This window comes from Colossoma macropomum, unplaced genomic scaffold (genome assembly GCF_904425465.1).
Source record: "Colossoma macropomum unplaced genomic scaffold, Colossoma_macropomum, whole genome shotgun sequence".
Classification (NCBI taxonomy): domain Eukaryota; kingdom Metazoa; phylum Chordata; class Actinopteri; order Characiformes; family Serrasalmidae; genus Colossoma; species Colossoma macropomum.
Genome location: NW_023494797.1, coordinates 13,168,995 through 13,241,083, shown reverse-complemented (window position 1 = coordinate 13,241,083; position 72,089 = coordinate 13,168,995). Strand labels below are relative to the sequence as shown.

At 39.2% G+C, this 72,089-nt stretch overlaps 4 protein-coding genes across 8 annotated transcripts in view; 1 reads left to right on the top strand and 3 right to left on the bottom strand.

Moving 5' to 3' along the window:
• Positions 1 to 13,021: 13,021 nt before the first annotated feature.
• Positions 13,022 to 13,683, bottom strand: ascl1b (achaete-scute family bHLH transcription factor 1b). Its single transcript, XM_036584339.1, has one exon. It carries the CDS (start codon positions 13,574 to 13,576, stop codon positions 13,022 to 13,024), a length of 555 nt encoding a protein of 184 aa, XP_036440232.1. The 5' UTR covers positions 13,577 to 13,683.
• Positions 13,684 to 18,646: 4,963 nt separating this feature from the next.
• Positions 18,647 to 34,730, bottom strand: si:ch211-210p4.6 (malignant fibrous histiocytoma-amplified sequence 1). Of its 4 annotated transcripts, XM_036584329.1 has the most exons (16): positions 34,228 to 34,729; positions 32,375 to 32,547; positions 31,902 to 31,985; positions 31,647 to 31,777; positions 31,137 to 31,419; positions 29,710 to 30,256; positions 29,430 to 29,573; positions 25,087 to 25,954; positions 24,696 to 24,993; positions 23,086 to 23,272; positions 22,807 to 22,991; positions 22,222 to 22,718; positions 19,983 to 20,131; positions 19,177 to 19,375; positions 18,892 to 18,960; positions 18,647 to 18,794 (listed from the first exon to the last, which is right to left on the bottom strand). In XM_036584329.1, exons 7-16 carry the CDS (start codon positions 29,443 to 29,445, stop codon positions 18,770 to 18,772), a joined length of 2,493 nt encoding a protein of 830 aa, XP_036440222.1. In that variant the 5' UTR covers positions 29,446 to 29,573; positions 29,710 to 30,256; positions 31,137 to 31,419; positions 31,647 to 31,777; positions 31,902 to 31,985; positions 32,375 to 32,547; positions 34,228 to 34,729; the 3' UTR covers positions 18,647 to 18,769. The 4 variants fall into 4 exon arrangements, with proteins under 4 accessions (XP_036440222.1, XP_036440224.1, XP_036440221.1 ...); XM_036584331.1 differs by having other exon boundaries at positions 18,647 to 18,791; positions 29,430 to 30,256; positions 34,228 to 34,730; XM_036584328.1 differs by having other exon boundaries at positions 29,430 to 30,256.
• Positions 34,731 to 35,877: 1,147 nt separating this feature from the next.
• Positions 35,878 to 57,995, bottom strand: rassf7b (Ras association domain family member 7b). Its single transcript, XM_036584326.1, is given in 7 exon segments — positions 35,878 to 36,179; positions 37,898 to 38,005; positions 38,662 to 38,812; positions 41,486 to 42,145; positions 42,148 to 42,368; positions 43,729 to 43,878; positions 57,743 to 57,995. Coding segments are annotated over 6 exon segments (1,275 nt in total). The 5' UTR covers positions 43,832 to 43,878; positions 57,743 to 57,995; the 3' UTR covers positions 35,878 to 36,147.
• An 8,204-nt stretch (positions 57,996 to 66,199) lies between these two features.
• Positions 66,200 to 72,089, top strand: part of hrasb (HRas proto-oncogene, GTPase b) — a 10,795-nt gene continuing 4,905 nt past the window's right edge. For both annotated transcript variants that reach the window (XM_036584324.1, XM_036584325.1), the window contains exons 1-4: positions 66,200 to 66,437; positions 70,283 to 70,416; positions 71,289 to 71,467; positions 71,572 to 71,731. In XM_036584324.1, the coding sequence (XP_036440217.1) occupies positions 70,306 to 70,416; positions 71,289 to 71,467; positions 71,572 to 71,731 (450 nt within the window). In that variant the 5' untranslated portion in view covers positions 66,200 to 66,437; positions 70,283 to 70,305. The remainder of the gene's footprint in view (positions 66,438 to 70,282; positions 70,417 to 71,288; positions 71,468 to 71,571; positions 71,732 to 72,089) is intronic.

Sequence of the window (72,089 nt, the reverse complement as noted above, 5' to 3'; positions counted from 1 at the left end):
AAAATGTATATTTAACAGAAAATTACCCAGAAGCCTCAACAACTAATTACAATCATAGGGAAAAGCTTGAACACCCCTGATCAAATGATGTTTTTATATGACTGTATAATATCATTTTTAATACAGCTTCAGTTCTTTTTGAGGGACTTGCTTTCAATTTTTCAAAGAAATCTGCAGGGATATTTTTCCACACCTCCAAAGTTCAGTCTCAGAAGTTGGTTGTACTTTCTGAAGTAATTCCAAACACATTAATGATGTTGAGGTCTGGACTCTGGGGTGGTCAGTCCATTGTTCCGAGAGCACCAGCAGCTTCTTTGTTTGATATTTGTCAATTTCTTTTTTGTCATTATGGGCTTTTTGACAGCTACACATCCTTTCAGACTCATAGCACTGAGTCGTCTTCTCACAGTGGAAGGATGGACAGAAACACCTGTGGATGTTTTCAGATCTGAAGCTTGATTTTCTCCTCTCACTCAAAGATGGAGGCTTCAAGTGCTGTTTATCTGATAGGGGGCAGTTTTTTGTGGTCTACCAGGTCTTGCATGGTTGTTCGGAGCCCCATTTTTGTTTTTTACTGTATTTTGTTATCACTGATGCTAACTGCCGCTTCTAAAAGGTTAAATCACAGGCCTTAAATTCTAAAAAAAATATTTCGAGAAATAAAAGGGCATTGGGGTAGAACAGAAGGAACAAGACAGGGAAAACCATTTCCATCCTGAAGGACATCACCTACGTTCTAAAGAAGGGAAATTGATGAATAGAATGGAGGAAACTCTATGGAGCGAAAGAGCTCTCAAATAAAGACCTGGTTTGTTTGGATTTAAATGTGGAGCAGCAACTACCCCAACACTTCTATCCTCAAACTCCCTCATTACCCTCACCAACCCCCACCCCAAAGCCATTCAAACGCCCCCTCTACTCCACCCTAGGCCTCCGTCCCCATTCCCTATTCACAGAGGGAGGCAGAAAAGGGAGGGGGGTGGGAGAGTATTGATATAATGAGGGAGAGAGAGAGAGAGAATGAGAGAGAAAGAGAGAAAGCGTACAAAAACAAGAGAGAGAAAGAGAGGGCACAGGCCTGATTAGAGTGAATTCCATTATGTCTCTTACCCATGATGGACAAATAAAGGCCACTAATAAGAATCGAAGCTCCGAACACGCAAGCCAGAGAGTATTCAGCAAAGAAACACAGCCGAATAGTCAAATATTTGACAATACACTACACTGATGGAGCAGACGCATTGTGATGCATATAACTGTATATGGGGCAGAGGTAAATATTGGCCTTGAGAACACATGAGAACGTGCGTAGACAGTAGAGCGAAGAGAAAAACAAAACAGCGGAGGAAATTACCTGCTGCTTCAGGCTCGTCTCTGAGAGCCGTTTAAAAATAAGTGGTGTTTGCTCTGCGTAATTGCATTACGCATGTTGAGTATGTTGAGTGTTTGTCTGCCAGGGATGTTGTTATATCAACAGATATAGTTCATCCCCTTTTATTCCTAATAGAGAGCATGTAAATACTTTTTCATAGATTAAGACATGGAGATATTTAGTATGATGAGTGAGGTTTAGCTATATTCTATATAAAAATACAAGCCCAGAAATTGCACTTCAAGTCAAAGTAAATTGATATTTTGGCAAAGAATCAAATGATTCCCCACTTCAGTCCAATGCAGCTGACTAACCAAGGCATGTTTGGTTTTTTAGTAATAGGATATATATATATATATATATATATATATATATAAGTGTATATGTGTGTGTGTGTGTGTGTGTGTGTGTGTGTACATATGTATGTATGTGTGTGTGTGTGTGTATATATATATATATATATCAAAAAGGATCATTTCACATCAAACCACTCTGAATGACTTTGCTTATTCTTACCTGTTTAATTTTGTAGACATTTTCAAAAATCAATGGAATTCCCTTTTAATAACTCAACATCGTTTTGAGGCTACTGTCAGACTTTACGAATAGTCAAATATATTTCAACAACACCATAGACCATTTAGTTATGCTTTCTAAAGTTTATCTCAGGACACACACTGATTCATTCCATCAGCAGTTTATCTGCTTGACACTGTTGCTCCAGTAATGAATCCATGGCTGTGACATTGTTTAAATCACAAAGATCTCCGCTGAGGGGGATCTCTACAGTAGCCATGGCCAGCACCTGCATACTAGTTGTTGACACAAGCCCTTTTTGAGCTCATATCTTTAATCATCAAGCCTCTGATAAATGAGGTCGCGTATTCAGGCCTATTCTGCTCATGGTGCTACACTAAATACACAGATTGTTAATCATGGGGTGATAAGGGGGCACCTGAACAGCAAGCCAATGATTAAACCCACAGCATGCAGGCAGAGAGCATGGACTACCACACTATAACATCCATCCTCACTATAACAAGCAGGTATCAGCACTGGTGTATGCTTATACAAGTTAAATCAAGACCTGCAAACATCTTTCATACCTATACTTATTACAAAGAAAACATGTTTAAGGGCCACATATCTTCACTTCACTTCTTCACTCTCATAACTACACAACTTACATACATTCATAGCAGTAACCAACAAATTCACAGTATTGAATGATAAGTCTTACATTTAATAATTGAATGATAGGATTGGAGGAGTCTTAAACAGCCATTGTGTAGTTAGAGATATTAGTATTCTTATATATGCCACTCAAAAATGAACTGTATGCATGTAGTATATATGCAACATACAGTAATGTGCAAAAAGCAGAAACCACCATTTTATTTATTTAATTTCCAGTCAAAAAGGCCATTAAGTGTATGTTATTCACTTCTCAGGGTTATTAATTTTACAGAAAATTATACAGAAGTCTCAACGACTAAATGTGATATTTTTCCATGTTTAGTGTGTCCAAATTTTGGCTTTATTGCAGCTACCATTCTTTTCTTTAGCCTTTTTTCAAAGAAATCTACTGGGATATCTTTCCACACCTCCAAAGTTCAGTCTCAAAAGCTGGTTGCACTTTCCGCTTCTCTCAATCCAAGTAATCCCAAATACTATGAACTCATCTGTACATAACATGTCCAGTTTTGGTGCTCTAATGCAAAAGTTCTTCTTTTTTGTCTGTCTCCTTTTCTCAGTGAAGCTTCTTGACAGCTACACATCCTTTTAGACCCAATGCGCTGAGTTGTCTTCTCACAGTGGAAGGATGGACAGAAACACCTGTGTATGTTTTCAGATCTGAAGCAGCTTGATTGTCTCCTCTCTCTCAAAGATTAAAGCTTGTTTTCTTTGTATCTTTTGACTTTCACCTCCTTTGTGCAAGTGGATTATTTTATATCTGATCTCCTCAGAAATATCTCCTGAAAATGAATTATTCTGTAAAGTGTTTGATTTCACATTTTCATCAAGTCCTGGCTAAAAGTTCCATAATGAGGGGCTTCACCCCCCTCAGTGTTTATCAGAGTTGGGTCTTATCACTCGCTGTCAGTTGTTGACGCATGGGGGCCTGAGGGAGACCGAAGAGTAGCATACAGTGGACATGCCCAAATGACAGGGCTGTAATTTGGTGTGACATACTCTCTCCCAGGTGACCTTTCACTGGGTCACTGCTATGTGCCGTCACACTGCATCGACATCAAAATGAACTAGAATGGGTGCATCGAGAGCAGGATCTCTGTATAGAAGCTGCTACTGCTGGATTATAGATTTAACTTGATTTAATCTCCTAAAATTGCATTGAGTTGTGAAGTTGTGGACACTGTATGGCATACAGCACATGTATAGCTAAAAGCAATAGTATCAGCCACCTTGAAGCTTGAATTTTGTCTGTATTTGTTTATAGAGCCAGTCAGTTTTCTGTGAAATACAATGCATGCCTGTAATTTTATAGTTCATTTTTATTTAATACAGTCATCGTACCTTTTGTGTTTAAATCCTTGAACTGTCCAATGTGTTATCCAGTCAGGACGTTTTTTCTCCATGGTATCTAGGTCAATACAGCCAAGTGATCTCTCCCATTGGTAAAGACTTCAGGAGCTAAAGGCCTAGCGTGCAGGTTAACTGCTAACATAATTAAGTAATTAAAGTGGAATCAACCTATTATGCTTTGATTTATCATGGGTGGGACCAGTTTTGTATAAAAAAGTGTCTATCTAGATCTTCTGGAAGTCCTAGATACATTACTGACCTCTTCAAAGCGTTTCTATCATAAGTTAGAAATGGAGAACAGTAGCCAGGGCTCTTTACTGCAATGGTCACTGTAAAACTGCTACAAAGTCAAATGGATGTTAAAATCTGTTACAAGCTTCAAATATAACACAGACTGTCTTTTACAAGCATCAAATGTCCTTGTTTAATTTGGAATGGCCATACAATTTTTGTGTGAACTGCCATTGGCTTAACGCTAACATACTGCTAGAATCCCACAGGTGCACTAGCAGAAATTAGCATTATCTTAGAGGTGTTTTTCACAGAGTTTTGACATTTATAGCTCAAACTGAAGGCCTGGCTCTAACAATTATGGTTCGTCACTGTACAAAACAGCACATCCTACAGTGAAGGAAACCAAATAATCAAGTCTATTTGAGATTGGAGGGTGTAAGTTTTTCATAACTTCTTAGCTGCATTAGCTTGTAGCTCCAGTGCAAAACTTAAGAAGCAAACTTCAGACACCAAACACGTCTTAGCTGATCAACACCCCAAATGGAAAAGAGAATATGCACCTCCCACAGGTACTGTAATAAGAGGACCTTCTGTATAGGATACATTGCTAGGAATGCTATATAATATCATAACATTACAGAAATGTTTTCTCTACTTCTGTGAATTTGATTGACACAATCTGTCCATCAAAGATGTGGAATTCAGTGGACTTTTTTAAGTTTCTTGATAGGTTAGTATAAGAGGTGAGGTTATCACTGACCATTTTGGTAGTTATCGTTTAAGGACAGTCAGCCAACACAGCTGACGTCTGTGTAATTAGGTAGCTAAGAGAAGAGAATTTCTAATCATCCATCACACAGCAGCCTCTATCCCGAAGGGGAGCGCAAGTTGATTGTTGAGATTATTTTGGGCGGCTGAATAAATTCAGAGAGCCACCCACAAAGAAGGCCTCTAATCAGTGCAGCTCTTCAAACAAGCAGAAGCCATGGAGATATTAGACGCCTCTCAACAATGGAAGTGTGGCTGAGAGATATGAGCAGTAGAAGCGTATTTGCTCATGTGGCCCCTGACCAGCCCACAGGGAGACTGCAGCAGCCACACACAGGTCTGCAGCATCAGCACATGTGTTAGAATGTTGCCCAGCAGGTACACATGGCTGATTCTTCTCTGTGCTACATGTTGTTCCTACAGTCGTATGTGAAAGTTTGAACGTCCATGTTCCAATAACATGTTCTGTTGATTTTCAAAGTGATTCAAAGTGACACATCCTTTACATGGTACAAACTAAAATATATATTTTTCTGCTAATTTTAGTCCACAATTTATTTTTTTTCTGCTGAGTTAAACATACAGGAAAATAATAAGTATTTAATTTAATTATAAAATGTGCTATAACTTTTGCACAGGCCACATCTAAGTTTTTTTTTCCCCTCAATGTAGCAGTAACTATATATATATATATATAATGTGAAAAAGTATGTTCTCTGTAGAGGATGTGTTAACTTATTTGCACTTGGTAAATCTATAAAATTGGTCATTTTTGAAGGCAAATAAGGTAATTTTTGTCTACGACTGTACAAAAGTCTATGCTATACCTTTGTATCTCACATATGACCTTATGATTCCTTTTTTCTGAGTGGTCATAGAACTACATTAAACGAAATTCCACTGACTTTCCAAAATGTCTACATATATATAAAGGTTAAGAAGTGAAAAAAAGTCATTTAGAGTGGCTTGATATGAAATGCTCATTTCCAGAGAAACTTACTTAGCCAGAACTGTCCACAGTGGTGGTGATAGGAACCAGACGTCTGAAGAACTTATTGCCTCCTTTCCAGTCAAAAAAAAAACTTTTTTGGTTCAGATTTACCACTATTTTGCCATTATGAACATTATATGTAAAAATTTAGAAGACAGTAAATAAAATGGGTACATTTGTGTTGAGACTCTACAATGTACCATATCACATCAAACTTGAATGACTTTGTTTACACCTTAATGATCTGGTGTAAGTGGTGCAAAGCATGCTGTCACTGGACTCTGGAGCAGTAGAAATATATTCTGTGGAGTGACGAATCACGCTTATTTATCTGGCAGTCTGATAGACGAGTCTGGGTTTGGTGAATGCCAGGAGGACGTTACCTGCCTGACTGTATTGTGCCAACTGTAAAGTTTGGTAGAGGAGGGATAATGCTTCATATTTTTTGTGGGAACAGTGTGTGGAAGGCCCTTTTCTGTTCCAGCATGACTGAGCCCCAGCGCACAAAGCAAGGTCCATAAAGGCCTGACTGGGTGAGTTTGGTGTGGAAGAACTTGACTGGCCTGTACAGAGCCCTAAACTCAACCCCAACAAATACATTTAGGATGAACCAGAACGGAGATTGTGAGCCAGGCCCAAAATTCCCACAGACACTCTCCAAAATTTTGTAGAAAGCTTCCCAGAAGAGTGGAAGTTGTTACAGCTGCAAAGGGGGGACCAACTCCATATTAATGCCTATCGATTTGGAATGGGATGTTATAGAAGCTACTTTGGGTGTCATGTGTGGGTGTCCCTACACATTTGTCCATATAGTGTATCATACAGAGTCAGATTTAGGCCAACAGAGAACCTGTAAGCCACAGAAACCTGTGGACAGTAACTACTGCAAAGTAAAAAGTAGCTGTTTGGATGTCACCCTATTATTAAATCATACCTTCTTTTTGTGCTGATGTTAAGCAAAACAAAAAAGCCTATTAAAAATGAGAGCATTCCAAAATGTTTGTAAACCTGAGAAAAATGATATATCAGATTGTATACTGTGTTCAAGTATCATGATGCATTATTTTTGTAATAGTGCCCACCCCTGCTCAGAGTACTACAATGTAGCTGCTGACCATTTTCCAAAATCAATACAAATTGGTCACTGGCTACAATACAGCAACTGACCATCTTGTATTGATTTCGGAAAACACCAAAAAAGATACTTTAGCCCACCTTTGAGTGCAAGCTATACAGCTTCTATTCCACTATGGAGTTTCTATTGAAGCCTGAGGGCCGGCCTGAAATGAGTCGGGTCACTTACGAACGCCTGCGATAAAGTTTGAGGCGGGGGGTCTTGGCCCTGCGCCGAGACGGTGGATCATTGTGTGGAGAAAGAAGCGTGTGAGGCGGGTGCGGGGGTAATTTAAGACCGCTTTTAGCATGCAGAGCCAGACAGGATAAATCATCCCCTCTGCACACAATCACACTGCAAAAAAGAGAGAGAGAGAGAGAGAGAGAGAGAGAATCAAAAGTCTCAAGGCAAATATTGATTGTGATGTGATGCATGAAATCACAAGATCAAGAAGCTTTCATACCACAGTGTTTGTGCACAATATGGCTGTATTGCGATGGGCAAATGGAGGCAAACGCTCTGCAAACAACAATGAGCAAATACCTGAGAGGTACTGGACACGCACAGCACTCTGCCAGGTGGGCATTAAGGGAGAGTGCTACTAAGAGAGGAAGTGCTAGATTCTTGAAAAAAGGCAAAAAATAAGATGTTTGTTGCAGTTCAAGGAACCGTAAAGGAATATTTTTGCGAAAAATCAAATGTATGCAATTTTCTCCCAATTCCAAATCAAATAGATCAGCCAAGACATGTTTGGTGTCTGAAGTTTGCTTTCTTAATTTGCACTGAAGCTACAAGGCTAGTGTATCTAAGAAGCAATGGAAGCTTATGCCCCATCAATTAACTGTATACTTAAATCATCACATACCTGCCTCAAACCATATCATGTGGCAGGCATGCTTATGTGGTTAATGGCACGACATGCAGCGTTTGGCAGAATGCTTTGAATGGCTGAATACTGAATGCACTGTCCTAAATGTCTTCAGTAACATACATTACATACAGTACAGTACATGAAAAGTATTCAGAATACATTTAGAATACATATTGATAAGGCACATGGGAAAAATCTGTGCAGTTGTAGTTTTTTGACTTGTTCATGTCTGTTACAACCGGTTTTCTTCATATACTTCTGTTGATATGTTTCAGGAAAAATTCCTTATCGTTTAAACTAAGTTGAACATTTTATTCTTACTGCCTTCTTTAGTCGACTACTCCTCTTACAATCTTCTGAGCAGGGCTGCTGCCTGTGTCACCAAGAAAACGTTCTGCCACATCCCAATAACAAAATCTTCAAAGTGGATAACTATATGATTTGTCATGTGCCAGGAAACTCACAGACCAGTCCAGTACAACACTGATGCTGAGCTTATCAATCAGGAACATTACTACTCAGAAGATTATCAGCCCAATCATCCCTCAAAAGAGCTCAGTAACACAGATAAAAAAACAACTGGCTCGTCACACTGATTTATCAGTCTACTCAGGCTTTAGCAGGAACTTCAGTATTTGTAAAGAAGTTGTTTGTTAAGTTTCTCTTTAGAGTCAGCATTTCATGTCAAACTACTCTGAATGACCTTGTTTATATCTTAACGATTTTATTGTGCAGACAATTTAAAATATTTTTTACAATTCAAAACCACCAGTGAACATTATGTCTTATAAGTTTTTATGTTTCGTGTTGATGAGGACAAAATGTGAAAATAAGTCTTCAGGGACTATTTTGCCTTACAACGCCTTCCTCCATTATATATTTAAAAATATAGGCTTTAACCCAAAACGTTATCCCAAAACTATCATAAAACAATGTCTCATGCATCAGGCAACATATTCTCAGCATTCAATTCTCAGATGTCTAGTTCCTATTGACTCTGAACTTCTCTGGAATGGAGTACACCACACCACTCGGAATATCTTCGTTTACATCTTAATCTTGCAAACTAGGTGGAATTCCCCTTAAAAATTAACATTCATATTGTTTTCTGTTTTACTACAGTGGGTAAATAGTCTCCTAAAGTGACTGTAGACAGACTTTTCAAAATGTAATTTAAATTTGCAGATCATTTCTGGATTCTGAATATGTGGTTTGCATACCATCCTTGACTATATGACATATTAATAGCTTTAATAAACTGAGAGAAAATTACAGACAAAATTCAGGCTGGATGGCTGCTACCACTGCTTTTAGATATGTAATGTATTTTTATAGATAAACATATCATACAGTGTCAGAAACCACATAAGCAAGTCTTAACTTCAAATAGTTTGAGGCAGTTGTGTAGTGCAGTTTGAGTTTGCATGATGCTGACTGGGAATACACTTTCTTTACTTGTTAGCTTCATTAGCCTCAGAGCTCCAGCGCAAAACCGAAGGAGCGAACTTCAGGCAACAAATATGTCTTGGCCGATCAACTATATTTGAAGTAAAGGATAATTTTGTTTATTTGATTTTTTTTTGCTGTACCATTCTTTTAAAAGGAGAACTGTATTATTTTCAATGACTTCTTTTAGTCTCGTTTAGTCCTAGGCAGTGCTCTTTACCCCCCTCATTAGCTAATTTATTAAAATTCACCCTGCTTTTGAGCAATTCATCCATACAGCAACTCAGTATGACTGAAAAAGCACTAGCCCCAGTCTGACATGCCACAATTAGCTGTTCTGCTGCAGTAGAATGGCCTCATATATCCACACGCACTGAAATAAAGCAGTGGAGAACGGAGGGAGGGGTGCAAACCAAACAGAGGTGCTGGAGGGAGTCTATAAGGAAGGGACGGAGGGAGAGGGAGATTAAAATTTGTCTGAATGAAGCCCACGCTTGGCCCATTCATTCGGCTTCGGACATAAATCAGGCCTTTGTTTGCTCCTCTGTAAAGTAGTGTCAATCAGCCTGATTGTTTTTGTAGGAGCAGGGACGTTATTATGAATTTACTCTTTCACAGATTAAAGGGACCCCCTGCTCCAAGTGCTGCAAATAGGCAATAGAGGCTGAAGTTAGCCATCGCTGTGCCACTTGCACATTGGAGCGACATCAAAGTGCCTGAAACAACCAATCAGATTTGTCTCGGAAGGCACTACATGATGAATATGGTGTGGCCCTTTCGCACAAAAGTGCTTTTGTGTCACTTACGGCAAGGGCCATTCACCATCAGAGCTGAGCCCGTCTGATTGGACGATGACAACAAGGCCTAGCCGTGCATCCGAACTTTGCAGGCACAATAGCAAATGCAAATGATTACATATAGAACTCCAGCCTTTGGTGGAGCAATATCCATGTGGTTTGTATGTGTATACATTGAGTGGTCCAGCTTATTAGAGCTGTGCTAAAAAGTTCATTGTTACTATCTGGGTTACTTTCATTAAACTAAGCTACCAATGAACACATCACAATCAAAATAAGACATATATACATGATCCAAAGGGTGAAAAAGGTGGACAGGCTCTACACAAGAAACCCTGGCAAAGCCCACTTGGACACCGTCCAGAACAGTTTGTCATCATCACTCTTCCACTGGCTTCTTCTCACTGTCTGCATTGGCCTTTGCAGACAAATTGGTCACACTATAAAGGTATTCATGTGTTATAAATTGCTTTGAACTTCAACCTTTTGTTGCGGCTTAAATATTAACTGGCCGGCCACTGTATCCCAAGGTTGTCCAGGTTCATCCCTTTATCGGGTGTCACTTTCCCCTGTGGTAATAAATAGGCGCCATCAATTAAACCCTGTTGACACAATTCAGAGTTACTGCTTTTGAGATGTCAGGCAACGTGAGACCAAGACAAATGATTTTAACAAATGATCTCTGAAAATGATTTGGAGAGTAGATAAATTTACCCCCAGGGCATGCAGCTTTATTTCAGAGGAGCTTTCAGCTAATGCAGTGGCACAGTGAAAGCTTGGTTGATTTATTGATTTATTGAAAAACTGTCTGACATAACGCTTTAGATGCCTTGAAACTGAAGTATGTCAGTGGCTTTTGGAGAACCCAACAGTATTTCCAATTCCATTCAGAAAGTTTTGCATCCAAATAGGGTGAGAACTGTAGATTATTGATACACTTTCAGAAATAAAGGTAGTAAACTGTCACTGGGGCAGTTCCCCTCTTGTCACTGGGGTGATACCCTCAAGGGTACATCTCAGTACCTTTAGTCAGGGAACATAATTGTCCTAAAATCCATTGAAATTATATTTTCCAAGTTGTACTGACTCCACTCACTCCGTCTCGTCTCCAGGCTTTTTATTTTATTGTTCTGTTTTCAAACATTAGAATATGAAAAGGTACAAATATGTACTTTTCACCTGGAAAAACTTGTTTAAGGTTCACAACTTGACCTTAAAACCACTGTTGTACCTCTTGAGGGAACATTTACAGTGTTTGTACCTTGATAAACACAAAATGTACCTGCACAGTACCTTTTTTTTTCTAACAGTCTGTAAGTGCCTAATGGGGGTGCTGAGGGGGCCTAGGCCACCCCACTTAAAAACCCAGCCTTACCAAATCTCTGATAGTTAAATATGAAAATATATCAAAACGTATGACGGATTTACACAGCTGCATGCTGCTGTCGGTCGTGTGAAAAGGCATTATTTTTTGTAAAACCAACATGTAAACACAGCATTAGCCTGCTCTCACTGATGGTGTGCGGTGTGCTGCTGTGCTGTTCCTATAGGCTACATGCCTAGTTAGCAGGTAGTAGTACTTGACCATGGGGATGGTCCCATACTAAAGTGATGAGACCCTTGCAATCTTCACCCATTTGCCCCAGGCATCTACTCCCAGTGCTGTTTAAGAGAAGGCTCTGGCTAATATCCACTGTGGTATTCCATCAGTTGTTACGTTAGCCAGCTGAAGGTAAAGTAAATAATCACGTATTTAGTACTTAAAAATGTCTTTAGCTCTGATGAAGCGGGCTAGCTGCTGGTTGTTATCCTTACTATAGCAATGCCTTAATGATTGCTAGCTGGGCCCCCCTAACTATAAGCTAGGACCCCCCTAAGAAATTCAGGCTATGCCACTTCATTGATATGCTATGTCTTAATATGCCATGGCTTTTTTTAGCCATCTCCATGCTCCACCTTCCTAGCCAGTGCAATGCCAATCAGATTCCTATATTTCACAAGCTTCATATTCAATGATAGCATGACCACCACAAAGTTTCTGAATAAATAAAACTGTCTTTATTTTACATAAAATAAGCAATCTCTTTATAAAACAATTAGATTATACACAAGTTGGCATAAAAAAGACACAAGTGCGCACTTTGATATAAAAGCCATTCATCCCATACAAAAAGGTCACTGTTTATCTAAGGTGTGTGTCAGTGGTTTTCCAGCTCCAGTCCTGCAGCTGCACGGTGTTATGGTTTCCCCTTTATAAGCTAATGATCAAGTCCTTCTGGAGCTGAATCAGAGAAGAAAACACCAAACTAGACAGTGCAGATGACCACTGGGGTTCACTTCACAGTTTGGCTGTTGTGAGTTCTTGGCTTCAGTGTGCTTTTGGAGCGTTTTCCTTCACGTGCACACAACTTTAATCAGTGGATACGACCTGTTTTTTCTCTAGACGTGGCTACAGCACAACAGCTCAACATCTCCTTCTTGGTTGTGTGTTGAGGCAAAACATCAGTTCTCTCAGTCAGCAGTCCATGCACTCGGATGACCAACAGAAATGCCCTCGGAGGAAGTTCATTCGCCAGTTCAGCGGCGTTTTAAACTTCAGAAACTCAGATAATGCGCTCAGATGGAACAGACTTGGCTCTGTGCGCTTTTTTGGATCGAGCGCACTGGCTGGTGCCAGTCACGAAGCTGAAGTCAGCTTCTTATTCGAATTCTCCTGTTCCACTTTAAATGGTGCAGCCAGAATGTAACTGCTGCACCATTTAAGGTGGAACGGGAATAGGAAGCCAACTTCAGCCTCGTCTTCCAGTCCTTTTTTGCAGCACCTGGATCAGAAAGAGTTCGCAGGGATAACGGCGCACGCTTTAACTCGCCGTTACCCGCTACCTCAGTACCCGTCGAACCACGTGCTGAAGTCCAGCAGCTCGTGCTCCTCGGAGCTCAGCGGCTCGTAGCTCTCGTAGTATCCGCCGCACTCGTCCGACGAGGAGCACGCGGAGCGCGGTGACTCGGCGCCCGCAGAGCTCGCGTTGGAAGCGGCCGGAGAGGGGACGGCGCGCGCCGCCGCGTCATGCTCGTTCACGAGCCTCTGGAGCGCGCGGATGTACTCGACGGCCGAGCGCAGCGTCTCCACTTTGCTCATCTTCTTGCTGGCCGCGCCGCTCGGCACGTGCTGGCGCAGCGTCTGGAAGCCCAGGTTCACCTGCTTCACGCGGTTGCGCTCGCGCTCATTGCGCCGGGCCACCGCCACGGGCGTCTGGAGGGGTGACACGGAGACGAAGCGCAGCCTGCGCGTGCACCGGAGACGCTCTGGACTGCTGCTGCTGCTGCTGCTGCTGAGCGCTCTGGACCTGCTCTCCACCGGCGAGAGCTGCACGCGCCCCGGGCAGGGACTCATACGCACTGGCGCGAGGACAGTGGCGTCCATCTCCATGAAATGCATCAGACTTAGCTTCACGAGGCGAGAAGAAATACCGCAGCGATGTCTTGCGCGAGGCGGAGACAGCACAGTCGTGGTGATGGCGCACGGCGCTCGTGCCTTTCGCGTGTCTCGAGCAATAGGACCGTGTCGGTTGCTGGTGGCTGGTGGCGCCTGTTCAACTAGCGACTTTGGAATGACGGGTGGCACGCGGTGCCTTTTCAACACGCGCACGCCACCGACTCCCCCCTCCCCTTCATCCCCTCCCCTCCATACACGCACACCTTCGGAGCTGCACGCTCCCGGAGAACGCCCCGCCTCTAGACCTACCCCCTACCCCACGCGCCACGCGCCCGAGCAGGACGCACATTAACATTTGGGCGCGTGGACACATTTCTCGAAACCTCAGCGAGACAGAAAGCCTTAGAAAGGAAAGTCTGCACGCGCAGAAAAAGAGTCTGAATGGGGAAAAAAGCTGAATGTGAACTGACAGGTTGATGGATTTCAGCGATTCGGTATAGATCAGTAACAGCAGCAGCTCCTCCAGCCTTACAGGCCGTTTAGGCAGATCAGTTAAACTGAATCCACATGTAACCTCAACACAAGCTGACAAACCAACACAAGATTCATGTCAAATGTACAAATCAAGAGCAGTCAAAGAACCTTAAGAGCGGAGACTGCTTTGAGTCTGAATGTACACTTTCAGAAATAAAGGTAGTAAACTGTCACTGGGGCAGTTCCCCTCTTGTCACTGGGGTGTACCCTCAAGGGTACATCTCAGTACCTTTAGTCAGGGAACATAACTGTACCATAGTCCACTGAAATGATATTTTCTAAGTTGTATTGACTCCACACACCCCGTCTCGTCTCCAGACTTTTTACTTTATTGTTCTGTTTTAAAACATTAGATTATGAAAAGGTACAAATCTGTACTTTTCACCTGGAAAAACGTAGTAAAGGTTCACACCTGGACCTCAAAACCACTGCTGTATCTTTTAGAGTCCATTTACATTGTTTATACCTTGACAAAGAGAAATGTACCTGCACAGAACCTTTATTTCTAACAGTGTAGGGGAGACTTTTACATTAGCACCATGAATCCTGTTCTGTTTTCTACCAGATTCTCTATGACATGTAGGGGAGAGTGGAGTACAATCTAATGTGTTTTGGCGTTGGCTAAAAAAAGTATTTGAGCAAGATTGATCATATTTTCATTCAAGCAACCTACACATCTCTGCTACAGATGAAAATGCAAACTTTGTTTCCCGCACCTACCGTTTATTAACAATTCAGGCAAAAATGTGAGTGCAACCTTACAACTCACCCCATGGTGAGGTTAAAGGGGAATTCAAAATTTTCCAAATTTTTGCACTTAAACAAAGCCATTCAGAGTGGTTTGGTGAGATGCACCATTTATTAACTCACCAAGTTAGAATCGTTCACATTATTAGTGATCAGAACCAGACATACGAAGTGCTGACTGCCTCTAAAAGCTACAGAACACAAAATCATTTCATGACATGGTAAGAAATACACTGCCTGGTGCCTGAGATGCTGTTTTAGGATAGTTTGAGAAGGTTTTGGGCTAATTTTTAAACACATTCAGGGTGGAGTGGCATGTGAAGGGTGTTCTAAATAGTCCCTGAAGAAAACACTTTTGTCCATATTTACCACAGTTTGACCATAATCAACATTGGATATTAAAAAACTCCAAATAAAATTTGTGTTGTGGCTGGTTGGTTCCAATCACCAACACTGTAAAGGAATCTGATTTCACATCAAAACACTCTGAATGACTTTGTCTGTGTTTAAAAGATTGAACTAGAAATCTCACTGGAATTTCCCTTTAATGGTAACAGATGCAAAGGACAGTTGTAACAGTTATATTATATGGTACATCAATGTAAAACACAACTGATCCAATACATTTTAAGCTTTTACAGACAAGCTTTCCAACCTAAATACATACAAATATATTTATCAAAATAAGTATGAAAAGTGAAAAGAGGCTGTGTCAGATGTGACAAATTTTACCATAAATATCAGCACAATAAAACTGAAATATATCACTGTTGTTGGAAGAAAACCTCGTATCTCCAAAATGGTAACTTTACAGGAGAAGGAAAAAAACTACTTTACTTTTAATGTAAGTCAATGGAACCAGACATTTTCCCAAGTCATTTTGGGTCATTTCTTTTGGTCCATTCTTCATGAAATTTACACACAATGTAAAGACCAACAGGCATTTTCAAATTAGGGCAAAAACTGAAAAACGACAAAAAAGGAGATACAAGGTTTTGTTGTTTACATGACGTGTGCAAGAATGGCCTGGGTTCCATTCCCGGCCGGGTGACCAGGGTCGTTTCTGTGTGGAGTTTGCATGTTCTCCCCGTGCTTGCGTGGGTTTCCTCCGGGTACTCCGGTTTCCTCCCACGGTCCAAAAACATGCAGTTAAGCTAATTGGACATGCTAAAATTGCCCCTAGGTGTGAGTGTGTGTGTGAATGTGTATGTCTGTCTGTCTGCCCTGTGATGGACCGGCGACCTGTCCAGGGTGTATCCTGCCTTCCGCCCAATGACAGCTGGGATAGGCTTCAGCACCCCACCGCGACCCAGAAGGATAAGCGGTTTAGATGATGTATGTATGTATGTATGTATGATTCGTGGAATGTTCTTAATGAATCTGTGCAGAAAGGCTGGGCATCTCTCACTGTTTACTGTGGGAAGCTTATTAGAGCCTGGTGTTAAACTAACCCTGCCGTGTGGAGGCTGTACTTTAGCCTGGCTAGCTCACACTGTGAGCTATTTACATGCAATGGTGCTATGTTACAAACACCAGCAGTGATTACAGTAATATAGGCGTGCATTCTGTGACTTTCTGTCATATGCTATATGTCAAAAGTTTGGGCACCCTTGTTCAAATGACGTTTTGTTGATTTTCTTAGTGAAAACAAGTTAACACAGAGGACAAACTTAAATGTGCAATGTTCTGCAAATTTTAGTGCACAACTTATTTGAGTTTAATATATTTGAAAAAATATAAAATGTGCCACAATGTTTTCACTTAAGAAATCAACAAAAAACTCAAACTTTTGCACATGACTGTATACATACAGCTCAATAACTGAAAAACACTAATAGTGGAAAGAGCTATTTCATGGTATAAGAAGAGTCTTCAGGGTGAATGTTGTGAAATATCTGTCCAACGTTTGTGTCAACATTTGCAGATGATGTTGCTATTAGAACACAAAAGTGACTATAAGCATGTTTTGCTTAAAACAACCATGTTACATTTTACCGTGAGTTAGTTTGTGCCTGCTCTCTCCTACAGACTGACGTCTATGTTTGGCCAAGGCTATTTCAGTGAATCAATGAATGTATAGGCTATAGGAAATATGATTTATAGGATAAATGAATACACAAATATGTAATTGAATATGTAATTGGACCACCACTGACTCTATTTGGGTGGTGGACTGATCTCAGCCCAGCCGTGACAATAGCGGAGTACCCGTGTGATGCTGGTACTACTGTGTAGTGGTGTCAAGGTAGCAATGTATTAGTCCACCAACCAGAAATACTCAGCCAGCTGTGGTCCTGTAGTCTGAAACTGCCCACTAATAAAGGGCTAGAGCTGAAGTGTCCTATCCTGGTACTAGTTATCTGCCTCCCTGCAGGGCTTAGCTCCTCCACCCCTAATCTAACACACCTGATTTAGGTAATGAAGGTCCTCAAGAACATCTGAATATTACAGTCAGGTGTGATGGATCTGATCTCTCCATGGTGGCAGATTTCCAGGACCAGGATTGGGCAGCGCTGTGCTAGAAGATGCCTGACACAAATTGTGCATGGAAAAAGGTGAAAAAGTCTCTAATAAAGTACAGCCATACACAAAAGTTTGGGCAAATTGTTTTCCTGATTTTCTAAGCAAAAATAAGTTCATCCTTGAAAACATTTGATCAAATTACACAGTGAATCCTCTACAAGGAACTTAAATATGTCATTTCTCAGCAAATTTATAGGGCACAATGTCTATTTTTTTTGTCAGGTTTAATGTACTGAAAAATAACCCTATAAAATATAAAATATGTCATACAGGCCACATTTTGTTTTTCCCAGTATGTTAAATCTAGCAAAAAAACAGTAATTGTGCATTGAACTGTGCAGAAGTGTGTTCTCTGTAGAGGATGAGTAACTTATTTTCACTAAGAAAATCAACAGATCATGCCATCTGGCCAGGAGTGCCCAAACATTTGCATGGAACTGTAGATGTGTCTACTAAAGTGGCCAGTAAACATAGGTAGTGTTTACAAATCTGAGCAATGCTCCTATGCAGCTACAAATGGGCTATAGTTAGTAACTGTAAACATAACAAGTGTACCTGTGTATAGGTGTTTTTGATAAAATTGCCAGTGAGTGTAGGGACAAGGTACACAGGGTAGCTGAGTGGGAATATTGAGGACACACTGACACAAGCAAAGGAAGGAAATGTATTATGTCTCTCTCTCTCTCTCTCTCTCTCTCTCTATATATATATATATATAAATATAAGGTCTATAGAACCATGAACACTCAGACTTTGCATGATAGAGTGTGATATGAGGGTTCTCCATATGAGAACGCTGTAGAGGGGTTCTATATAGAACCTTTTTGAAAAGGGTTCTGCTGTTGTTACAGTATCAAGCTTGTTACAACCCTTTAATCATGCAAAGGGTTCTTTGAGTGTTCATGGTTCCATATACAACCATTTTCTTTATTAAAGAACCCTTGAAGAACCATCTTTTTTTAAAGTGTGTGTGTGTGTGTGTGTGTGTGTGTGTGTGTGTGTGTTTAGTGAACAAATATAGGTAGAAACATTAACACCAAAGGAACACTTCAGTAAGACTCCTCTCTTTCTTTATGGTTGCACTGCCTTAGCAAAGAGTGCCCTCTAGTGATGGTGGAGATATTTTCTTGTTAAATGCTGTAGTGACATTCAGTTTTCAAGTTCTAATCTCAAACCAAAGAACACCTAAACAGATCACATTTTTCTACTTGATGAATTAAACTATATGGATAAAATCACAACAGATTTGCCTACAACAGTCTATTTCATAGTAGTTTCGCTCTGTGTCTTAACAGTAAATGTGTACATAACAGTAAATGAATTAACTACTATCTATAAAAGTGCTTCTTCAACAGTGCAGCATGTGTGGCTTGCTTGGAAGCAGATGTGAATTCAGTCTTTCACACCCACAGAGCTGCTGGAGGAAGAAAAAAGGTAGAAATGAATCAAGTTTTTGTAAAAATCTATATTTTATTATTATATTATTATTATTATTATTATTATTATTATTATACCTCACTGGAAACAGCAGTTCAGTCCTGCGTGTGTGTCCTTTTCGACAAGTCAGCTTTGCTTCTGAAACCCTGTTAAAACAAAACAGACTTCAATCTCATCAACTCAAGAAGGATACCTTCAAATATGTTCACACATAAGAGAATATGAAGTTGGTTATGCTGGTGCACTAAAAATGTAATAAAAGAGAAACAAAATGATATACAGTACATTCAAACCCCGCATTCCGGTTCAGCATTGTTTATTATCAAGTAATCGACAAGTTACTGTACTGAAGCATAACTTACATGTTAAATTTTTCAGATCCTGAAGAATCGAGCCAGTCTTGCCAGTCCCCCCACTCAAAGTACTCTGAACATCCACGTTCTTTACATGGGCTGTGCACAAACTGACACAGTCCTCTCCACTGCTGAGTGAGCTGAGCCAGACGCATCATTATCACCTTTATTATGTCCCACACCTTCTGAATGTCCAAAGAGTTTTGCACTAAAGTAGACACCAGAAATAAAAATGCAGATGCGTTGATCTAAAGGTGGTGATTAAACTGCATCGATTTTGGAATGAAAGAATGCAAAGTATAATAGATTAAGATTGTATACAATGAGTAAAAGTATCCGCCAAAACTTGTCACTTTTTCACACTTTTTCAGTATTTTTAAAAGTGAAAACAGCCATGTATGCACCACAAGCCACATTTGACTACTGTGTGCATATATATATATATATATGTATATGTGTGTGAGTGTGTGTGAGTGTGTGTGTGTGTGTGTTCAGTGTAATCTGAATCATACTAAAACAATCATTCAATCAAATCGTGGTGATATTTGAGATTTTATGATGCACTGACCGTTACCAATATACAGTCATGTGCAAAAAGTTTGAACCTGGACAATGTTTTATTAATTTTCTAAGGTTAACACAGTTATATATGACCTTTTTCAGCAAATTGAAAATCTTAATTTTACAAACAAAAAACGTAAAATGTGCCATAACTTTTGCACAGTCCACATTTTGTTATTTTATTTTTTAATTTTTTCCTCGTTATGTTAAATTCAGCAAATAAACAGTCATTTTGCAAGATCATGTCGTCTTACCATCACTGTCCTTGCCTCGCATCTCAATAAACTGATCCCCATCGTTAACATGCTCTCTGAGCAGAACCCGCCTGTTGCCGCAGGAGAACAGACATTGATCTTTCCCAATCCAGTAGGGGGAGAAAATGGAGCATATCTTTATGACAAGCCTGTTAAAAATAAATAATAGCACAAAGGGTGGGTTTACACATCACCTAAACACATGGGGTATTTCACTCAGTTGTCAGTTGTGAACTGGTGAATATATCTCTGGTATCAATAGGGGTTTGTTGGCTGTTATGAACAAGCATGCAGATGCTAAAGGTCTTCTGACTGAATATTAGCATTTGAAAGAACAGAATAAGTGCTGCTTGCCTACTAAAAGGACCATGGCATACGCTGTCAAAAGCATATAGCCTAACAATAAACAAAAGTAGATCGATTGTCCAGACACAGATTAAGCCCAGTTCTACATAGTCTAATGGGGCCAAGAATGCATATCTGGGGACAACCTGTCATACTTCTGGCACTAACAATCCACAGCTAACAATAGCATGCCCTTTTTAAAACCCAACCCCAAATTCCTCTAACTTGTGCTCTTTTAACAGAATACACAAGATAACACAAGTGAAACAAGCTAGCTAGCAAAACGCTACAGTTAGTTCACGTCCATTCTTCAAACTGAATGTTTCAGGAACACTTTTCAGCTTAGTTTTGCCAAAAATCAAAAATCGATTCCATAAAACACCTTCAATACTTTGTTTAAAGACAGTAACTCAGGTGTCTATCTTCTAAAGATAAGTATAGTCTGGTGTACTGCAACTGTTTTTTCTTTGCCAGAGGTAATGTTTATTTTACCATACATGATGTGTTCTTTGAATATGCGACACATTTCTACAAGCTTAACTGGAGGTTTTTGGGGGGACTTTTCAGTCACGTTAGATAAGAGGTAGACCAACATTGTGCATGCCTATTCAAGCAAAAGGGACAAAAAGTGGTACAGTCCTTGTCTAAGGCCCAATCTCATTCCACCCCTCGCCCCTACCACTTTGCCCTGATTTTTGTTGAGATGGAGGGGTAGGGCAAAGAGTTAGGGCTACACAGCCCTCCAAACAGAGGCGCACTCCAAACAGAGTGTTAGGAGGAAAAAAAGCAAGATGACAAGATGGCTGCACAAGTGACCAAAGAAACCCACAAACGAGAGAATTTTCTCCATTAAAAATTTACAATAACCATTGTATTATCTTAGTTTAACGTTGTTTCAATGTATTATGGTCCTTTTCTTCATAACAAGCATAAGAAATTACTAGTAGTATGCTGATGTCTCAGTAGTTAACTAGCTAAATTTCCCGTTCCACCTTAAAAGACGCAGCAGTTACATTCTGGCACCTCAAGCCTCAGAACTGCTGCACCATTTAAGGTGGAACAGGAAAATTTGAATGAGAAGCTGCGAATTACAGACTTCAGCTTCATATCACTGAAGAATTAGGGGTGGGTGATAATAAATAATTGTCTTATAGCCCCTCTTTGAAGGCATATGATTCTCTAAATGTAACTAAAGACCAGCAGTGAGGTTGCTGAACATTACACTCCTCTGCTATCACTACAGACTGGCAGGGTCGCCTACAGAGCAGCGCTAGTAGCCTGTTAATGAAGTGATGTTCTTTTTTATTTGAGGGTCCCATTTCATAGGGGGAGATTTCAACCACTACAAATTTAACTTAGTTCCAAGGGGGAAGGTGACACTCGAAAACAAGGGGTAGGGGTAAAAATAAGAAATGGGATGCAGCCTAAGTCTTGCTTCATCCATTTTCACTCATTTTTCATGGTTGTCTCCAGACATTTTCTACATAAGACCCCACGAGACTACATAATATACCAAGAAGGAGTGGTATTCTATACTAAAAAGGACGATACACTTGGTCCATGTTTCATTTCACGTTTCCGAGTACATTATTCAATATTCTTATGAAATTTTGAGCCAAACTTGAATAAAGAAAAGTGATGACTATAATCAAGCAGGTGCACAACTTAGTAATGACACTAGAGCTGGGAGGCAGGAACGCTGGAGTGAGTTGCTGATTGGTGCTAATTGTTTGCAAACTATTGAAACAATGCTATTGTATTAAATGAATAATTTGTCCATTCTCCATGATGCACATCATCACAGTTTTGTGAATTCATAACATCTTCACACTTTAAGTCATTAGTCAGCAGGTATAAGATTTAGTCCAGTAAGTAATACGACTGAAATTGTTACCTGTGGAAGAAGCCATGAGGTATCTCAGGTAGGAAGTAAACTTGAACATTGATGTCTTCCATATTGTCCTCTCCCCACATCTCTCTGACCTGCTTATTGCTGGTCAGGAAGCTGGGGAACAGGCAGGCTTTATCTGGTTCATACACAGAGGGATTTGATGGCGCCCATTTTTTGTTCGGACAAAACTCCTGGGCTGTAGCGTTTAGTTTAAAACTTGGTTTGGTCGGCAGGCAAACCTCAAAGTGCTGTAGCAGAGTGAGAAGGTTCCCAGACTTCTTCTTGGTCCCAACTATGTCCTCAATCAGGTCCATGTCATCAATGCCTGATTTCTTAAGTTCTTCACGTACCAGGATCTGTATGGCCACATTGCTCAGAGTTGCCCTCTCCTCAAAGTCACGAATCCACCTGTTCCTGTGCAGCTGCAGTGCATTCTCCGACTTCAGAACTGTATTGGAAATGGCTCCCAGCGCGCTGACCATGTCATGTCTTACAATGGCCTGCAGCAGAATGAAACATGAATAGTCTTGGAAAAGGATCTGCATGTATCTGAAAAGTGTCAGATGTTTAAAGCTTTTTCTAACAAACCTTGAACAATGAGATGAGGAAGGATGGTTTCACGAACACCATGTCCTTCAAGTCTACGATTTCCATGTACCACATAATGATCCCAATTCTGTGCAGATACTGAAGAATAAACCTCATCTTATCGTGGTCCAATTCCTTGTGCCTGTCATTTAGGTAATATAGGAGGTCCTCTTGAGTCACTATTCCTATTAAAAGGAACATGATTTTAGAAATGAAATGGTGGCGTTCCAGTTTTCAGTTATTAAATTAAAGTACATTTAACTAGGGAAAGGGACTTACCATGTTGAGGAATGACATCATCATCTAAAAGGCCTTGAATAGCAGTTTCTACTTCCTGGTAGCACTGAGGCAGTGTCTGCTCCATGAAAGGAAATGTGTCTTTATCTGAAATCAAATCCTTGATGTGGCCTTGCAACCACGCAATGTCCTCATACTTAGTGCAGTCAAGGGGTATAAGATCAAGGACCTGAATATAAAGAAGGAACATGTTTATCAGACAGGGCTAATGCAAAACTCGCAATAGTGCAGGTTACGAGTTGGGAATCTCTGGGCACCTGACACCTTGGTTTTAATTCAGGTTTTCCCCTTTGTTTCTCATTAACAAGTTCTAGCTTAGCTAAATTTGTATGTACTGCACTTTGTGCACCTGTTAAGTACCTGTTTCACCATGCCCTTGCCATCTCTATTTAACACCTTTATATCTGCATACATAAATAACACTAAAACAGATGTCAAAACATAAAATAAAACAGGGGATAGTTCAGTCATTTTAAAGCTTTTTAAAGTTTTGTCATATAATAGTAAACACATGTATACAGTCATATGCAACATTTGAACACCCCAGGTCAAAATGCAGTGAAAATAAGTTTAAATGTCTACTTATTTGCGTAAAATATAGAATTTTATTAAATATAAAATATAAAACATTTGCACAAGCCACATTTAACATTAAATTTAGCAAAATAAATACATAAATAAAACAGTACTTAAATTGAAATACAGCTGATTGAGCACTGAAATGTGCAGGAGTGTGTCTCTGTAAAGGATGTGTTAAATTATTTTCACTTAAAAAAAAAAAAAATCTACAAAACGTAATTTCACCAGGGTTGCCCAAACTTTTACATTCAACTGTTTATGGCAGTGTTTAAGTCAGAACCGTCTACTTTATAAGGAGTCTTTTATATCCAAATAACATCATTACACTATTTGCTTCCTTTTGTTAGTTATGAGGTTTGCAATTGCATTGCAATTGCATAACACTGCTTTACCTTGACTTACTCCTGATTTGCTATTCTAGCCTAAATGCAGGCATTTCAAGATTTTAGTAGACCTTCAGGTAACATTTTTTCTTTGGATGTCACAGTTTTACAGTTAATCCTTCAGTAAATACTTAAATGTAAAGCTTAACCTTGCTGAAAAAAATCATGGACACGATTAAAAGTTTCTGTTGGCTCCTGGTGGTGTCCAGTAGTCATTAATGGTGTTTTCTGTTTTCTTGACAGGTAGATATTACAGTGTAATGGATTCTAATGGTTAATCAGGGGACTGATTCCAGATGTATTTGAATGTTTCTTAATGGGATCTAAAGGTGTCCTACAGGAAACTAGTGGTCTCTTAGGGTAACCATTAATCCAATTCCCGTTAGAAAGCAAAACCATCAGGTTTAATCTTAACAGTTCAAAAGGTGCAGAGAACTCTACATATTACTGGATTAGCCTGTTAGCCAGTTAGATATTTGCTGAACTGGCTATTTACTACAGTTTTGGGCCTCTTATTTCATATACATAAAAATGTGACCATTAGTGAGGTCATTTTTATGAGCATTTTTAAGAGGGAATCACCATACCTATTAATTTCCCCAACCTTCATGACTGCCCGGGAACACTCACCTTCAGTTTGTACTCTGTGAGTCGCTCAATGTCACTCATTTGTTCAGAAAACAGTGAGAGGTCATCTAATTCCTCAAGGTTCTTTCTTTGCTGCTCTAAGCTCTCTTTTCGTTCTGACAGCATCTGCTTCACTTTCTCCTCAATGTCGTTCTTCTTTCCTAACACCTCCATTGCATCCTTGCACTGGTCAGTGTGAGTGCCCACTAACAGGACCACTGAGTTTGGAACCTTGAGCTGGATGTTGTTGATCCAGAAGCCCACTTTCTCACTGAAAGACTTGGGATCCTCAGTGTCGTAGCTGTATAATTAAAACTAGTTGTTAATGATAATTCACATAGAAGTGGAGATATCCATCATCAAAAACTTTGCATAGCATCAACTGTTTAAATACCTGGAAAGATCAATAGCAAGGATAACAAAAGCCTGAGGTGTTATGAAGACGTGATGGGTGATGTAGTACACTTCTTGCCCTGCAAAGTCCCAAAAGAGGAATCGGACTCCATCCCGATCAACTTCACGGATTTCTATACCTATAGTACGGTCAGCTTCGGCCACTTCCACAGGATAACCACGCATCAGACTGCGACACAGAGTGGACTTGCCTGCCATGGAGGATCCCAGGAACATTGTTTTAATGGTGCAGACACTGCAGGAACTGTCTTCTAACATAACAAAATAGTTTTGAATGTCCTTCAAACCCCCCGCACAGATATCCTCAGGAGGCATTCTGAGCGGGTTGCCGTTGGCCTTGAATACAGCCAAAGCCTGGGACTGACAAAGGGCACGCGGGAGCTCTGCCAACTGGTTCTTCTCCACATAGAGCTCTTTTAGTCGAAGTAGACCCACCAGAGGCTGCAGATCCTTCAGGCTGTTGTTGGACAGGTTCAGGTATGTGAGGCTCTGACATTTGTTCATGTCTGATGGTAGCCTGAGAAGCCGGTTTGTGCTCATCTTAAGGAACTGGAGCTTCTCCAGCGAAGGGAATATATCTTCAGGTATGTTCTTGATGTTGTTCTGATTCATGTACAGTTTCGCCAAGCGTCGTAGCTGCCTGATCTCCAGAGGAAACTCGATGAGCTCATTCCTGGACAGATTGAGCTCTGTCAGGTTTGACAAGCGAGAGATGCCAGTAACCTGTCTGAGCCTGTTCCTCTGCAGGTCAACCTTGACAGCATCCTGACCTTTCGTGAGCAGAGCTGGAGGAAGAGATCTGAGTTTCTGCCCTGCAAAATCTTCCTCTTTTTTTCCACGATGATAGCCTGAGGTTACATATTAACAGAGAAAACATCAGGTTATCTTTGATTTCCTAGGGCAGGGGTCCACAACCCTGATGTTAGGAAGAGCCATTTTGTTTTTTTAACAAAATCAAACCACTTTGGGAGCCACAATAGTTTATGTCCATTTTACCATCTTGGCTGTAAACATGTCTCAGTATGTGCTAATGTACTAGTATAGGTTAAAAAATATAAAGAAAGCTGGCGAATGAGAAGCGACTTCAGCCTCGTAAAACTTGAATGTTGACAGACATTTTACAAGAAACTATTGTAGTTTTGTTTCTAGCTGTAGATGTGAGAAAAGCAGATAATGTTTGTGCTAAACCTTAAAGCAGAGCAAAGTCTGCGTTTTTGTTAGTATTATATATATATATTTTTAGCCTATACTAGCACATTAGCACATACTGAGACACATTTACAGCCAAGATTGTAAAACGGATATAAAATGTTGTGGCTCCCAAAGTGGTTAGATTTTTGTTGAAAGAACAAAATGTCTCTTCTTAACACTTGTGCTGCCGACCCCTGAGCTAGAGTGACATCTGCATTCAGATCTGTGAGAAAGACCTGGTAGAAAGTGGACATTCAGTGATTGTGATGCTCATACATTAGGACAATATGTAAGAGTAACTGTTCGTCAGGTGACTGAGAATGTCAGTGCAAGACGTGGTCAGACAGTCAACATGAACAGACCGTCCACAACTACACAGAGGGGGATATTTTAGTAGAGCAGCAGTGCGTAAAGCCACCATTACAAAGACAAATGCATATTTGAGAGTTCAGTGGTGTAAAGACCACAGACACTGCTCTACAGAGATGAGAACAGTGATATGGTCAGACGAGTCACTAAATTCTCCACAAGTGGGCAAGAGCATGTGTGGCGTACACCAAGAGAGCAATACAGGCCTGAATGCTTGACCCCTACACTGAGCGAGCCCAGTGGTTCTCTTCTGCTGTGGGAGGCAGTTTGCTGCCATGGTTTGGGTCCTCTTGCCTCCTTAGAGGGAACAAATCAATACAAAGCTATTCTGACTGATTATGATGGGGCATCTTTATCCTGATGAGAGCATTCTCTTTCTGGACGACAATGCCCAAATGCACAGGTCACTGAATGGTTTGATAAGTATGAAAATGATGTAAATCATATGTTTTAGTTTTCGCAGTCACCAAATCTCAACCCAACTGAACACTTATTTTGGACCAGTGTTAGACAGTAATCTCCACCACTATCATCAAAACATCAATTGTGGTATTATCAATTAATCAGGATGGGTGATCAAGAGTTGTGCCCCTCAACTTACATTTGTGTTTACTAAACTGTTTTAAGAACGTGTTGTGCCACATTTATGGAAATCGTCCACGATTATTCCTATACCAAAAAAGTCTGGAGCCTTACTTCCAAATGATCAGCATTTTGAGTAAATGCATGGAAAAGGACGTCATAGGCCACTGGTAAGCACCCAGATTCTTTTCAGTTTGCCTACAGGCATGGACAGAGCACTGATGATTTACTGTAGTTAATTCACTCTGCAGAAGGCAAGAATGTGAATGGATGGCTTATTTTATGGATTAAGGATTTTCTTTCATTTTGGCCTCAAGAGTGTCTGTAAATGGTAGTCATGGGCTGGAGGTTAGGGAACCAGCCTTGTGACCGGAAGGTCGCCGGTTCGATCCCCTGAGCCAACAGTACGTGACTGAAGTGCCCTTGAGCAAGGCACCTAACTGCAGATAGGGCTGCCTACTGCTCCAGGCAAATGTGCTCAATGCTGCCTAGTGTGTGTTCACTATTTGTATGTGGTGTTTCACTGCATGGATGGGTTAAATGTGGAGGTGAAATTTCCCTGTTGTGGGACTAATAAGTGTCACTTAACTTAACTGAATGGTGTTATGTCCAAGCAACTTCTTTTAAGTACAGGGGCACCTCAGGGGTGTGTCCTATCAACAGTCCTGTTCACCATCTTTTGTAGTGAGATGCAAATTCATGACTTCTCCTTTTGCCTTTGTAAGTATGTGGATGACACGGCCCTGGTTGGTTTATTTCAAGAATGGGATACTTGTAAGGAGGCTGCGTACTTTAATCAGATTGATAAATGAATCAGTTGGTGTTTAGATAGTCCTGTGATGGACTGGTGACCTGTCCAGGGTGTTTCTTGCCTTCCGCCCAATGAGCGCTGTCGTGAGCCAGAAGGATAAGCGGTTTAGATAATGTGTGTGTGTGTGTGTGTGTGTTCAGATAGTGCTCTTATTATAAATGACACTAAAACTAAAGAGATGGTAATCAGCATTACTAATGTCCCAATTTGCACAAATAAGGTGAAGATTGATAATCAGGCAGTTAAAATGGTGCAGAATTTTACATATTTGTGCATGCTATTTGACAGTAGATTGATGTTTACAGCCAACTCTGATCATATCTTTAAAAGGCCATGCAATGCATGAATCTGTTGAGGAAACTTAACAGTTTCTTTGTGAGCTTTGTGAGGAGAGATATTTTAGAGCTGGTCTACAGGAGTCTGGTTGACAGTGTTTGGACATATAGTATACATACTTGGTATGGTATCCTTGGGGCTAAGGATAAGACCAAGCTGTTGAGCCTTTGTGAATATGGCTGGGAAATCATGTGTAAACCACAAAAACAGTTACGTGAGATATATTTGTCTAGTAGTAGGAAGAAAGCCCAGCAAATTGTGAGGAATCTGACTCGTCCTCTGTTTGACAAATTCAATTTGCTCCTTTTTCAAAAGCATTATAGCGTACCTATATTTTTTAAGCATTCATTTATCCCCTATGGAATTTCTCTAATGAACTCTTTAGTCACTTCTTGATTTGATGAAAACGTAGCTAATTTTAGCTGCACTGTATTTATTCTGATAGCTGGTGTATCTGAAGCTGGTATGTGTTCTTAGGTGTGTTTTTGTGTGTCATGTTTTGTATTTGTTTGTATAATTTTCTGTTATTTATCTGTTTATTATTCTTATTTTCTGCAATCTGGAGAAACCAAACCCAATTTCCAGAAATGGACAATGAAGTTTATTCTATTCTAGTCTAGTCTGTCTTTTGTAAGAATGGTGTTCTATCACTCTAGTACAGTTCCAGAAATCTGCAGAATCTATACCAAGGAGTTTGAAGCTGTCTGGTTGCTCATGATGGGACACCATAACAGGATACTTCATGTGGGTTTTGCCTTTAATTCGTCACCTGTCTGTGTCACTAACCAACTGATTGAATTTATGTGATGACTAAAATACATACAACAAGCACGGCTGCCAAAACAAAACATCCACATTAAAATCACTGGAGTTTCACATACAGAAAAGCCCTAAAGCTTCTTTCCATCCTACTGAATGAGGATGGACTGTAGATGACAAAAGATGGTAAATCCCAGGTATTTTGCCTCTGAATAAGCAAAATCTCCAGGAATTCTATAAAATCGTACACTTAAAGATATGCAAAAGGTACTTACCATTTGAAGTGAGCATACTGATGAGTAGCCGGTATGGAGGCTTTCGGTAACTCTTCCCTTTCTTCTTAATATCAGTCACTTCCTCCTTATTTCTCAGGGGGAGGGGCCGCTGAGAGTATGCACCAATGGCAGAATCTCTTAACCCTATAATGTATTTCACCAGTTTCAATATTTGCTCTCTCTTGATTAGTATTATTCACTTTGAATTTAATATTATCATATAATTTGCATATAATCTTATAATATTTAGTATCTTATTTCTATTATTATTATTTCTGACCTTATTTCTTTACCCTCTTCTTTTTTGAGTCATCATAGAATGTTTTCCAGTTTCTGGCACATGACCCCTAACTTATACTAATCCTTTAAACAAGATAAGAAGAATTGTAGCCATAACAGATATGAAGAAATGCTGCCAGCACACAGCTTATGTAAAGCATTTGTTTTCATTTGTACTTTATTTCGTTTCACTTTTATTTTTCTGCAAATCTTCACAGAATCTGTTTCGGTTTCTGTCACATGACCCACCACTGTTAATGGCTTTATGCAAGTTAAATGCTGCCATCATGTGGCCATTATGAGCAGCTGCATGAAACATCTTGGCCAAACAATCCATTAAAATTTGGACACATTACAAACCCTGACATGTTTTCAGACAGGACATGGAAAATGAAAAAGGAATGTCTTTATCTATCTGTGTTGTGTCTTCTTTTCCTCTTATAAGTGACTGGCTTGTCTGATTTTTCAGTCTTTAATATAAGGTTGTCTGTCCTGGCATCTTCTCCATCAGCGGGACAGGTCAGTTTTAAAAGGTATCTGGGCACATGCTGTAAAACAAAGCAATAAAGATATTAATAAACAGTGAAATTGTTAACAATTTATCACGTCATCACATACATATACAGCCAAAACACCTATACCCTTAATATAGGTGTCAGAGGGGTTCTTCGCATAATGCTACAAAAGAACCACTTTTAGTTACCCAAAAAAGTTTCAGTGGACGGTTCTTTAGAGAACCATTTTTGTAAATGAGATGTTGGATGTTGGAAAGAGTAACTTTTTAGAAGAAGGAAAAACATGTTCATCATGTAATGTTTTACACACAGTGTAAAAGGCAGCTGGTGTTTGGAATCACTAGCCATATTTACAATTTTAGCTATTTTATATGTGATAATAACTTCTACAGTGTTGATTAAATAACACAAATGAGTTGCCAAATGTATTTTTTGGTGTTTTATTCACTATTTCAAAATTTTGTGGACAACAAATTAATAAAAAGACAAACAATACACTATGATTATCTACATAAATGATTCTTCTGTGAAGTTTTCTGCCTTCTCTTTTGAAATATGATAAATTATGGATGCGAACATTATTATAACTTAATCTCAATGAAAGTTTTAACAATTTATCATTTCATCATGTATGTGCCAATGTTATACAGCTTTCTGAGTCATTCTTGAATCTTCCACAGCTCTGTTCATCATCATGGATACATTTAACATTCTTTCTTTCCACAGCTTTGTAGTGTAGTACTAATTGTGTGAATCATGTCAAGTTGCACAGGTCAAGCACTCTCGAATCATTTTATACATTTACCTACAACCAACTAAAAAACACTGATTCCAAACTTTTCACTCACAATTCCAAAGTTTTGAGTGCTAATTTAAACATATCATATGGATATTATAATGAAGAGAATGTAACCTGAACTTGCTGAGACAGACTGGCGGGCCTTCTGCTGCTCTGCTGCCGGACCCTCGCACTTCTCCGAGCACAGACAGTGGGCTGTCTTATAGTGGGCGGTCTGAGGCGACTGGATGTTGGGGCAACTTCAGCCAACAGATCCATTATTTCAGCCTCATCTATCTCACTCTCTTCTCTAGACAGACCACCATTTGCCAGACTGCTTTCAGTAGTACATTCCTGGCAGAACCAATCCTCAAACGGCACTGCGCTCAAAGGTGGGCTAAGGCAGCCTATATGGTACCTGCCAAAATCAAAACACACCGGTCAGAGGCTATATAATAATAACACATTTAATACTCTGAGCAGGTGTGGACGTTATGGCACAAATGAAATACTGTAATTTTAAAAACAAATCTAATATACAGTACTGTGCAAAAGTCAGAAAGCAGCCTTTATATATTTAATTTCCAGTCAAAACTACGATTAAGTACTAAGTGTTAAGTTCATGCTGCATTGCTTTTGTCTCACCTCGAGTCACAGGCAGAGCAGAGCAGCATCAGGTGCCTTCGGTCACTCCTGCCACACTCTTCACATACACTCAGTTCATCAGCAGCTTCATCATTGTCTAACGCTCGTCTCTGAGGGGGCTCTACTTTAACCTTAAAACAGACATAGTACAGGGTTATTGCTAAAATATTCTGACCATGATTAAAGCATATTTTCTACATAAAAGAGAAAGAAGGTCAAAAATCACAGAATTCTTTAAAAAAAAATCTGCCTTACTATTTTTTGAATACTGCCTCCTACACAGGTCCTCTGGTAAAGGATATTAAATTCTAGTCGATCCACAGGACAGGAATTTGTTGTCTAAAAAGAAAAAAATGATGATAAACCCTTGTCCACACAAATACAAACATGCATTAGGACAGGTTTGATAAAAACATAAAGTCATATGCAAGTTTGAAAGCTCACAGAAAATTTTTCTACAATTTTTACTGCACAACTTCTATTTATTTGCTGAGTTTTACATATTGAAAAAAATAACGTAAAAGGTGGCATAAGTTTTGCACAAGACACATTTCTCAATATGTTAAATTCAGCAAATTAACAGTAATTGTCCTTTAAAATGTGCATTTGGTCTCTGTAGAGAACTTCAATCAAAAATCAATCAATAAAACATTACTTGACCAGGGGCGCACAAACTTCTGCAGACGACTGTACAGTGCTTTGCATAACGCCATGCAAATTCCACTCACCTTTGCCCATTCAGTAATGCAACTAAGGCAGTAGAGGTGCTCACACTGCTGTGGAGTGGCCACTGGCTGACCGCTGAATTTATTAAGGCAAATAAGGCATCTCACAGCATCAGGCACGTCCCTGTCTGGACTCAGACCCTTCAGTAGTGGAACCTCCATCTACAGCATCAAGTCTGAGGAAAGCAACAAAATAAAAATACATCCTATGACTGTTATGAATCAGAGCATTTCTCTGAATCACTACAATCTCCATATGGGCCACTGAGGGAGTGCTGACCACTGAAATCTTATGCTGTGATATTGCTTTTTTAAAAAAAATGGACAAACATATCTAATAGCAATACAGCAGGGATTTCCACAGGTTTACCGTAAACCAGTAATACAGGAATATTATATAAGGTATAAAATATTATACATTTTTATAAGTATTATACAGCAATATAGATATCATTTTAGTTTCGTTAAGTAGGGTAACTTAGGGGAGGAGACCCTACCAGGGATGTTTCTCTTATTTTCTCTCCTGGTCAAATGATGGGGCCAAGTCTGATCTCAACCAGTTTAGTGAATGTCAATATTCTGATTAATTTAGATATAGATGACCGTATTCCTGGGATAGATTCCCCACTTAGATAGCAGTGATCTATGCATTTACATTAAACTGTACATGAACAGCCGTTAGATTAAAACATTTCTTGAGAGAGAAGTACATTTGGTTTTGAGAGTTACATTTGTTTTTTTTTTTCTTTGAAAATGTAAAATTGCCTCTTTGGGGTAAAAATTCCCCATAGATGGGGGGAATGTACCACTTAATACTGCCCCAGATTTTGTTAGATTTTCATCATTTCAGCGACATAAAGTTGCTCACTGAAGTTTCACTGGCTAGCTAGCATTAAAATTAGATGGTAACTACTGTGGTCATTAGTTAGAAAGAGGCAGAATTTTTAGCAATTTTTTGAGATGAGTCACAGTTAGTTTATATTTAATAGAGAAAACTCTCTGTTTTACTGTCCTTTGTCTTTATAACTTATTAAATTGAACACAACTTATCACAGGCATCATTTTTTAGAAGAGAAAGGGGCTTCTTACTCCACGCAGATCTTGCCCCAACAGCATGTCAAAATTCCCCTTTTTAAAAGACTTTTATTGTTTTCCGTGCTATAAACACAAAATTGATCGTTCTTCCAGTTTATTTCTTCTAACACGCTCCATTGTCCTGTAAATGCTGAACTCATGCACAAATATGGTTTAGTTTTACAGTTAATGTTCTTCAGGGTGGTATTTCCAGTCGGCCTATATCTGTACCATCATATCTCTTTAGTAAGGCTGTACATTCTAGAGATGTCAGCAGGCCAATGACAGTGTTGCATATTATATTAAAGTCAAGCCAGAAAGAGACACACATAGAGCACAGTATGGACAAAAAATATAATAATATTTTATCATTATTGTGATCAATTATGTCACAATACACTTTTCTGAGCATATCGTGGATATCATCAGTACTTAAAGAACGCTGATTAACTGCATGTTTCATTACAAAGTGAGCATATAAGGCTGTTTAACTGGATTTAGTGCAGTGCAGTTTGTAAAACACTGAATAAAAATCATTGCAGTTGAAAATGTATTATTATTATTATTATTATTATTATTATTATTATTATCACAGTATTTTTATATGTGGCACTATATGTTCTGTTTCGTCTGTTCCAACTCATTAAATCTTAGAAAACTAAAACATCGTGAGGTGATTCATATCGTGCATCGTGAAAATGTCTTGAAGTATCGTGGTTATAATATTTGTGCTATATCGTCCACCCCTCTAATACAGAAAGCACCACGTTTATCGTACTTACGGTGGTCATGTAGACAGGATGAACTGGGTAAACTGGGTTAAGGCAGGGGCAGTGACAGCTCTACTAGTCCAGTTGTAAACGAGAACTTCACTGTGCACTGATTCTGTGTTGCCTAACAAAGCTGAAGTTTCCGTTCCACCTTAAATGGCATAGCAGTTCTCACTATAACGCCTCAGGCGCCACAATGTAACTGCTGTACCTGCGGCACCATTTAAGGTGGAACGGAAATTAGAACAAGAAGCGGACTTCAGCCTCGCTGTTGTGTAATACTTTTTGCAAGGCAAATCAGAGAAGCTTCAGGAGACTGCAGGACTTACAATGACAAAATATAGCACACATTACCACAGTAACATTACCTGTAGAAGAACAAATGAAAAAAACGAGGGTTGATAAACATACAGAACTTCTTCTTGGCTTTTATGGCAGATTGATTAAACGCCGGTTATCGTTCTGCTGCCACCTAGAGGGCGGAGTTTATGTGTCACTCACACGGGTGACCTGCCTGCTTTACATGAGGAGCCTAAACTAGGAAAATTCCAGCAATGAAATTCAAAACATTATGTATGTATGTGTGTATGTGTGTGTGTATGTATGTCACAATGGCATAACTATAGTCTACATATTGACAGAAATTTGGGTGGGAGTTAATGCAGATCCAAGGATTCACAGACTTCTGATGCAATTGAGCAGATGGGCTGTTCCAGAGCCATATAGCCATGGCTCTACATGGCTCTGACCTGGTGTAACTTAAAGCTTAAAGCGAGATTCTGCTCTAAAACTAGCATTTAATATGTTATTAATATATTATTAATCATTTAATATATAATCCATCCATCATCTAAACCGCTTATCCTTCTGGGCCGCGGTATAATGAATTATATATCACGTTAATCACATAATATTCTGCAATGCAGCATTGCATCCCCCAGCCTTGTTGTTTTTAAAGAATTCACAATTTTTTATCTTTATTGTGCTTTCATCCATCAGTTTTTCCCTCCAAAACCCCAGCATGCATTACACAAAACCAACCTATTTCTGCATCAGCCGCATAGCAGGGGAAAAAAATCTCTAATTTTTAAAATATTCATCAAACCTTCAAGGTACATAATCAGAAGGGGGTTTTCCTTGTATTTGTACCATTTGTATCAGAAAATCTCACTCAATAAACTGTTATGGCACCACAGTAAGAGGAAAGTAAGCACATTTACAACAGATGTAGCAAAGGTTTAATTTTCATTTTGGCCAGAGTGACCTTTAAGTAAGATGTACTGATGATGGATGATGTGTACAGTAAGAAGTAATGTTTACGTTCCCTACTGTGACTCAGAAAAGGTCACAGCCAGCTCAGTGCCACCCTTCATAAACAAGTAAACCTCCCAGTGCTTGTGATCATTACAGGCCCACTGCTCACGTAGCAGCAGCTATATTTACAAGTATTCAAACAAACTGGTGTGACCACTTTCTCACTTGCATCTCTGCCTGAGTCACCTATGTCCTCTGTTAGTTTCCCTACCGGAGTGCAAAGACAATTTTACCCAAAAGGTTATTCGAGTGAAGGTTTTTATAGCATTTTTATAGCCAGTGTCACAACGGCAAATATCATAACATGGTGAAGAAAAAGTCAATTAAACCCTTAAAGATACACTCTGAGACATTATATAGCAACTGTTTAATAATGCACATATATATATTTAGAAATCATGGAAGAAACTACAAGGTTTTACAAAATACATTCAACAGTTATCTTAATCTATTTTATAATTACAAAGAGAGCACAGTATTTACATACAAGTATTTAAGCTTACACAACATTTTCACAATCTGATTTTGTAGAATAGTAAAGGACAAAATTAGGACAAAATTATGTAGACTTGATATAAAGTGAACAGTGAACAGATCCTCAGGCTTGCAATCCCAGCTTTATCGCCATGACACCTCTCTGGATGACAAGACTGCAAGACACAAAAACGGATTGAGCTTTCCTGTGCGAAGGAGGATGATTATGACCATTAATGTTTCAGCTCTCTTAAAGATTAAAGACTTCTACTAAGTGATTGTGCTAGAAATCAACAGTGGAAAACACAAAAATCAGTGCATTGTCCCTTAGTTAGTGCAGCCTTGAGAGGTTTTTTTTAAACTTGTTTTTTGCAGATACTATACTGTTCCTATACTATTCAATGACTGTCTAAGGCTGAGTGGCCACTTTATCAGAAACACTTACACTCTTAAAGGTGCCAGAAAGTGTTCTTTGCGCAATCCCATAGAAGAACCTTTCAATGGATGGTTCTTCAGGGAATCATTTTGTAAGTGTGATGCGTGAGTATATCTCTTTGTTAAACCACCTTAAAGTTTAATATGAAATATTCTACAAAGAATTCTCACATTGGTAAAAAAAAAAAACTCTCAGGGTTCTTTAGGGTATGAAGTGTTCTATGATATCAATCAAAGAACCATTTGCGTTGGTATCACCTTTATTTTTAAGATAAAATGGCCACTGAGTGTAAGTACAAGGTAGGTGTTTCCAATAAACTGGCCAGTCAGTAGTCAGACCAGATAGACAGCGCACCATAGAGGCGCACTTTGTTAGTCTGCAGTTAGTGACTGTAGACCATCTGTTGCTGCACAATTTATTAGCCCACCAGTACCCTGTCCACCGATATAAATGGACCACCATAGGATCGTCATTGACCAGTTTGGATGGTGGACCATTCTCAGCACAGCAGTGACACTGACATGGCTTGTTGCTGGTTTTTTTTTAACACGCTTCAGTGTTACTACAGGGTTGAGTGGTCAAACAAAAATATCCAGCCAACAGTGGCCCTGACCAGATACTGATCACTGATGAAGGGCCAGAGGATGACTAACACAAACTGTGCATGGAAAAAGATGAACAAGGTGAGGTTTGGCCAGTAAGTGTATGTCTGGTTTCATATGTATATGGATTAAGCCTAGTCTAGGACTAAACTGTAAACATCAATGGTGATTTCCAGTGACACTTTATTTTGAGTGGTCCTTTTAGATAAAACAAACACTCAGCAGACTCTCAGTGACATGTCAAAAACATATAAGGGTTAGGATAAGATTTTGGGTTGAGGTTGAGGTTAGGGTTAGGATTAGGGCCAGGGTTAGGGTTAGGTTTTGGGTAAGGTTGGGTAAGGTTAGGTTTTGTGTAATGGAAGTAACATAATAACAATACATCTACTTAATGTTAGTAACGTATCAACAGAACATCTACAAGATATTTACTTTAGTGTATTCAGATGCTTCACTACAGCTACTTCACTGATATGCTGTTGATGTGTTACTGATTATCTGTTAAGAATTTATTTTAATCATCTACAAAGGACCCACTCCAAATAAAGTGTTACCTGATTTCCTAGTACAAATCCATTTTAGTCCACAGTTGGCTTAATCTGGGTCCAAAAATCCAGCCCTATGTGTTCTTTGCAGTCAGATTAGTTTTACCTTAACAAAATACACTCCAAACAAAAGAGAGCGAACAGAACTGAAGAGCCGAAAGAGAGAAGAAGAGCCGAGGAGCCAAGAAAAGCACAGTGAGGAAGAGTGCGGAGTCGGGGAGGCAGGAAGAGGAAGGCTTGGACAGGCAGTAGAAGCAGGCAGATAGGGGCACCAGGGCTGCCCGATAGCGGCTGATTTCACACATACACACCCTCAGGATGGAGACTGGAGACCAGTGGGTTTTGTAGACTGCGAGGGTTCCCCAGGATCTGCTTGGCAGTGGTGCGGGGGTTAAATTCCAACACTGAGAGATTTGAGTCTGTGACAGTTCAAAAAGAGCAGAAGACACAGGATATTAACAGCTACGCTCTCTAATGCAAGTTGTACAGAAACATTTCTACTTAACCCAGAGGTTCTCGACCTTTTCCACCCGAGACCCTGTTATTTTTAACATAAATTCCCTGGTGTGATAAGTCCACACCAAACAAGGTGGGTGTGAAAGCACCATGAGAAACTTCTCCATCTCTAGCTCGCTGTCTGCACTGCATGCCTGCAGCTGCGGTGCCTCAAACTGATGATGTTTATTTAGTCTACTCCTGCAGGGTTTTTATTTGTATGTGTATTTTAATGTTTATATTGGTTAAAATTCGACCGTTTGATTCTCATATTTTTAATCATTAAGTTAATCTTCTTTCCACTTATGCTTTTATGACTTAAAGTGACGTTACTGGCCCACTTCGAACTGCTGTCTCCCCCCCGAGTACATGCCCGCAGACCACTAGAGGGAGCAATATGGCCCACAGGTTGAGAAACCCTGATTTAACCTGTATGTCTGGCTTGAGCTTGAGATACAAGTTGTGTCTAGTAGATAAATAAGTATCATGCCCTCTATCTTACATAAGAATTTAGTAGGATGTTGATGAATTATGGTCAATTTAGGATCTGTAAAATAAGAGATCATTTTCTTTGTACTACCTTCATCACTCTGTCCGTCAGGCATGAGGTGAGCTATATCATCATCTGGCTGGACACTGCTTTGGACTGGAGGTCCTGTCTGCTGGATGAACTGCTGCAGGTTACACTGGCGTAGTTCCTTATTTAGCTCGTCCAGCTCTTCACTCTTAGCCTAGAAAAGGACAAAGATGGTTAACAAGCTGCTGCACAGTGCATGTGGAGAAACATTTCTTATTTTTCTGATAGTATTTGATTAACTAGAAGAAACTGAAATCAAAATGAACCTTTTATCTTGTTAGTTTGTGTCCATAATTGTATTAAGCACAACTCATCATATCAAATAAAAGACAAAAATCCTGTTTTCCTGTAATCTTTCATGAGAATGTAATGAAATATAGTGTTAACCAATAATATATTGTTTCACCTTCCACCACCCCCCACACCTCTCCTTAAATGAAAATGCTCAGCTATCTCAGAGACCTGCCTTGATCATTCTAAAATAAGGTGTGGAAGAAAAACAGGTTAATATGCGACTTTGGCTGTGCTCGAAATAGAATACCATGTACTGTATACTGTACACTGAACTCATAGTGCCATATGCATACAGCAAATATGCAAATGTTATGTTATGCTCAAAATAATCTAATACTGTCACAACCAGAACAGGTACCAGAACATTTAGTAGAGTTTTGGTAGCATTATGGTTATGCTGATAGTGACAAAATGCAACATTCAATCATTTGTTTATGTTTATTATATTATTTATATATTTAGATTTTTAATATATTTATATTTTAGATTATTTAATACATGTTTATTAATGTTTATTTAATATTTATTTGCTGCCCTGTGATGGACTGGCGACCTATCCAGGGTGTATGCTGCCTTCCGCCCAATGACAGCTGGGATAGGCTCCAGCTCCCCCCGCGACCCAGAAGGATAAGCTTAGATAATGTGTGTGTGTGTGTGTGTGTGTGTGTGTGTGTAATATTTATTTGTTTAAATAAACATAACTGAGGTAGATGGTCACTCAAAACGAAAGGATTTTAGTCAGTTAAAAGTCCAAACTATGTTTTCAACTCTGACCAATTCAATAGAATTACATTTTCAAGAACACCCAATTTTTTAAAAAATTTGAAATGTATTCAACCACAACCTTAGCTGGATTAAATGGTTAAACATCACGAATGAATGAATGAATGAATGAATGAATGAAATGTATTAATACACCCTACATCCTTCAAAGAACATTCAAGTAAAAAACACTTAGAAACGTATATAAAATACCTGTTTGTCAATTCCTTTGCATATGCATTATACACTGTTCAATAAAGCATCTCAAAACAAAAAAAGTCAAAAAAGAGTTATTCGTTATAACAAAGAAAGCTCTGGCTGCACACAGGAATATTCGGTCAGATTAGTACATCATTCTGGAATGTTTGGCATACCGGAGAAATGCAAGTTTTTTGCATGCTGCATACTACTTACTGATATTGGGTCAATCAGTACATAAACAGTATATTCTATTTTCAACACAGCCTGTAATTTGAAAAATGCACATACTACACACTTCCTCAGTTTCAATTGCTGTCCGCCTCAGGGTGTGTCAGTTCACAAAGCAACCACAAGGTGGCAGAAAAAACAAAGTAGGTATGTTTGTATTCACTACATTACCAGTTTAAACATTATCTAAACATTTCTTTTCAAGTTCCTTATACTTTTTAGTTGTTGTATGTTTTGTTTTCCATATATCTATGTTTCTTTGTTTGTTTCAAACTTCAAGAGGCCGGCCAACACAATTACATTTCACAGCTTGTAGGTGACTGCAACCTTGAAGGACAAGGGAACAGTACACCTCCGCAGGAAATGGAGGAGGGAGAGGCAGTGATGTCAGAGATATTTAACCTGTTCACAGCCCTGCGGTGATATTAGTCAGAGAAAGTTTACACTATAAGGTTTGTTTAACTTTACCTGGCTCTCCATTTAGCCAGTGTGACGCATTTTTATCAAAACAATGTCGGAACTGAAATGGAAGTGTGTTTTTATTTGAATCAGTTGCTAAGCGGCTGTGGTAGCAAGTCTGAACAACAGTTCTGTCAGAAAACAACCCAGAAAAGTGCCCTCAAAAGGTATTTACAATCCATATTTCAGCATGTGCTTCATTACTGTTAAGTGCACTACACATGCCTTTCAAACTCCAATCTAGCCTCTAGCTTTGTGTTACATGAAGAACCAGAAGAAAAAAAACAATCAATACTGTTCTGTGGTCTTTAATTATGCACAGTAAGTCATCTAAGCACTCAGAGTTGTCGGTCGTCGGATGGGGGTTGTGCTTTGCTTCAGAAACCTAGAGTTAAGTGGTTGCTTTGAAAGGAATTTCATGCAAAATTTTGCATAAATCGATCATTGAGTCATTAGATGTGGGTCATTAACTGAGTCATTGAGTCATTAATCTAACATTGTGGTTAATGTGAAATGGTTCACTGTAGGCAAATTTACTGGGTGGGGTTCCCCAAAAGCATCTTTGCACAAAGATGATTCTTAAATGGTAGAGCGAGCATCCCAATGAACACTCTCTCTATCAGTTAAGATGATCTTAACAACAAGATGCTTTTGGGAAACTGGGTGATGTTGGTAGTAAAATAGTGGTTTATTTCATGGAAGCTGTCTTTGGGGAAATTTATGCAGAAATAAAATAAAAACACTGCTGGAATTCCCCTTTAAGGGTAAACAGAAGTGGTCATTGGTTGTTTGCCTGCATTGGAACAACAACAGCAACATCTGCTTGACCCACCTTGACTGTACTCTAAGTTATACTAACCAGCAAGAACATGTTATAGCTTACCTGCAGCAGTTCTTCTGCCATCTTGAGAGCCTTTTCTGTCTCGTCAACGGATGAACCCAAATCAGAACCTTGACGGAGTGCCGTGTCCAGCTGTCCCCTCACCTGCCCCAGAGATTCCTCTATTCCGGCCCGCGCGTGACGCATACCGTTCTTCCTGTTCTCTGCTTGGAGCTGGATGTCTCGTTGTAAGCTCCCAGACTGGTTCTCTGTTTCATGTATCCTCTGGCTTTGCTCGTCCAGGGCTGCATTTATATTCCTCAGCTGCTTCAGCATACTCTGTTCTCTCTGAACCTCAGAGAGATACTCCGACTCCCAGTACTCCCCATGGGCCAGTTCGGCCTCATTGCGTCTAAAAGCCTCCCCCAGAAGGTCCATCTCCTCTAGGAGCTCAGGGGACAGGGTTGGAGGTGGAGGTTGCTCCAAAGTCCACACTTGCTGCTCAAGATTCTCCAGCTGGGCCTGGAGTGCCTGCAGCTTCCCTTGCTGCTGAAGAACCTGCCGGAAGATCTCCTCTTTGGATGGACCAGTTTGGGCATGGGATGACGATGGACCTGATGGTGCCCTCAGCCCTGGAGAGTCTCTAGGCACTTTTTTAAGCTGCTTAATACGCGGTTGCGCTGAAGTAGTAGGTCCCAGGTTGAAAGTGAGAGACTTTTGGGCTCATTCCTCTTAGGAGGCTCTGGCTCCTGGAACTTGGGCAAGGCAGGAGCTCGGTCCAGGTCAGAGCCTTCACTGCTGGTGGGGCCAGTGCGCCGAAGAATGAACTGTACCTCGCTGCTCAACTGGCCCAGTTTGGCCAGGGATTCCAGAGGGCGCTCATTAGCAACAAGCTGACGCTCTGTGTCCCTCAGCTTTTGGACGAGGACGTAGCGACCTGTTTGGCCTAGAGGAAGATCAGGTACTTTAATGTGAGATTCAGAGCTCATTATTCAATGTAGTTATGTTATAACTAAAGTTTGGGGGGACATGCTTGAAACCCCTCCTTCTTCCAATCTAACACCACATCCTCACCTTCTGTTCCCATGACGAAGCGTTTGCAATCCCCACCACCACCCCATCTCCTCCGTGTTCATTTGTCCTACACTGGTCCTACCACAGCTATGAGGGGGGTCTGGCCTTCTAGCTACAGGCAGAAGCTGCCCAGAACTCCAGCCCAAGTTCTCAGAGCTCTCCCCTGTCCCTTAATCAGTCTTCCTTCATACTGCCACCATGCTGAAGGCACAGTCTGAACTCACAAATCTTGACAGAACTCAGAGCTGTCATAACTGGTAACTTTGTAGGAGAAGAACATCCATTTATCATAAAATGACTGTATAATTAATTGTTTCACTTCATGTTAGAGGTGGCAGTTTTTCGTTTGCAATACCAATGTTAAGATCTTGAGCATCAAACAGATGTTTAGATTTGACCAATATTTTAAACCGATATCTGATGATGTATTACTGTATTCTGGAAGAACAAGACGTTTAGCCAATAATGGGCTTCTGAGCTTTTTACTTGTTTTACTGCATTTATAACCCCCAAATAAGTGTTACCTTTCTCCATAATGATAATCCAGGTGGATCGAGTTTTACATTTTAGAAATGTTTATGTATCGGCATTGGCAGATATGTGACTAAGGCTCTGTTCAGACTGCAGGCAAGTTGGATTTGTTTACTTAAATCAGATCTTTTGAAGCGACTGTCCACACTGTTATTTGCAAAAGATCAGATCGGATTTGTGTGTCCAGACATCACCAGCCTATCTGCATGGGTTGCTATAGCAACAATGTAGGCATCAGTAACTATGTAGCTACGCTGGCGATGCGGATTTCAAACATGGATGCAGGAGTGCATCATCTCGCCCTCCAAACTTTTCAAAATTCTCTGGCATGAATTTTTGGAAGCACTTCCATCGCTCTGGATTTGATACGGTTAAAGACACTTTAAAATCCAATTTGAGCATCCAGAGCAATCAGACGCATCTGTAAAAATCCAATTGGAATTGCATTTCAAACCACCTCCATATGTGGTTTGTATACAATTTGCAAATATCAGATTTCATATGTTTTTTCTGCTGTCCTGACTATCAAAAATCAATCTGGATACAATCTGGATATGCCAACAATCGGATTCGCCTAGCAGACTGAACAAGGCCTAAATGCCAAATATCTGCATTGGCCTACAATTTCCATATCAGTGCATCCCTGAAAACAACTAGTATTCTATTCCACTTGCAGACAGCATTTCCATACAAATACGTACCTATAGCCTGAGCCAGGGCAATGACCACATCGTGACAGGATGTCTCTTCGGAGAGGCCACAGACAACACGCTGTACCCCATCCACCCATACCTTTAGCTCCATCTCTGTGTTTGAGCTTGACCCAGCAGCCCCGTTCACATGGCAGTGTCCTGTTGGAGACAGAACAGTAAACCTGAGTAATTATCAAAGTGAATAGGTTCTGTTATCATGGAAAGCCCACTGAAATGTCTCACTGTCATTGGAAAAGTGTATAACACTGTAAGTCAGAGACTTTCACTGATTTCATTTTTAACGGGTATTTCGAAGGAAATTAGATATAAGATAATCCACTTGCATAAGGTCGTGGACAGTCAAAGGAAAAACAGGAGTTTTAAAAATGGGACTCTTAACAACTGTGCAAGCCCTGATAGACCACCAAATTGTCCCCATCAGATAAAAAGCACTTGAAGCTTCCATCTTTGAGAGAGAGGAGAAAATCAAGCTGCTTCAGATCTGAAAACATCCACAGGTGTTTCTGTCCATCCTTCCACTGTGAGAAGACAACTCAGTGCTATGAGTCTGAAAGGATGTGTAGCTGTCAAGAAGCCTCACTGAGGAAAGGAATAGACAAAAAAGCTGCTGGTGTTCTCAGAACAATGGTTCTGACCACCCCAGAGTCCAGGCCTTAACATCACTGAATATGTTTGAGAATTAATTGGGATCGTGAGACGCAGAAAATGCAACCAACTTCTAAGACTGAACTTTGGAGGTGTGAAAAATTATTGAAAAAACTGAAAGCGAGTCTCCTGAAAAGAATGGAAGCTGTAATAAAGACAAAGAGTGGACACACTAAATACTGAAAAATTTGAGATTGTCTTTAGGCGCCCAATAAGTTGTGATTATTTTACTTTTCAGCAATTTGTGCTCTCTATACAAATATAAGCTATACATTTATGTATGTCATTGTAAAAAAAATAGTGGTTTCATCCTTTCCATGTTATAAAATGACAGTACTTTATTCTTCAGTTCATGAGAGTGAAATATTAGTTCTGTGTCACTACCTAAACCATTGAAAATGGAGAAGTGACTCAGATGAAGGCAACAACACAAGTGAAAGAACAGTCGGAAATCACGAATGCATTCCACGTTTAAACAGAGACGCACAGTAGTATAGTCCCCACTGGCATTCCAGTGTGATGCACTATGGAATGCTGCATTACTAGTTTGAGAGAATGAGACCAGGACATATGCTTCGCTGATGACAGATATGAAACAGGAGCTGATCCACTGTTCACTGATGATTTTTTACTGTTACACTATGAAATATCTGAGGTCTTCATGGCATGTACTACTCTATTTTTGTTATAATGTGTTCACGGGTGCTCCATTAGGACGCATTCTACTCACTGTACAGCTTACGTCAACAAAAAGAGTAACACTGCTGAAAAGGTAATACAGAACCACTGGTTTGCAATTTTAAACCAAACGCCGTAAATAAGATGCGTGCTCACAGAAAACAGAATCTGCTGGGAAATGCAGTATTGATCCGTTCCCATGGTTCACGTGGCCCAAAGTCAGACATTATCAGACACCAAGAATTTTAAACATTCATCTGAAACAAGGCCAAAGAAGCTTCTACACTTAAAAAAAAATAAAAGTGCTAAAAGGGTTCTTTGGAGCAATGATATAGAAAAACCACTTCTGGTTCCCTAATGAACCTTTCAACTGATTGTTCTTTAATGAACCATTGCTGTAAACAAGATGTGAGATTGTAAAGAACCTTTTAAAAAGTACATTCCGCAGATTCCCAAGGATTTCTGCATAACTCAACTGTTAAGATGTAAACAAAGTCATTCTGAGTGGTTTGATGTAAAATGCACCTAGAAATACTAGTCGGAACCATTCACAGTGGTGGTGAAGTGTTTGATGTCTTTAAAAGCTCCTCACAGACAGTTATTGCGTGACATACGTTGCCCGAAGCCCGAGACTTTGCTTTATGACAGTTTTTACGATTACCTTTAGCCCTAGAACAATAAAAAATACCATTCCACCATGAATGGTATTTTTTATTGTTCTAGGGCTAAAGGTAATATTTTGCCTTACAACACCCTGCATGTACCTCGAGGATACGTGCACAGCTGAAGCGTAAACACGTAATCAAAATAATCAAGCTAGTTAACCAGACATCTAACGTTAGTTGTCGTTACTGAGGTAAAAAAAAGCCAAACAAACTAAAGCGCGAAAACTTGGAGTTAAGAACACTGTAACAGTGCTTTTCAGAGCGTCGCCGCTCTCCAGTATAAGTTTCCCAAACGCCTAAGCTGAGCGCGCTAACGTTATTCCTGCTAATAAACAGACACCCGTTCAGTTCTGCCTCCTCATTACGACGGCATTTTAGGGCCACTGTTAATAAAAATAAAAACGGTAGACTTTGAGAATAAAGTCGTACTATTTCGAGAATAAAGTTGTAATGTTTCAAGGATAAAGTGGGCTAACTGTAGGGGGGCTGCCATAATCCGTTGGGTTCTCGGTTGCTGTACTGGCGACCCAGAGTTCCACACACTCCTGTCTCCTTGTGGATCGATCATTTTGATTATCATTCTCATTGTCTTTGAAACTTCACGCCCTCTTTGAATGGCATGGAGATGTAGCCACCGATAGCCGTTTAGACGACCCTGCCTGAGATTCTGCTTCAACAAAACAGACAGACAGTTTCCTCCGAGTCCGTCTGGCTCTTTATTCTAAATAAACAGTTTCCTGCCCAGCCGTTTCAGCCGTTTCTTATACTAATAACAGGCTGTGGCTGATGTGCAGGAGAGACAGGGAGACTGAGTTTTTCATTATGGGTGAAATCGATATGAAAGTATAACTCCACCAACTCAACGCCCCTCATTTTAATACGAGGAGGTGCTGCCTTCCCTTTGCAAAGCCTTTGGCCACAATATTGTGACGTTTCCTGTCTATTAATGCCACTTTAATGTTGTAATTCTACAACTTTTTTTCTCGAAGTAGTACGACTTTTTTCTCTAAATATTACAACTTTATTCTCGAAATATTACGACTTTATTCTATTTATACTATTTTTATCAACAGTGACCCTAAAACGCCGTCGTACCTCATTATTCACCACCATCACTGTAATATTTTATCTGACGAGTTGTCATCAACATTAACACAGAAAGGTAATAAGAGGGGACGGTGGAGATCGTTTCTGCAGTGTCTGGGGCTTTTAAAACACTATAAGTCAATTTACTGCTTTCAATGTAGATAAATGTAACGTCAGCTACTATGCTAACTTACCTGTCACTGCATAAACTGATAGAAACAGACGATTAAAACAGTTACAGCTCTGGGGTTGTCTTAAAGTTAGGACAGAATTTAGGTCCAGTTAGGGTGTTTCTGTAATACTGTTTTCTGATCTAGAGTTAGGATATGATTATGAACTTAAGAACTGTTGTTCTGCAATAGCGTCTGTTCTAAATTCAGTCCTAACTGAAGTTGTCATGGTAACATAACAGAGATGATTTCAGACGGAAGACATTTCTGTAATACAGCCCCTGGTTCCTATTAAAACTACCTGAGTCCGTAGGTTTCTTTAGAATGCACCATTTCATTAAACCATTCTGAATGACTTTGTTTACCTCTCAACCACTGAATTATGCAGAAATTTTGAAAAATCAGATAAATTTCCCTTTAAATAACCTCCACACGATACAAATTTTAGCTTTTGTAGACAACTGGACATCCAAGCCAAGAAAATGTTTTAAAAATTATTTCTAAAAGTGTACACATAATGCTTTCCAAGGCCGTGGTTTCAACTTGTGAATGCTTCCTCAGATGTCACTGTAAGATATGCAGCAATCAAGCTGCTGCAAATCTTCTCATTGCTGCTGGGTGAATCAGCTCCCTCTTTCATCTCTGTGTAATGAATTATGGCAGTAAAGCAAGGGGCTGTAAGGGCAAGATGCCTTCAGTAACCTGCTCAGGCTTCATCATCATGATATTCAAGTTTTAGGGCAGATGCTCGACACGATGCCTGGTAATGCGCAGGTGGAGACTTGCACTGCTGAGCGTGTCTAATAGTGTAAACTGGGCGTTCATTGCTGTTGTTCACTATGAGGGCAAAGACCAATGTGATGTGAGTGTGGAGTGTACTGTGGGGGTGGCAATATTCTCCAGCTACCTTTCATATGACGTGCCTGAGGCAATCATTAACCAACACGCACATTCCTGTACACTCGGAAACTATGCTCACTCACACAAATCAAACACATACTTGACTCTGCCGAAGGGGGGAATAAATTAAATGTCTGAATGTGTTTCTCTTAGACGTAACTAATGCATCTCTATAATGAATGAAGAGTAGAACAAGTAGTAGTACAAGCTAAGCTGTGTAACATTAAGAAGTGAAACTATCAGTTTTTTCAAAATGTTAAAGTGGAATTCAACCAACTTTTCAACCTTTATGTATTATTCAGTTGTTGATATATAAACGAGGTAATTCAGATTTCACAAAGTTTGATGTGAAATGGTTTATTGTAGAGAAACTTCCAGACTTGGATTTCTTTACAGTGGTGGTGATAGGAGCCAGGGTCAGGGTCACCATGTCCACAACACAAATAGAGCCATTTTATTTACTATCCAAAACCACCAGTGAACCTACATGTCTTCAGATTTTTTATGTAATGCTGATAATTATGAATAAGTGGTAAAGTTGAAAAATGATCTTTTCTTTGGGTGCTATTTTGCCTTGGAGCAACTTGCATGTATCTATCTGCCATGAATGTATTTAAAAATATGTTTTATGCCAAAATCTCATAGAACAATGTCTTGGTTATCAGGCCGAGTACTTGTACCCAATAACTTCCTGTGTGGGGGGTTTCAGAGGCATAAAATCCATCAGTCGTCTGGTTCCTATCATAACAAGTGTCTCTAGAATTGCACATTTCAAATCAAACCACTTGGAATGACCCTGTTTGCATCTGAGCATCTTAATTATGCAGAACATAATGAAAGGTATATGGAGTTCTCCCTTAAAAACTGTGTGTCAGTGTTCTAACTTATTTGTTTACTTCTAGCTACTAATGCCACAATTTCTTGACCTAAAAGAACATTTTTGCCATCTTGTAGGTTTGGATTACCAACCCAAAGCTAAGAGGCAATTACATCAAAAGCTCTCTAATTCAAGGCCTAAGATCACTCATGATGTCCTGAATCTTAAGCCTTTTAATTATCAGTGTGGGTTCCTTAACCACAAACAATTTACAGCCTTAGTAATGACTCACAACTCAAATGCAGTCATATTAACAGTAATACTTCAAGATCATTGAACTAAGAAGGAGCTTAAACTACGTCAAGGGGTTTAGGCCCTAAAAAGCATTAAGAAACTTCTGTTTTGTGTTTTTTTTTTATGAAGTGATGTCATCAATTTTTTCCCCTTCACTCCTATAATCACTACACAAAAATACATCGCCATAATGCATAACTTGGCATGCAAAATCATCTTAAACATAGTCTAAATATCTAATACTTCTAACTTGTTGTAAGAATGTTACAAAGAATATTACATTTCTTTCTATATGTTGAGTTTCAAGTCATTTTAAGAATCTTTTTCCATTAGAAGATAATTTTGGCTGTTTCTAGCATGATTTCTGGGAAAAAAGCAAAACTATCTGTGTTAATTCTTGTAATAAGCAAAATGATCTGCCAAAAGAATGATGCGTAAACTAAATAAAATGACTAGAAAGATATTCTCATAATCCTATAATGATCTTATATTGAGAAATATTAGATATATCGACTAGATTTAAGACTGTTTTGCTTGCCAAGATATACTTTTTTGAAGTGTACAAGATATAAAACATTATATCACATGTAAAATATTGTTCTCTGCCACACTTTAAATTAAACAACAGCTCAGCTTTCCTGAAACCGGCAAATAAAAGTCACTGTCTGAACATTAAAAAAGGTAATAACTACATAGAGCACTATCTATTTTCCAGTAAGTCACATCCATCTGGTATGATATTAATCTTGTTTACTGTCTCTGGCTTCATAAAATGTTTCTTTATATGAAACTGGACTGCCTGCAAAGCTGAGAGAGAAAGGATTGTTATCAAAAGGCAAATATGTGATCATTCTGTTTCACTCGAGCTGAGTGCCAGTTTCAAGGTCTACAGCGAGAACACAGGGATACAGTGTCCTAGAGTGGAACATTTCACTTCAAATTCCAATGTTTTGCTAAAGTTCATAATCATTAACTTGCTCTGAGAGATTTGGCAAATGCAGCTCCTGTTTCTTATAAATGCTGGATGTTTACATTTTTTGCGGAAGTGTTTGAACTGCAGCTCTTCATTTCAAGGAAGCTGAAGTGTTATTTTTGATAAGTAAATAACACTATAAATAGTAGAGATGCCACAAAATAAACTTTTCTGAAAATGAAACTACAACGCTGAGTGTCTGCTGATAGCGATGCTGATTAAATATTTTTCTGTAAATACCAGCTTTAGTGTTAAATATTTACACAACTTCCCCACAATGTACTTTGCCAAAGAGCATGTTATGCTCATCTGACCTGGCTCGGAAGTGGAAAGTTGGAGCTCGGAATTACGTCATTTTCATCCTCTGCACATTCGAGTCATGTGAAAGTTCTGTTAGCACCAAGCTAGCCAGCTAACTTTAGTAACATGAGTAATAACTTTAACGCTCATGATGTATTTACCTTCCTAAAACAGTGATCTTTATGGTCAATGTTGTGTACATGGTCAGTATCCTCTATGGTAAATAAGATTAACCGTTTATGTTTTTAAATCTCAAAATTTTATGCCTGTGTTAGCCTTCACCCTCCTAGCGTTGATAGTACTGTGTGATTGGGGGAGTCCTAACTAGTGGGTGGAACTGAAGACGACTAAATTGGGGAGAAAAAAAAAAAAAAAGAACATCACTTCATTAACAGGCTACTAGCGGTGCTCTGTAGGCAACCCTGCCAGTCTGCAGCGATAGTAGAGGAGGGTGAAGTTCTGGGGGTATAACAATTATTTATTATTACCCACCCTTTATTCTTTGGTGATATGAAGCTGTAGTCAGCTATTCGATAGCGTCTTGTTCAAATTTTCCTGTTCCACTTTAAATGGAGCAGCAGTTACATTCTGGCACCTCAGGCTTCAGCACTGCTCCATTTAAGCTGTAACAAGAAATTTAGCTAGCTAGCGACCAAAACCTCAGCATACTACAAGCACTTTTTTATGCTTGTTATGAAGAAAAGGACCATAATACATTGAAACGACATTAAACTAAGATAATACAGTGGTTATCATAGTTTTTTAACAAAGAAAATACTCACATCTGTGGGTTTCTTTGGTCGCTTGCCCAGCCATCTTGCTAGTTTGACACTCTGTTTGGAGTGTACCTCTGAAAAACCTCAGTTTGGAGGGGCATGTAGCCCTAACACCTCTATCTCAACAAAAATCAGAGCACCCCAGCCCCTAGGGGTGAACGCACAAAATAGAGGGGTAAGGGCTAAGTGGTAGGGGCAAGGGGTGAAATGGGATTAGGCCCAAGAGCCTTCTCTAGCTAGGCAATGCTAGCCAACATGCTAAACAGCATGGTCCTTGAGTCTTTTTAGTCAGTGAAAGAGCTTGAGTTTCACTGAGTCAGTGAAAACATGAACATTACATACTTGTCACTACACTTTATACAGCAAGGTTGTCCATGTTGTTCTCACCAGTGTATTAACTGCTGCAGTGAAGACTGAAAGATTTTATAAAAGCTCAGTCAGTGTACACTCTGTTTCAAGGTCCGAAAAAGATAATACAACGTCCCAGGGTTGAATATTTCCTGCCAAAGTCCTCTGTATTGGTAAAGTCAATAATCATTAACTTGCTCTGTGGGATTTGTCACTTTTAGCTCTAGTTGCTTACAGTGGCTGGATGTTTACATTTAAAACTCTGTCTATAGTAGAAATTCCATGATAACACTTCCTTTTTTGATAATGACACCTTGAGTGTCACCTGAAAGTTGGGTAACACTTTACTGTAGGTCAGGTTCATAAGGCTATATGACCACCCTGCTGAAAAGAACAGCACAGACCAGCATGAATCCCATGCTGGTCTAAACTAGTATATCGCTGTTGTCGGAACAAAACCTCGTATCTCCAATATGGTAACTTTACAGGAGAAGATAAAAACATGATTTACTTTTAATGTAAGTCAATGGAACCAGACATCTTTCCAAGTCATTTTGGGCGGTTTCCTTTGGTCCATTATTCATGAAATTAACAGATAATGTAAAGGTCAACAGACACTTTCAAATTATGATACAAACTGAAAATGACAAAAATGGAGATACAAGGTTTTGTTCTGACAGCAGCGATATGCTGGTTTATGCTTATCTGGTCACCCAGCATACCAGCATCCAGAACACAACATATGCTGGTTTTGCTGGTGACCCCCCATGCTGGTCTATCCTGTTCTTTCTAGCAGGGCATTACATACGCCTTTCATGATAACTGACATTAGCCTACATAAACATTTATAAAGTCTCAGTCCAATAAGCAGCAGTTGTCATAAAGGCTGATTTCATCACCTTCAGCATTAAGTTGACTTAACACCTATTTCAAGTGACATTAGTTTGTGTAACACTTTCGAGGGTGAGATGACAGCATATTATGACAGCTGACTTTGTAACATACTGAACTTGACAAGTAGGGCAGGTTGAAGATGATTTGACACTTTTTTTTTAGTAACACTGAAGTGAAAATCTTCTGTTTTGTAGTATATTGTGAAGATTTTGATACTCAGTTATGACAGAGTTGTGTATATTTTCTTGGCCCCTTATGTATCATATTTATGCTATAAGAGCTTTATGATTCACTATGGCAGTGCCATGACAATGTAATGATAATGTTACATTTTCTCTGGCCCTAGAGTAAAGTGAGTTAAATTTGGATCCTAACAGTGAGTTAAATTTGGATCCTAACAGTAATGCTAAAACGCTGAAATGAGTTATGTGTATTTTTTAAAAATGGAGTAAAACAAGCAGTTTGTGCAATCGTTTTTGCTGAATGTTTGTCAGGACTACAGTGTCCAGTATAGTATTTTAAAAATTGCGTGTGAAATGAACAATTTTAGGAGGCGAACCGTGAAATGGGCAGCTGTTATAACCTGCTATATCATTTCACCCCTGAAGGTGTTATGACACTACCTAATGACAATAAAAACCTATGTCACTTTGACATAGGTGCAATGTCAGCTTCACATCAAAGTTGGCAAAGACAGCATTTATAACAACTGGCACTTATTGGACTAGGCTTTAATAATTGTTGGTGTTATGATTTCAAGTGACAAGAATTTATAGCATTGATAGACAGTACAATATTAATATTATTTGACTTTAGCAAGTACATTTGGAGAGCTAAAGCTAGCTGAAGGAAGCCTGCTCCAGTTAGCCCGCTACGTTACACCTGATCCTCCTCCGTCAACTCCTTTAGGTGGGTAGATGTTCTGGCACTGGCTGTTGTTTGATTATAAGCCAAAGTCTAGTTATAAATTTTACATTTCACCTTGTATGGCTACTGCTTGTCATCACATGACCTGCTTTGCGTTATGTTGCACTACAAGCAATTCTGTGATATTTCAGGCTAGATTTGTTCCAGAATTGGTCTGGATTCATTCAATTATTTTCCTCTGAAATCCAATTCAGCATTTTCTTCATTCTCTGTGATCAACAGTGAATAAATACTGGGTATCGATTCAGTGCCGTCTCTGAATAGCTCAGCAATGCTAGCCAACATGCTAAAAAGCATGGTTCTCCAGCCATTTTAAGCTTGAATGAATGAAAACACATATAATAATATATACATTTAAACACATATAATGATATAAACACATATAATGCACATGTGTAACATGCTTGTCACTACACTTTAGGCAGTGAGGCTTCCTCAAAGTGCTTCCCCTCCCTCCTACCAGCATATTACTTAGTGCAGTGAAGACTGAATGATTTTCATAAGCTCTGTGAGTGTGAACTCTGCAGACTCCAGGATGTGTGTGTGTGTAATTACACACCCCGTGGCTGACTCAGCGGAGCTGCAGTAGATTAGATCCTGGTGGTGAATGTCCCTCACAAAAGACACATCTGTTCTCTCAGCTCCTCTTCTACACTAAACCACTCAGATATACCATCAGCAGCAGCCTGGGAGCAGAACGCCAGAGAAAGCAGCCCAGTGAGGTACATTCCACACCGGTCATTTTATACTCCTCACCTGAAAGCTCTATCATGACTGGAGACATCAAAGATTTAGGGTGACCTTTTGTTCATTCAGAGTTCATTAAGGTCCAAACATGATATATGTCAGGGTTAGTGCTGGTGGTCATGGTTATGTAATGTGGTCAAAACTCAAAACGTGCATTTCTTTTTTTGGTGTAACCGGAACTGCTGGTGTAACTGGAGCCACTTCTACGAATAATATACTCTCACATTTTCCCATGTTAGCCTGTCAACATGGAAATTTAACCCAGGAAGGAAACTCGTCAGCATAAACAGTAAGCGATAAAAGGCAAATGAGAGAAGGCGGTTTTCGTGGTTACTTGTTTTCACATAATTACGTTTCTAATGACACTGAGATGGTTGAATATTTGGATATAAGTGCGTTATGATGTGTATTTGACAGCTTCCGTATAATAAATAAAACCCCCTTAAGAAAATGAAATTTGTTCTCTGTTGTCAGTATGTTCCAAAACGCACACACATGCAGTGTAATTTTAATATCACTTTCTGTACGGAAAAATGATAAGAGCACCAAGATTTATATATAGAGAACTGACTAGGGAACGACCATGGAGCGATAAATCGAAAGATTTATTGCTGAGAATAGGCCTGACAAGTATTACATAATCAAAATTATTTGAACTGACCACCTGTTATTTAATCTGACGGCTGGGTTGAGACAAATTCATGTAAAAAATTCAATTAAAAAAGCAGAAAACACATTTATTAAGACAAGTAACCAAACCTTTCACTTCTGAGGGGACCTATAACACTTAGAGGGCTTACGTGACTAATGTTTATTTGACTAAAATGTGATGGTTGTCACAGGCCTAGTAGAGAATCAGCACAGCTGAAAGAAAACAGTCTGGATTCCACAGAGAACTCGATCCAGCCGGAACTACGTTCAGTGGTTTCTCACACAGGCATTAGGTTTCACATGTCTGGTTAAAGGGGTGAAACTGGCCTGCTTAAGTCTTACTGCATATTTAAGACTTCCCCTATTGTGTGCAAAGGGAGGGGAACTTTTTCTCCTTCGCATATGAGCTCACTAAAGTATGGAAGTCAACAATGATTGCAAACTGAGCATGATGCCAATGGCATGCAGTATTTCAGGTGGATCAACCTACATCTTCCTGTGCAAGAGTGCAAAGGACCTTTCTTGGAATTAAACTACAGCAAGAGACTGCCTTTTCTTATTAGAGTTGCATTCAAATTTAGACTTATCTTGGCAGAGTTTCAAGCAGTTTACTTCGGCCTATAGTATAATATAGAAAATATTTCACGTTGTCATGTAATGTTTTAAGTTGTCGTTCATCTGTGACACTACAGGACAAAGCTCTGAGCTTCTTAAAGCTCTATGAACATCATAGGAACCATTTATCAGTTTATGTTACAGTTACATCCACATCCAGAAGCTTTGTGAGCTTGTCACACTTTGGGACACCTTTTCATGCCAAATTACTGAAACACTATATGAATTATCTTGTTAAATTTTCTGAATTTACCCAAACCTGTATCCCAATATAGTGTATATTTTGCAAAGGTTTTTGAGCTAATTGGTCTGTAACACCATGTGACAGCTTTTAGGCCAAATTCTTAAATCATTATGAGTGCCATTAAACCAGTTTGTTATAGTTACATCCAAATTTTAATGTATCCTAGTATAGTTTCTGGCAATTTACCTTACCTAAGTCCCAGTATATAGTATAATTCTCATAAGCTTTTGAGTTAATTGTTCGGTCACACCGTAGGACAACTTTTAGGCCAAATTCTTGACCCTATGAGTGTGATTAGAAGAGTTTGTTACAGTTCTTGTTACACGTACGTAAAATTTTCAAATTATCCTATTTCAGTTTCTGACAAATTTACCCTACGACCCAGTATAGTGTATACTTGGCATAAGCTTTTGAGCTAATTGGTCATGTGACAGCTTGAAGCACTACAACAGGGGTTCCGAACCACGGGGTCGGGCTTGGGCAGGTTAATAACCCCATCACTGTAAGAACAATTTGTGTGTAGAACAATTTGCCATAGTTTTTGTTACAGTTACTTGCCATTTTTAACTTACCCTGATATAACTTTTTTGCACTTTCCCCTAATCCATATGCCAGTTTATGCCATATTCTTGATGCGCTACGACTGTCATTAGAACAGTCCACTCTTCTAAATAACTATGGCAAGCAATGTTGTCACAACGTTTACAACATATTTGCCTTCCAGATACAACCACCCTGAATCTGTCCTACTTTCCCAACATGTTTCTTGGACGACACTGTATGAGATCCATAATCTGAAAGACATCCTGTGTCCCAGGACATCATCCTTCTTTCCATTTATCACATTCTCCTTCATCAGAGTGGGTTTAGAGCGAGCTGCTGGCTCGAGAAGGTTAGTCTACGAACTGGAACAGACATGGCTGGCTAGTTTGGTTTGCATATCCAAATGTAGTGCCACAAGATGCAGATGACTGGAGTTAAAAAAGGTAGGCCAGTTGACTTTCACATTCACTGTATGTTTAAAGGAAAGGCTCAGGTATCTAAACATCATGCCTCTTCTAATAAAATCTGATAAGTTTCCCAGTAAAATGTCTCTCAACAACGTGGTGAATGATGTTGTGAAGTGGACAGGCAAACGTTCTCAAATGGACTTTTCAAATTCCAGCACATTTTTTAGATTTTTAGCTTTGTAAACATGCCATTTTATCTCGGTATACATCAGTTCAGCCGATACTCAAGCATTCCGGTTTCAATCAGCTCATAGTTTGATTTGCTGATAAAAGGGCATACAGAGAATTTTTTAAATTTTTCTAAAAAACACAGCAGATCAAGAACAGGTGCTAAGCAAAATCTTCAGTGTTGAATTAACTCTGACATTTCTGTCCAGCCAGACATTAAATCAAAAATGCATGTGTTTATTAAACATTGTAAACTTTTTTATATTTGACCTGCTGTTGCTATACATTTGTTGGGTGTTGGATTTTTTAAATCTGGGCGAATTGACTTATATATGCTATAGAACTATTAGAACATCTGCACTTGCTTTTTTTAAACAGAAGTAAAAAGGAAAATGACAAAAATTGCACAACCAACCAACTTGACCTGAAATTAGCTTCCCTGAGAACTCCTCTACAATATTTCCCCTAATGATTTCACATTCATGTTTGATTCCATGTTCAAACATGTTGGATTAAACTGATCAAACCAAAATTTGCCCTGAGGAATACTGTGCTAGCACCTGATTAAAACCGCTATGGAAATATATATGGAGATACATGAATACAATAACATGCACGGTAATATTAGTGTAGTAATATTGATCAATATTACTACTATGGATGAGAAACATGATATTAATTCAGCAGCAGAGAGAGGAAGACATCTGCAACGTAACAAACTTTCAAAAGCATGCCAGGTATTATCCTACAGAACACAACTGATCAATCAATGCTTATATTTAACAAGATAAAATATTACTGTTTTTGGTTTGAACCAATGTTAATCAAATGTTAACATCCACTAATTTGAATTATCACCTTATAAGCTTCGACAACACTGTAGACAAACACTAACAATGAATTGCAATGTACTCCTAACAAGCGTTTTTCATCTGACCCAGTACGCGACTCCATTTCCACACTTTACTTTATTTCTTTGTCTATGGCAAAAGGCTAGAGCAGACATGAATACCGATGGAAAATCAGGTACACCTGACTGGCCCAGTGGAAGAACAAGACAAACCTGCTGCTCATACACAGAAGGCAGTGTTTACCTTTGAGCTGAAGCCTGTCGCCCCGGTGTCAAGCTTTCCTCTCACCATGCTGAGCAAAACTAACGAGAAAAAAGTACCGTCCACTTTCCGTAATGGTCCAAATTGAATAAAAAACAACAGTTGAAGTGGTTTGATGGCGTCCAACAGGTGTTTTAAGAGAAGTGGAGAGCAGTGCCGCACTCCTAAATGTAGAGTCTCTCTCTCTGTCCTTCTCTCGCCTCTTCTCACTACTATGCTATGCTGGCACATACCACAGTCTTCTCATGCTCCACCCCTTCCACAGGTAAGAGTTACAGAAATACTCTCTCTCTCTCTCTCTCTCTCTCTCTCAGGCCTTTAAATGGAATGATCAAACCTGATTCCCGAACGCAGACACTGTCACAAACCTATCATTAACATTTATATGCATTTTGCGGTATCAATTAACACTATTAACGGTGTGACTAAAGGACTCTGGGACAATCAGAGTCTACAGTACAATATACTGGGAACTTGCAAAGCATCAATTCTCATTGCATTAAGAAAAGATCTCAAGAAAAGCTACTTTTCTTAGGACAAACACAATATAAGTGGTGACCTCTTGGTTCAATTTTATTTGTCCATCATTGAGTTTTCTTGCTTCATCTGTTACGGTGTGATACAACAAAACAGACACTCAAATGACACTGTCTTTAAAGGGCCTATGTCCCACTTTTCTAATATTTTATTATTTTCCACCTCAGTGGTTTTATGAACCAAGAACAGTCATGATTCTTTTTTATATTATTTTTCCCAACCTCTTTTTATCCATCAGAATGAAGCAGGCTGTTTTGGTCCTGTGCCTTTAAGACTGATACATGTTGTATGAAAAGGTTGAACACCCTGGTCAAATTACATGTTTTGCTGATTTTCGAAGTGAAAATATGTTAACGCATCCTCTATGGAGAACACACTTAAATATGGCATTTTTCTGCAAATTTTAATGCACAATTTCTATTTATTTGCTGAGTTTAGCATTTCAGAAAAAAACATAAATATAAACTGTGCCATATTTTATTGTTTGCATTTGTTTTATTTGCTATGTGTTAAAATGTATAGAGCTGTGTTCTCTGTAGAGGATGTTTAAGCTTATTTTCACTTAGAAAATCAACAAAATGTAATTTAACCAGAGGCGCCTAAACTTTTGCACTCTACTCTATGTATATACAGAAGAAATGATTGGCTGCTCTGTTTTGAGCCTCATCAAAAAGCAGTCGGCACCAAAATACTCCCTATAACTTCAGTGTGAATGGGCGGGGCTAAAGTGCTGTAGGCTAAATAAGCAGATGTATGACATCACAAAAACAATAAATTTGAACCAGGCTGTTTTGCAGCTGAGTTTCTGTATATTGGCTGTCTGGATTGGTGAACACCGTGTTTTGGAACTTTCACAGTGTTTACATACAACTCTTATGTCAAAAACTAGTTTTTCCATGTTATGGGCCCTTTAAAGCTTCAGCTGATTCTGTATACGTTCAGCGTAAGCTTAAACAAACAAAAAGGACATTCCTGGATTCCTCACATCCACCCTACCATGTTTTTTGACCTCTTCCTTCAGGGGGAAGATACAGGTTTTTAAGAACCTGTTTCAAGGAACAGCTGCTTTCCTACTGCGATAAGGTCAATTTTTCTGATCTGCATATGTCAATAAGATATTCCAGTCACCGTGGGAACATCTGTGAGTTTAGTGCATGATATTACACATCTTTATGATCCTTCTGTGTTGTATGTTGTGTTGTGTGTTGTATGTTATGTATTGTCCACTATGGTGCAAAAGTTCACTCCTCATTTATTTAATTTGCAATCGAAATGGCCATTAAGTACAAGTGATTCATTTTTCTGGAGATATTTCTGAGGAGATCACATATAAGATAATCCACTTGTGTAAGGAAGGAGAAAGTCAAAGGAGTTTCCAAACAGGGGTGGTTTTAGAGATTCTGGGGCCCTTAGCAAAAGACAGGAACGGGCCCTCGGTGTGCACATTTTTAAACTAATTGAGGCTCTGGGCTCCTGAGTGATGCAGCCATCTACACATTGAAGTCATCAATGTGTAAATAAAATAAGCTTAAATGCTAGAGTCTAAGATTACTACAGTCGACTGTTGTATTTTTGGTACAAAGATGCCGAATGTGTGTATGTGTTTGTATGTGTATATGCATTAACATACAATGCAATATACAATTTTTTTTTTACTTTATTTGTTCGGTATACTGCCTGTTTGTCATTATTTTTTTATTTTTAATATTTTTTTTTAATGTTTGGCTTGTCTTGCTTTTCACTTTTTTGCTTGCCTCGTGTACCATCTGTCTGTAATCACAAAATTTAAAAAAAGCTTAAAGGAAATCATCCTAAATCTAGTTTATATATCGAATATTTCATGTTTTAAGATTGTTTTTCTAGACATTTTTACTTGTTTTCTGTAATTTTATTAAGTGAACTTCTTTTATCATATTGGCAAATAATTTTGCTTGTTTTAAGAAATATGTTGTATCTGCCAGTAGAGTGAGATAATCTGGTATAGAGTAAGGTAGAAGTAAAGTAATGAGTGGTGAGATACTTTTTCCAGGAAGTGTTAAGTGGTGTAATCCCACTAAAGTTTGAGAGAAGTAATTCATACCTTATAATGAATATTTTTTGAGTAATTATCCCATCCTTGCAGCTATATGTACTACATTAACATTAGCTTTATGTAATTATGTAATGAGCATGTGCAGCACTGAATTCTGAGTAGCAAGAAGAACCTCCTCTTCATTATGTTTAATAGGTCTGTTGCTTAATTATCCCTGTTGTCGGAACAAAACCTCATATCTCCATTTTTGTCATTTTTCAGTTTTTGACATCACTTGAAAATGCCTGTTGCCCTTTACAGTATGTGTATGATAAATGGACCAAAAGAAACAGGGTGCAAAAACCACCCCTGGTACCAAAACTGGATTTCAAAATACTATTAAAAGCAACGGAGGAAACCATGTCTCCTAACAAACATGCAAGCCCTGGTAGACACCAAAACTGTCCCCATCAGATAAACAGCACTTAAAGCTTTCATCTTTGAGAGAGAGGAGAAAATCAAGCTGCTTCAGATCTGGAAAAACCCACAAGTGTTTCTGTCCATCCTTCCACTGTGAGGAGACAACTCTATGGGTCTGAAAGGATGTGTAGCTGTCAAGAAGCCTTTACTGAGAAAAGAAGAACATCTACAAATTAAACAAAGAAGCTGCTGGTGTTCTCAGAACAATGGAATGACCACCCCAGAGTCCAGACCTCAACAACACTGAATGTGTCTGGGATCACTTGGATCATGAGAAGCAGAAAGTACAACCAACTTCTAAGACTGAACTTTGGGGGTGTGGAAAAATATCCCTGCAGATTTCTTTAAAGAACTGAAGCTGAGTCTCCTGAAAAGAATGGAAGCTGTAATAAAGGCAAAGAGACACATTAAAGACTGGATTTTTTTATAATATTTTAACTTGTTGGGCTTCTATGTAATTTGCTGTTTAATATATACACATAACTCAATCATATATACATGCTATAACTCATGTTAAAAGCTGAGTCAGGCTCCGGAAAGCAACGTCTGAAGCAAATGCTTCATACAGTGACTCCTCCTTAGTTCCTTAAACAGATATAATTTAACACTTCAGCAAAAGGCAAATGTGAGCAACACCCACACATTCTGATAACCCAAATTAAGCACTAAGTAATAAAAGACTACAGTCCCTGGGTCAACTCCCAATTCACAAAACACCCACAGACTCATAGTTATTCAGCAGACTGCCTCAGAGGGGCTACTCATGAATTTGGAGATAAGAGCAAAAAGTTTGCTATGAAATTTATGCTAGAAATAACAATGTCTTTTTTTAAAGCATGACAATCTCAGATACGCCAGGAAACATGGCAGAAAAAGACTCTCTACAAAGAGCTGCATTTGGGTCATTAATCTCTCATGTCCTCCGTATCAACACGGACACCTTTTGAGATAGCTGGCCGTTTGTTCCTCATTTCCATTACACAGCCAGGGCCTTTTATCGGACATACTCACTGCCACTCATATCTACAATGGAACATCTTGCGCTTGTCTCACAGGCTGCAGCGAAACCTTTGCAGTGGTGTCTGTCTGGATTTAACAGTGAGGATGATAAACAACCCAAATGTCAAACGTACAAAAGTCAAATGTAAAAAAAACAAGACAAGCAAAGCACAACTGACTTTAAAGGTGAGGGAGTGCAATAAACATCACATATTAGCTGGGTGTTATCTCTGTTCAGGTCAGCCTAACTGCCCATGGTGGAAGCTAATCATTTCACCTACATGATGTATATAAATTAAAAAGGAGCTTTGCTTATGTAAAAGTAAGACTTCTGTTACTATAGCTAACATTTTTTGCATGTAACAAAATGCAAAAGCCATAAATTGTTAATAGTGTGCTAAATTATAAGTCATACAAGTCAGGGTCTTTTTCTTTTGGAGCCCTAAGTGACATCCTACTTACTGATTCCCATCAAACTCATTAATATGATCTACTAAATTATATAAAATATACAAAAAATACATTTTTTCAGGGGGAGGGAAAAACATTTCTAACGTTGAATGGAAGTTTATGCTAATTTTTCCAAGTAATTTTACACCCATTCACCATGAAATTTTAACACATTATAAAGGGCATTATATTCTGCAAAACAAATGAAAGATAAAATGGAGACAGCAAAAGCGTGCATTTTATAGTAACTTATATATATTAATAACTATATTCTTTTAAGGCCCATATCACAGAAAACTGTCGCTTCCTTAAGAGAAATAAAAGAGTGTAATATAGCATATAAACATTGCTAATATTTCAGAACATACATTTACTCCCCAGACTCTACAGTCTCAGCAGCTAAAACAGCCCATTTTGCATTAATGGTTTCTGTGATATCACAAAAACCATTCACTACTTATGTCCACCTACTCAACCTACTGCAGTTCAGCTCCACTCCACAGTTATAAGGAGTGTTTCAGCCTGTACTCCTATTTGAATAAGGCATAATACAGGACATCCAATCAGAACAGAGGTCAATTACATGTATCAGTCTTAAAGGCACAGTAACAAAACAGCCTAATTCATTCTGAGAGTTGAGGAGAGGTTTGAAAATGTTAGTGTAAAAATGAATATGACTGATTTTTGGTGCATAAAAAACACATTATAGAGGAGGATAGGGGCCCTTTAATAAACAGTGGGCACTATAATATTACATTACAATAATAGTCATATACTCCCTTTTACTATACAAACACTGTAGTTACTAGTGAACATTATAGGTTCCTATAGGCTAGCATTAGCTATAATTTTGATGTTATAACTGAAAATTATTTTATTCAAATGTTTCATTTGTTTACAAATATGAATCATATTTTTATGGAGCCCTTAATGAGATGATTATTTTTTAATAAGACGTGGCCACAAATTACCATACTGAGGCTACAATTTACTCAATTTTATTTATACTCACTCACTCACTCTTCTCTTAAGCCGCTAGTTGGGATGCGGGGGAGCTGGAGCCCATCCCAGCGCTCATTGGGTGGAAGGCAGGAAACCCCCTGGACAGGTCGCCAGTCCATCACAGGGCAATTTACTATACTGAGGCCACGAATGAACTATGTTACTATAATTACTATATTGAGGCCACAGTTTACTATATTGAGGCCATAAGTTAAGTTTCTTATAACTCGTGGCCTCAATATAGTAAATTGTGTACTCAATATAGTAATCTGTGGCCTCAGTATAGTGAATTGTGGCCTCAATATAGTCAATTTTGTATTCAATATAGTAATTCTTGGCCTCCATATAGTAACTCGTGGTCTCACTATAGTAATGGCCCCAGTATGTTAGTTTTCAAAGAACAAATTTAAAATAATCACCATGTCACCTTAGAGGCTCCGTACATTTTCCTTTTCAGCTGAATTTCTGATTTCTCTAAACTTTGTAGCAGAAGCTAAAGCGGTTAGCCCAACAGCGCCGGCACAGTTCTCAGAAAGAGTCACGTGTCGTTTGTAAAGACAGCGCTGCACGCGAGTCACTGAGAGCCCGAGAGCGACGGTGTCCTTGAGGAAAGAGAGAAACAGTCAGGATGGACTCACCTCTCTTACACTCGACTCGTCCCCGGGGGAGAGGAAAAGAAGACAGACGCAGCGGAGACGGACAGACTGAGAGAGTGGATCAGTGCGGCTTCTCCAAGGCCTCTGCGGACCAGTGAAGTGGAGCTGCCGCTCGCGGTTGCCTTGGTTACGGATGCTTTTTCAAGCCGATCAGCCAATCGAAAGCTCACATGGTGGACACACAAAGGACCATGTGACAGCCGGGCAGTCTTTCAGAAGAAAAGGAGACATGGAGAGGAAAGATTATTGACTCAGAAACGCAGTTTAACTAATTTATTTTTTCTCCTGATTCTCACTTCACTCAGTGACCACTGTAGGACATTCTGACTGACACAGCTGTGTGGCTAATACCACAAAAAAAATCTTTATTGGAGTAAACAGTAGTCAAACTGTAAAAAAATAAGAAAGAAAGAAAAAAATAATACAAAAATCAAGGTGGACGATGGACACGATGGTGATGGACTGTGGGTATTTTTAATTTCTTCATTATATCTACAGCTGTTATTTATTACAAGCCTTTTCAGGTATTTCTCTTCCTTTAGATTAGCTTGCACAGATGGTATAAATCAGATGGTATAATCACTTTAGCCCACTGGTATCAGAACCTATTTTAGGTTGTATGGTGCAATCAGTTTTCTAATTGATTTTGATACATTTTGCACATAAAACAAAACTTGAACATAAATCTCAACTGTGAATTGGATTAAAACACTGATAGTACACTTCTTATTTCGCTTAACACAATCCAAGGTGGACAGAATGAGGAAATGGCAGTTTTCTAAGGGGCTGCCATCTGTCATTCTTTTAACCTGGGGGGATGGCATATTCTTGCATCCCACCTTAAATGGAGACCAGGGAGTAACAATAATATCTCTGCATTTTAAAGGACTTGCTGGTGCATGCCGGACTAAAGAGTGCTTCTCAGTGAATATTAGAGCCCCCCTCTCTCCAATCACATTATATAGCATGGAAATAAAAAGACAAAGTGTGTTTAAATGTGCTTAATAGGTTTTATTTATTTATTTATTTATTTATTGAACTATCAGTGATAGTTTCATATTCTATCTTTGCTAGTATTCTGCTAATATAATAATTGACAAAATAAATTTTAAAGCATTCCACACTTGGGGACTTATAGGGGCCCTAAGCGATTGCTAATACCACACCAGCAACAGCCCTGATCAATACACTATAAGAAGGTTATCCTGATTGTGTGGCTCAAGTGGTGTAATTATAATTTCCTTTATTTTCTAACAGGGCCAACAGGCCTGACGTTAATATTTCACAACGTAAATGTGATTTAGCCAAATGGCTGATTTTCGTTAGCAGGTTGACGTTGATATTGAGAGTAAACAATGCTTTTGATCACAGGGCTGGTTAGAAGTGCCCAAAACTTCAACAAGAGACTTTGAAACTATGTAGTAAAGTAGACTAAATCACACTAAGATGAACCCACTGCCCTGAACAAAACAGGCTTTTTTTCCACAGGTAGAGTCCCTGTCTGTCCATAACCTGAAGACTGCCGCCCTCTACTGGAAGGCTGTATAACATACAACTGGGTCATTTTGAATGAATGGTAATATGTGCACTTTATTGACATACACTCACTCAAACGTATACATTCACCCACGCACGAGGATAAATACAATGTTTACACTGAGCATATGAGACTGAAAATGTTTGTGTATACATACACAAATACAAACCAACATGCAGTATCTGGAATCAGCTTAATAATGTTGTCAATCATTTCTATTCACGTTTATTATAGATATATTCATCATTCAGAGCGAGTAAAGCTGTGGGCGTATGAATCAAAAAAGATTTACACCTTTTCTCTCAAGCTGGCCTCTCAGTGACCTTTGCCTGATGGTACCCATGGCTCTGCTTGTGTATTGTGATGAAAATACATCTCCTGGACAAATGAAAAAAAGAGATTTGATGAACCTTACAGATTCAGTCTTCAATGCAAGGTCTAGCCTGCCATACCATAATAAGCCTCTTTATTCTGAACGGCCTCCAGACACATCAGATTACGTTTAAAGTGAAATAAAGTCATCCTTTCATATTTAAATGCGTTGTATTGTTGTGGACTGAATGCATGTGCTGAAGTTGTAAGGGTTTGGGTGTGGGCTGCAGCAGCTCCGCTGCTTGTTTGCGTCACCTTTAAGTCCCGCCCTCCTGCTCTGGGATTGGCTAGCCGTTCGAACCCACGAGCCGTCTGCCAATCGTCGATCTGTTTGTGTATGAACTACTAGCCAATCCGAGCGCAGGAGGGCGGGAATGTCCTGAAAACGGGTGGGAAAGAAAAACACACTCGACTTGGTCGCCTAGCAGTCAGAGACCAAAGGTGGTCGTCAGAAATCGTTTTCAGTCGGGAAAAGAAAAAGAAAATCTTCGTTTTTCGGTCTCCTGTCGTGCGTGCCGACGTTCAGGAAGATGTCGACTCGTTATTAATTCGACCTCAGTCCAGGGTTAACCAAAAAAGACCATCTGTTCTGTCCTTGACGGGGGGGAAGCAACACAACCACCATCGTATTTTGTAAGTAGACCACACTTCGAAGCTGAAGTCAGCTTCTTATCCGAATTTTCCCGTTCCACCTTAAATGGTGCAGCAGTTACATTCCTGGCTGCACCATTTAAGGTGGAACGGGGACATTCGAACAAGAAGCTGGCAAATGGGAAGCCAACTTCAGCCTCGTGTCCACGCTTGGGTTAAAATGTAATATTACACACAAATGTAGCTATAGTACATTCTGTTCTTTCAGGCCATATTTTTAATATATGTTTTTAACCTATAACTACAAAACCGAGTCGTTTTCGCCGCTAAATCTCAGCTTAGACTGACTGGCTGCTGCTTGGTATATTGTCTGATAGTTTGCTGCAGTTATCTGTACATGCATACAGCTTAAAGAGCCATAGCTATTATTTAAAACTAGCATGTCGACTATTTTCTGTTTTATTGTAAAAAACACAGCCACCAGATTAGAAACTGGAGTAGGATTTTTCTCTCTTTTTGTGTCATGCGCTTCTATTTCAGCTCTGTATATAATCCAGTGGTCAGGTTGTGGTGAAGCTTTTGAAACTCACTGCATGGTTTAGCTGGGCTGCAGTGGACTGAGCTGGTTCACGTTGTTTACATTCGTCCAGCAGAGGGATCAATAAGAGTGATGTCATGCATTGCGGCCTGGAGCCCAAAGGCTGCTGATCTATAGGCTGAATCACACCATAAAGGAGCTTCTCGCTTGGAGAAAGTTATAAATTCGGTTAGGATTGCCCTCAGATGCACTTTCAACTCCAACTGCGCCCTGTTCACGAGCTGAATGAGCTTCACTTCTGGATGTGCTGAGTGCAACTGGAGGGTAACGCCCCGTTAGAAATAAATATATAAATACTTACATGGTGTATTCAGTGCTGCACTCTTAAAAAAGGTGGTTCTTTAGTAGGTGGTTCTGTTTAGAACCATGAGTTCTATTTCATGCTTAAAAGGTTCTTCAGGTTGTTGGAGAATATGTTGGACATGGTTCTATATAGAACCTTTTGAAAATGGTTCTGTGTAGCACCAAAAGAGTTCTTTTATTGGTAGGATTTCAAGCATTTCACCATGCAAGGAGCCATTTAAGCATGGACTGGTTCTATATAGGACTCATGGTTCTAAATAGAACTGTTCCCTTTACCAAAGAACCCTTGAAGAACCATGTTTTGAGAGTGTATAGTGCAAGAGCTGCAGCGTTAGAACTGCAGATTTGATTTAATCATGCACTTCACAAGCCCTTTTTTTTATTTCCTTTCTTGGTTTCGTTCATTCATTCATTCATTCATTCATTCATTCATTCAGCTGTCAGGTCATCCTGTCCAAATTTAGGAAGCAGTGGTCAGTTGCGAAATAACTGTAAAAACGTAGTGATCAGTTAAGAAATAACTGTAGGTCTGAGCTGGATTCAACCGGAGTGACTAAAATAGGTTTTCAAATGGAATTTTTGATAGAGATGTCTTGTTAAGAGAGTGAGAATGGATGACCTCTCAGTAAAAAGGTGTGCACATTTTTCAACATCACGGCTTTTCATCTGAGCAGATTCTATTTATGATTATTAGGGATTCACATTTTTTCAGAATCAGTATGATTTTTGATTCTGAGGATTCGATTTTCAGTGTTTTGTGCGTTTAAGCTGCATTATGTAGGATTTTTGTTAGTTGAAAGAATTAGCATTAAAAAACACTGTAAAATATGAACGCACTGCTGTGAGTTGCGCTAAAAGCCTGAAATCATGGTTTAAAAGTCAGAGGCGTCGGGTCAGATTTCCACACTTCTTCTCGGGTTGGAGACCTTCTCAAAAAGAAGGTCCAGCTCCATGTTTAGGCCTCAAATGCAAAATCAGCATTACACTGATGAAAATATAATGACAATAGATAATTCACTCACATCCTGGAAAGACACTTCCTTCACCAAGTTTTGACTGAGTTGTCTGTGAACATTCTTTTAGTGCGCTCAGAATCACCAGATTCATCTAACAGGGCAAGGCCTAATGATTTCTGTGGAATAAGAAGTACATGCCTGTAATTTTTAGGTCATTTTTACTTAATGTAATCATGATGCTAGTTCTTCTCTTCTCTACAAGTGCTGTAGTAATACTCTCATTTCATTAAGCGGTTAAAAAAAAGGTTAAATACTTAAACTGGCCAATAGAAAATAACCCAATCAGGATTTGTTTCTGAGTGAGTTCTCCTATGGACTAGGCCTTGTGAAGCAGGACTGAAGGCCTAATGTCAGATTAACCACCCACATAATTAGGAAATGAGACTGGAGTCAACCAATTTGAATTCCATTGAGTGGAACCAATTTTGTAAAGGGGGCCAAAAAAATCACTCTTGGCCTTCTGGAAGTTCTAGATACATCACTGATAACGCGAGCTGTAGTCTAACCAGGTTTCAGCCTGTTGTTAGAAAACAACAGCAGCTAAATTACAGGACTCTTTACTAAAAGAGTCTCTGTAAAACTGCTTCGAGGTAAAATATATGTTAAACATCTGTTACAAGCTTCAAATAAAACAAAAAGCTACAGATGTCAGTATTGGATCTAGAACAACCAAAAGTGGTTGTGTGTGTCATCATTACTTTACGCTAACATACTACTGCAGTTCCTTAGAAGCGCTAGCAAAAACATGCGTAGAAGCATTTTTTTCCCTCATTTTTGACCATGTTTTGACACTTATGGCTAAACCTGAAGGCCTGGCTCTAATATTCATGGTTGGCCACTGGATAGGACGCACCCAGATGCCTAGTTTTGATTGACAGCTGTAAAAGACAAGTAAATGAGGGACCCTCAGGATGGACTGAGAGGTGTATTGGCGATACAGTTTTAAGTTTCAGTACGCTGTTGAGGGCCAGGAGGGCAAATTTTAATTTTTCCATTTTTTTGGATACTGTTTAAAAATTGTTACACTTTCTGTCAGTATATTTTTTTTGCCCCATCCACAGTCTAGGTCCAAATAAAGGTGTTTAATTGAGGAGCCTTATTTTACTGTCAGCATTATCTATAATCTATTGTGACAATTTTGGATGTAACGAGTCTTTGAAAAGAATAACAGCTGATGTATAACGGATGTATAATTTTCTAATACAGGTGGTATTGAGCATTAACATATCATTTATATTTCTTTATTATATTTTTATGTTTAAAACCCACTCCCTGCAAAAATGCTGAAAGTGCTGTATAATGTATTATGGAACGAAACCCTTCAGTTAGTACTGTATGCACTCACTTAATGAGCTGGAGAAAAACACATCATCCACAAGATCATCCTTTTAATAAAACCAATACAACTACTAAAAACAGAACAGTACAGTGTTTTGCTGTAGATTATTTTTGAATCATTAAAATCATTTTCAAATATTGAAATTAATTCCCTGCAGTGGCAGGCTTATTGGAATGCAGGTGGTTTCCACAGAGCAGACCAGACTCGTCTGGCAGTGTGTAGTGCGGTCCTGGCAGGCTTTGACAGGGAAAACCCGGTCAGTGACAGTAGGAGAGTTTTGCTTGTCTGCCAAAATAGCTTCCTTTTTTCTCTTGCATGTACGTCACTCCACAAAAGGTTCCCTCATTTGTCATGGCAACAAAAGGCAAGGTGACTGGTTGCTATGCGCTGTTCAGGAAGAGTTGGTTGCAGGAAAGTAGAGTGTGTTGTAATGGAGGGCAGGGACATTTGAACTTGCAGCCATCTGGTATTCCGTCATCGTTTCTTAGTGATATAAATAGGATTTGTATCGGCCAACTGCTTCCTGGTGTGGGAACGTCTAGATCCTACGCTTTATTAATGTGGTTCGGCTTGTTTTGTGAAAAAATGATTCTCATCTGACCTCCTTGCGGTCTTATTCTCTGCATTTCAGCATTTTCTACCAAGGCTGTGACGATGACTGAGTACAAATTAGTGGTGGTTGGTGCTGGTGGTGTGGGCAAAAGCGCACTCACCATTCAGCTGATCCAGAACCACTTCGTTGATGAGTATGATCCTACTATTGAGGTAAGGCTTAACACAACTCTTTAGGAATGGGAAAATGATTTGATTCTACTAGAGCAAAATTACATTGGTAATGTCACTTTAAACACCAAAAGAAATAGAGAAATAAGAATAAAAATAAGAAATAAACGAAAAAAGAAATTGATGCACAAAGTTTTTTGTTTTTCTAGATAAAGTATTGGTTTTGGATTTGTTTGAAAGTAAGAATTGTTAAAAGACCTGTCTGTAGTATCAGAAATGGCAAAGTTGAAATTATACCTCTTGTTTTAAAAGGTCAGTATCCTACATTTTTCTTGTATTTTATTTTCCCCTAGTGTTCACTTATAAAGCATTTTAGAGCGTTTATAGAGCGTTTTCCAACCTCTTTTTCCCTGAGTTATGTTACTGTTTATATATATGTGGTTGAAACATTTTGAAACTTTAACATGCTGTTTTAACATTACATACTACTTCAAACTCTTTTATTAAAAAAAGTGGGGGAAATTTGGTTTTCCATGATATGGGCCCTTTAAAAAGATATACACTTAGTTACACATAACTGTACCATAATCCACTGAAATGTTATTTTCTAAGTTGTATTGACTCCACACACCCCGTCTCGTCTCTTTACTTTATTGTTTTGCTTTAAAACAAGTGTTTATGAAAAGATACAAATATGTACTTTTCACCTTGAAAAACTTACAACTTAAAGTACACAATTGGACCTTAAAACCACTGTTGTACCTTTGAGGGAACATTGTTTGTACCTTGATGAACAAAAAAATGTCCCTGCACAGAACCTTTATTTCTAATAGTGTACGGTTGCTAGAAAAAGCTTATGTATTTATATAAATAAAGAACAGTGCTGTACCTGCTATCTGTTTTACCCCCCTCAGGACTCGTATAGGAAGCAGGTGGTGATTGATGGGGAGACATGTTTGTTGGACATCCTGGACACAGCTGGTCAGGAGGAGTACAGTGCCATGAGGGACCAATATATGAGGACAGGAGAAGGCTTCCTCTGTGTCTTTGCCATCAACAACACAAAGTCTTTTGAAGATATCCATCAGTACAGGTCAGTGTGTAGTATAGTTCACCTGTTCATTTATTTGAGTAAATGGTGTGATGAATTTGCTTGTGACAGTTCCTTTATTGATTTGTTGGTGTGTGGACTCACAGGGAACAGATCAAAAGAGTGAAAGATTCTGATGACGTGCCCATGGTGCTTGTGGGTAATAAATGTGACCTCCCAGCGCGTACAGTGGACACAAGGCAAGCCCAGGAACTGGCTCGAAGTTATGGAATCCCCTACATTGAAACCTCTGCCAAGACAAGACAGGTGAGGAACGCTTCTGAAGCAGTATTACACAATACATATGGCAGGCAGATGGCACTGACTGATCGATACCTTTTTAAAAAGGGAATTTCATCCATTTTTCAAAATTTCTGCATAAATCAATCGTTAGATATAAACAGAGTAATTTAGAGTGGTCTGGTATAAAATGGTGCACTGCAGAGAAACTCAGATTTCTTTACAGTGGTGGTGATAGGAACCAGGAGCAATGTCTACAACACAAATATATTTACATTTTTATTTACTATCCAATACAGCCAGTGAACCTACACGAGTTTTTATATATAAAATTGATGATGGTAAAATATGTATCTTAAAGAGATATTTTGCCTCACAGTGCTTT

Excerpts from the sequence above, each read along its gene's own strand:
- ascl1b (XM_036584339.1), bottom strand. The coding sequence starts at position 13,576 with ATGCATTTCATGGAGATGGACGCCACTGTCCTCGCGCCAGTGCGTATG.
- si:ch211-210p4.6 (XM_036584328.1), bottom strand. Across the intron at positions 22,992-23,085 it reads TGATGTCATTCCTCAACATG|GAATAGTGACTCAAGAGGAC; the intron begins GTAAGTCCCTTT and ends TCCTTTTAATAG. Across the intron at positions 20,132-22,221 it reads CCTCATGGCTTCTTCCACAG|GCTTGTCATAAAGATATGCT; the intron begins GTAACAATTTCA and ends TATTTTTAACAG.